The sequence below is a fragment of the Sceloporus occidentalis genome, unplaced genomic scaffold, assembly GCF_023333645.1.
Source record: "Sceloporus occidentalis isolate IW3139 unplaced genomic scaffold, rSceOcc1.0.p SCAF_32, whole genome shotgun sequence".
In the NCBI taxonomy this organism is placed as follows: Eukaryota; Metazoa; Chordata; class Lepidosauria; order Squamata; family Phrynosomatidae; genus Sceloporus; species Sceloporus occidentalis.
Window position 1 is genome coordinate 3849058 of NW_028317012.1, and position 72089 is coordinate 3921146.

At 39.0% G+C, this 72089-nt stretch overlaps 3 protein-coding genes and 1 pseudogene across 3 annotated transcripts; 3 read left to right on the top strand and 1 right to left on the bottom strand.

Moving 5' to 3' along the window:
• The first annotated feature begins 31312 nt into the window (after nucleotides 1-31312).
• On the top strand, nucleotides 31313-38884 carry LOC149298549 (U4/U6.U5 tri-snRNP-associated protein 1-like; annotated as a pseudogene).
• Nucleotides 38885-41204: 2320 nt separating this feature from the next.
• Nucleotides 41205-43833, bottom strand: LOC149298550 (putative RNA-binding protein EIF1AD). Its single transcript, XM_089487313.1, has 5 exons — nucleotides 43747-43833; nucleotides 42533-42641; nucleotides 42164-42272; nucleotides 41647-41700; nucleotides 41205-41385 (listed from the first exon to the last, which is right to left on the bottom strand). Exons 1-5 carry the CDS (start codon nucleotides 43831-43833, stop codon nucleotides 41205-41207), a joined length of 540 nt encoding a protein of 179 aa, XP_089343439.1.
• A 3249-nt stretch (nucleotides 43834-47082) lies between these two features.
• On the top strand, nucleotides 47083-47630 carry LOC149298551 (barrier-to-autointegration factor A). The gene is made up of 2 exons (XM_089487423.1): nucleotides 47083-47208; nucleotides 47484-47630. The coding sequence occupies exons 1-2, from the start codon at nucleotides 47083-47085 to the stop codon at nucleotides 47628-47630; spliced, it is 273 nt and encodes a 90-aa protein (XP_089343549.1).
• Nucleotides 47631-54099: 6469 nt separating this feature from the next.
• Nucleotides 54100-57166, top strand: LOC149298552 (putative palmitoyltransferase ZDHHC24). Its single transcript, XM_089487314.1, has 3 exons — nucleotides 54100-54347; nucleotides 55021-55298; nucleotides 56853-57166. Exons 1-3 carry the CDS (start codon nucleotides 54100-54102, stop codon nucleotides 57164-57166), a joined length of 840 nt encoding a protein of 279 aa, XP_089343440.1.
• Nucleotides 57167-72089: the final 14923 nt, after the last annotated feature.

Below are 72089 nucleotides of genomic sequence, written 5' to 3' on the forward strand. Positions count from 1 at the left end.
AGCGGGATTAAGGGCGGCACCTGGGCCGCGTCCTCCCGCCGCCAGCGCCTAATGAAGTGAAAGGGGCAGCACAGACCTCCATCACAGATCCCATGTGGCCACCTCACAACGCTCAAAAGCCGTGCACCATCAGATTACACTTTGTGTAAGGTAAGCAAGCAGTCCTACCTTCCCTGTGCCTACAACCCCCCATTTCTACCCCCCACACAAATACAAAGTTGTCCTGCTTTGGACACCTGGAATGGTTGGGTTTGGTATGTATGATGTTCAGTGCCAATGCTTACAGTCTAATTCCCACCCAATTAGCAAACATGTTTTGTCATGTATGTGTGATATTGTTCTGTTGCAGATACAACCTTTCATCTCCTGTAAATGTTCTTTAACCCTGTGGTCGCTTCACTGACTTTATTGTCCCATGTTATTTTTTTAACCTTAAAATATGAAAATCTTTGTGGGGTCCTTTTGATGATACTTTAGTGGGAAGAAGTAAAGTGGTTTAGATAATCATATGAAGATAATTGAAAGGAAAAACGATTTTTTTTAAAAAACATCTTAGAGTGGGTATAGTGTCTCTTTTTGTAGCTCTTTGAAACAATTCCTCATGAAACAAAATTCAATTTCCTTTTTCCAGGAATTCCAGAAATGAGTGGGTCATTTTCAAGTAAGTGCAATGCAACATTTAGAATATGCATTAATGTAAAAGTATCAGTTTTTCAGTTATTTTTACTTTTAACTGTCATCCCTATAACATACTCTGTATTGCCTCTCAAAGATACGTATCTCAATAGTTACATTTTGAGTTAGGTTATGATAGAATAATAATAATTAAAAAAGTGGTGGATCAGAGAAGAGGGATATGGTAATATCATATAGGAGAAATAGTTTTTGGGTCTCAAAGGATTTTTTTCACACTGGGATTGATGTTTAGTATGGGCCTTTTATTCCACTTGCATCAAAAGCAGCAACAGCGATGTTGATTAGATTTTTATCCTTGTTTAATGCCATTCTCACAAACACTGCTCACTTTTACTTTTACTACTGTATGTAGTATAATGTATCAGCAGGTGTTACATTTAAGTCTTAGATTTAAACAAAAAAAAGTCATGTTGATGTCACTGACAATAGAACCATTCACACTTCACTGTGATACGGTACATTGTGCTTAATGTCCTTGCCAGTAAATTACTTTCCATATTGCTTTTATATATGCTAAATTGTTGTATTTTATTGCAGTTTCTGTACTTTCTGTTTCGTTTTGGTCAGTACTTAGCATTGCTATGATCATCATGGGTAAGACATTTACACCATTAAATGCCAATGTACATAGCTGTGTGTGCTCGTGTTGGATTGCAAAAAGAGCGGGAGTACGAGCCACAGCAGATTCAACTTGTCCTCTTATCAGGACCTTTCTGTGGTGGGCTTGTTTGGCTCTGCTCATGCACAGCTTATTGAGTCTTGACTTGTGTTTCAAACTGGCCAGCTTCCCCACCTCTACCAATGTACCTTCATATCTAGGCCACAGACTCCAAATGGATATGTTAGCGCCTACTTTACCACAAGGGGAGTCCAGATCTTCTTTACTCCCCTTGAAAGAGGGGAACCACTGAAGCCTTCAAGGGGTAGTGGGAGTCAAAGATCTCCGGCTCCATTGTGACATTTCCAGTGTGTATAGTCTTAAACTCAAACAAGAGGTGGGACACATTCACCACAAAAGTGCATTTTATAAGAAAAAATCCAGTGCATTTCGGTACGCCTACTGCCCAAATAACAGTGAGTGCTCAAGTGCTCCCTCACCCAAATACCACAATCATAAGTTCCCAGGTTGCCTTAACCTGTGGCTCTGAAAAAAATTGACAGCCTTTGCGCTTTGTGATGGGCAGCCAATGAGAAATTTAATAGGCAAAGTTTAATTTATGTTTCATAATCCTTATGAAGGAATTCATTATTAGAACTGAAATATGCTGTATACATACAAACATATAGATTGTAAATGTATAACAAAAAAACAAAAAGCACCTCTTCTATTTCAATAGTTATTTTCATAATACAACCTCATTGTGTTTTGTGCATTGTTCTCTGTTTCTTGTTGTACTTGATAACTACTGTGTAATTTCTTATTGGTTAACAGGTGCTTTGTTTCTTGATAATTGCAAAGTTGAGCCGAAGGTCGCAGTTTACCTGATCGTCTCTGGTGCATTTAACATATTGGCGTTTACGATCCTACCTCTAAAACGTTTTGCTGAAATTCCGATCTATGTTATAGAGGGAGTGATTGGATTCTTTCAATTTTGCTGGTTTATTGCAGGTAACTTTGGAGATTTCAATTTGTTCCCCACCCCAGCATGTATACTTACTTATTTCTATTTTATACCTCGAAAGAAACTTTCAAGATCACTGCCTATGGACACGTTAACACAAATACAAATATTACATCTAGTTTTTATCTACTTATTATCACTTGACCCCATTGAAAAACCCTTAACATCAATGCTTCTTCATGGGCATCTGAAGGGGGGGGGGGGGGGCAATAGGGGCATGCTGCAGACAGGAGGCAGTTTCATTTCAAACACTTATTGGAGCTTGGGTTAGTTAATACTCCTAGCAACTATGTGTGAGCAATGCCAAAATGAGATACTGAACATATATATAAAATAAGAAGAGACTGAGAATTTGTCTTTATTTCTCTCTGTCCTCCACAAAATGGGTTGATGAACAGTATATGACATGGTGTCAGGGGCGGGCTGGGCCGGGGGGAATTGCCCCCCAGGCCCCCCGAAATCTAATCTAAACGGCCGCTGGGTGCTGATGCCGCCGGCCTGCGCTACTTTAATACTTTTTTTTAAAATTTAATATGGCAAGCCGGATCGGCTATTAAATGAAAAAAAAAATAGTATTAAAGCAGCGCCGGCCGGCGGCATCAGCACCCAGTGGCCGTATGCGATGGCCGCCAAGTGATGGGAGCAGCGTGAGGGGTGAAAGCTCCGCCCCCTCGCACTCGCCTTTCACCCCTCGCGCTGCTCCCATCACTATGCGGCCATCAGATTGTTGGAAATCGAATCTAAACGGCCGCTGGGTGCTGATGCTCCGGCCGGCGCTACTTTAATGCTTTATTTATTTATTTTTAATATGGCAAGCCGATCCGGCATATTTAATAAATAAAAAAAAGATTAAAGTAGCGCCGGCCGGTGGCATCAGCACCCAGCGACCGTTTAGATCAGTTTTCCAGCAGTCTGATGGCCTCATAGTGATGGGAGCAGCGTGAGGGGTGAAAGGTGAGTGCGAGGGGGCGGAGCCACTTCACTTGACTTGCCCCCCAGGCCTCAGGCTGCCAGCCCTCCCCTGCATGGCATGCTGATCTGGTCCCCTCAACTTCACCAAGCAACATGTTCCACAGTGTCACATTTGCCCCAAACAGGCTTTGAGTGCCACATTTACCACAAGCAGCTAATCAGTGCCTTTCTAAACCCCAAACATGCTGCCTGGACCATGTTTGCCCCCAGCTTCAATGTGCATCCATTATCCCCAAACATCTTATCTGTGCATTTATTGCTCCTTGCTACATACACTCACAAATGTACTCAAACGAACACACACATACACACACTCCCTCTCACACCTATCATATATATATATACATCTATATGTATATAGATATATATACACACATTTATGCTCACAAACACAACACATACAAATCTTACAATGCTAAAACTAGCACTTAAACACTAATGCTAACACACACTCTCACTCATACTACTGTATGTACTTTTACATACAAATCTATGAACATAAACACATCTATGCTAACACACAAACACTTACACATTCATGGAAAAGAAAAATGTTTGTGCGCTAAGCGTGAAGCCCACTTACACATTTATGCTTGTATACAAATGCTTTCACATACAGATTCATGTTAACACACTCTTATACATAGACATTCATGCTCACATACACTTATACATTGACATTTATGCTCACAAATACATCCATGCTCACATACACATATCCATCCATGCTCACATACACTTATACATAGACACCCATGCTCACAAGCATACAAGCATACATACAAGCCACTGCTGCAAAGCATTACATTGACGTTTTTAATTGAATAATGATTTCTAATTGTAAGTGTCTTCTTTACAGGCAGTGTATGGGTTTTCACCACCTACAGGGAAAATACCGGTGTGTGTAATGATGCCCTTTTAAAATTTGCCTTTTGGATTTTGATCTTCCAATATATCGCTGTTGTCATTGTAGCAGTTGTATGTCTATGTATGTGCTGTTGTGGTTGTATGGTAAGTATAATAAAGATATCATTACTTTTGGTTCAACTTGATTGACCTATGTCTTTTTCAACCCTACTATGTAACTATGTAGCACTATTGAACGCTACAATAATCATATCCATATGCATTACATAATCTAATATGTAATATATCGTATATAATGAATACTAACTATATCATAGCAGGGGTTGACGGAAGCGGAAATCCATAGGTTCGCCATCAGGGGTTAAGGGGCCGTGCAAACCAATTGGTTAATGCCAGAGGAGGACTCTGTAGGTGACCAATAGGCTCCTTTGCACGGCCTTTTTAACTCCTGACGGTGAACCTACAGATTTCTGCTCCCAATAACCCCTGCGATGCTGCGTAGATAACGGGAATGGAAATCCGTAGGTTCGCCGTCAGGGGTTAACTTGGCCAGCAGAGACCACTGGTCTCCCTGCTCCAACAGTTAAAAAGTCCATACGACCAATAAAGTCGCTTGTACGGACCTTTAACTACTGGAACAGGTAGACCAGCAGTCTCTACCGGCCAAGTTGCTGGACCAGGATTTTAAAAGTTTGTATGAGCGACTCCATTGGTCGCCAGCAGGGGGCTCATCTGCCATCAACCAATGAAGTATAGGTGTACTTCATTTGTTAATGGCAGAGGAGGCCCCTGCAGGCGACCAATAGAGTTGCTCATACGGACATTTAAACTCCTGGCCCCAATGCTGCTGCGTAGTCCGTACCGCGTTAACTCCGTATTAACCCCTTCTACAAAAACAAAGAAAAAAACGAACACGAAGAATGCACACGAATATTCGCCCGAACCGAACACAGGAATGGGTGAATATTTGCAGAATACGAAGATTTTTTTCCCCCACGAAGACGAACACCAAGAGTTAGTCTAATAGACTTATGCGCCGGCCGACTCTTCGTGTTCGTCTTTCACAAGCCTCATTGTATCAAAAGCAGTAACATTACATAAACCTGTTTTTTTTCATTTAAGACATAGATGACATGGACACTACGCATCTAAATATTAAATCCTTACATAGAGCAATCTGACAGATTAATACAGATTAACAGTGCTGTTCCACTTTGTTCCAGTACGTTAAGCAAATAACATAATCATAACCAGATTGTTTTATTGTTTCTTTTGAAGCTTTAAGTAAAACTATATCAACATTTAAGATGCTTTTCAGTTTCTATGGCAACAGGCTATCGGTGCATTCTTTTTGTCACATGGCAAGTGTTCCTGGAATTTATTATGAGTGAGGCAAAATTATAGGTAATTAAATAATTATTTCTAGGAAAGTTTGGGGAATTAATCTTTACTAGGATCGATGCTTCTAAAACTACATTTACTGACAGAAGTGTTAAATTCAGTGGAGCAGATGGAACAGCATCTTAAAAGAAACAAAACATGGAAATGCATAAGAAAGCAAATGTACTAAGATCTAATTTTTTGGGCAACTACAGACACAGTTTAGGTGTCAAAGTTAAATAGAAAATCCTTTTTGGGGGTAATCACCCACATCTGTCCCTCGAGAAAGTTATTATTATTAGTAGCTCTGTATATTGGGCTAACAATGCATATATAAAGAGGCTTATTCACCACTTAGTAGTAGAGGAAATTCCATGTCCCATAGCTATGTTTTTAAGCATATTGAAACCTCTAATCCTTTCAGATTGAATTAAAGGGATTTAATGGTGCACCGCAAATAGTGAAGTCTGTGAGATCAGTTTGTGTCTTAATTGGCTGAATTTGCAGTTACCCTGTTTGAAAACTGACATACATGCTCTGGTGAACTTACTATAATAAAAAGTGCCAAATTATCGGCTTTAAGGTTGTCCTCCTGTACGTCATCATTATATTTCATCATGCTTTTAAGAAACTGAGATGAAGTGTATGTCATGGTTATGATCATACCTGGGAACTCTCCGGGTTTGACCCGCCCCACTCCCCGACCCATTTTTTCCATTAAATGGGGGAACTCCCCGTCGTCAGCAGGACCGCCCACCGATGTCAGTGTGACCGTCCGCTGACGGCTGTGTGCAGTCCTGGCCGCGTCCCGCAAGGGAAGGCTCCTTGTAGCCGGAGCCCAGAAGTTCCCAGGTATGGTTATGATGATGAAATGTTTTGTCTCCTTGCAGCTTGTGGTTGAGTGAATAATTCCCATAGATACAAAAGATACTAAAACTGCATCTCTCGTAGACATTAAGGCATTAATGCTAATTTGTGCTTCATTTTAGGCACTGTGCTCATTCAGAGATTCTCCTACAACAGACCAAAATACAGAAGAGCAAGTAACCTCCACTCCAAACACAGCGTAAATTATGAGCACATTTATATTACAACAATGGAAGTGAGGCAACTGTTGTTTCTAATGAATTACATGGGTTTCGATGTTTCCTTTAAAATAAATGTGCATCTTTTAGCCCATCTTCACAGATGATTTTGTTCATTATTTATAAGACTGAGAGACTGATGTAATATCATACTGATCAGATTGAGCCGCAAGGCAATTGTGGTCCCACCGAATACTTTCACTGCCTTACCTATTCATCATATCTAAGGTAGCAGGGCCAGGCTGTCCAGAGAGTTGCCTTAAGTGCTTGAATCATGAGGGCGCTAATGTGCATGCTGAGGCAGGCGCCTGCTGTCACCTAGGTTCAATCCCAATTATTTGCAGAGAAGGACTTAGTGGGGACATGTGGGGACATCAGTTGACCCATCAGTAGTAGTGTAAGCAGCTCACACAGCTCCTTTGAAGGGAATCTCCAGAAGAGGTAGAGGTTTGTGTTTTGTGTATGGTTGGTGATTTTTGGTAAATCCTAAATTAGCTGTCTTGCTTTACACACACATTACACACACACATCACACACATACATATATATATATAAATAGGTTAAGCTGTATTAGTCCAGTAGACACGATGTAGAAAAAAACAGTATTGCAGAGTATGCAGTGAAACCTTTTTTATTGGACTAAAATAATATTTAAAAGACAAGCTTTCGAGAGTTATCCTCTCTTGATCAGGTCTGAAGCAATACACAATATATTGCATATATTTGCATCCTGATTGGTGTTCTGTGTCGTTGCTGATGGAAGGGTTCTCTGGGAGAATCCATGGAGGAACATACTTTGCTCTAAGATCTGGAGAGACTACCCTCTGGTAGCTGGCTTACTCTATGAGAAGGGAGACGGCAATGGCCAGGTATTCCTGGTCTACCTGGTTCCGTTTACAGTTTGTTCAACTATAATTTGCCTCTTGGCTGCGTGCTTTTGGGCCATTGGAACTATTAAAAATACAGGGGCCTGACGCTTCAGTATGTTTTCCTATTTTTTTTACTATGTTGTGTCCATTGTATTGCTGTTTTTTTGTGCAGCACGGACAGAGACATATAAAAAGACCAACACCGTCCATGATGACATAACTGGAAGAAATGTCTAAGTGCGACTTGCACATACAATTAGACATCGATTAGACGGAGACACATACAGAATACAAAAGCAGACTAAGCTCAATAATAAAGATCTCTGTTAAACAAATTCCTGAGAAAAAACACAAAACAAATTGATGAGAGCGCTAGATTGTTTTATTCACTCATATCTGTTTAAAGCAACATCTAGATTACATATACAATGGCAGGATTTGAGATATATAGCATTCAAGTGAACATGTCTAGCACATGCCCTGTCCATGTTTTTTTTTCTTGGGTTACACTTTTCAGGGTATTCTGAAATTGAAAAAAATACATTTTTATTTTGAAAGTTGGAGAGAAAGTAAAAACAAATCAGAAATACAGTGTGTATAATTAAATCAGATAACTAATACTGGATTATTACACTTCATCTATTTAAACTATGGGAAATTAACTAAACCCATAATTATTCTTTTTTTCTTTAAAACAGACAAGGCCTACGTGGCTTTTAAAAACAGGAGTGCCAAATTGTAGTTGCCACATGTAGTGATTACGACATTGGAACAATGGACTCCTGAACAAGGTTGTGATAAAAACTGGACTGGGATTTGGAATACACCCAGACATATATCATATAATCCCATATATTAAGTGACAAGTATTGTCCATATAAAATAATAGGCCAAGACCCAATAGCGATTTTTTCCCGTGCGTCCTATGGTCAGTTGTCATAACCCATCCTCTGAGTCTCTAAACAACACATTTAGCAGCAAGAAGCAAGAGAGAACAGAAAGTAGATAAAGAGGCCGGTGTTTAATACCACTGTGTATGATAAACATAAAACATGTACTTTTATAAATGTTTTCTTTTTCTGAACTACTTCTGAACTATTAGAATATTCAAGCTTATTAGAACTTTGCCTCAAAACTGACATTTATAAATATTACCCTAAGCGTTTGCTATTTTAGATCAATAAATTCACAAAATGGCCAAAACTGATGGTAACAAAAACAAAATTATTTTTGAGATATTTTCTGAAATAAGCTGCATAAACCTGAGTTGGGGGTATAACATGATATGGGGAGAGATGGGCTGGTCCAAGGAGTGGGTACCTGCCAGACAGAAGGCATGACCACTTCCCACCTTAAGCAAATAGCCACCTAGCGATGGTAGTCACATGGAAGCTAGAATGGAGGTCCACGCTGCAACAAGAGTTCAAAGGTTCTCTCAAAAAGGACATTGATCCTCTCTGCCCGCAAGGGTGGGACAACGAGGTAGTTATCTGGCACAGCAGGACAGTGGCTAAAATTTAAGACTGAGAAAACTGAATTTTTGGGGGTATGTATATGGAACACATACTTACACTTACCTAAAAGATTTTTAGTAAAAAAAAAACGCAAAAGGAAAGATATTAACAATGCAGTCAAGATCCCAAAGCTGTCCAGGTGACTCGGTGGCATTTCCATGAAGCCTGTTCAAGAGGCAACATTAAAATGAGTCACATAAAAGAAGTAATGTCAAATTCCCTCAAATGAATTTATATGTTTGTGTAAACAAGTGATATAAACATGTAAAACATTTATATATTTTGGTTTTGACCAGCAAGCAAAGTTAAAGCTAATATATAACCTATAACATATTGAAGTATAAAAAAAGATATATACTGTACATATGTCGGATAAAACGCATACACTGCTTGACATGTATGCGTAGTTTACGTATATGCTTTGTTGGAGGTCTGCACCATCTGCTCCGCACAGGATTGAAGAGTGGGTGCCGCTGGGTTTGACAGTTAAGTTTGACCAGTGTTGAGGGTTGGGGGCTACCTGCAAATGGGTATGGTAAAGGCAGCCAGAACTAGAGGAGCTGGTGGAGCTACATAAACCTCAGAGGCACTCAACAGCACCCCAAAGACCTGACAATCAGCTGTGATACCCAGCCCCTGGGGCAAGTCTGAAGACTTCTTATGTTTTCATATGTATAGATACATTTATGTAAATAAATACAAGATACGGCCAGGAATGTATTAGATGATAAAACCACCATATATTATATATATAAAGTAATAATTGTGAAATAAATCACCAAATGTGTTAGAATTTATGGAAATTCATATAAATAATCTGTCCCCTGTTAGCTTTCCTATGTCTTGTGTTAACCTTTGCTCATTTTACATTTTGCCGTCTTTTTCAAATACCGGTATATCATTTCTCTTAACATCTTCCAATTATTCATTACCCATTACAAGCCCATAGACTGTAATCCCTGGCTTCCATAGCACAATATGCCCTTATTCCCTACACACATTCTGTCCAAAGGACTTGTTCCTAATTCACTAGTGATTCCTTCTTTTTGTTACTTGTTTTTACTTGCCCTACACCATATCCGCTTCTGAATCCCCCCACGCAAAGGTGGCAAGAGCCACCATTGACTGCTCCCATTAGAGGTGTCTGTGAATGTTTATGAATATCTTTAAAAAAAAAGGCTGATGAAATCGGCCCACATTCTAGAAATCAGGGAATCCTCTCATTTTATACATACAGATACAACATAGCACCATAAACGCTATACACATACCTTTCATAAGATGAATTCCTTTGACGTGACTTTATAGTCAAATACAAAAGAAGAATCACCCAACCCCCCCAGAAAGCACACTGAAATATTAACATTCTAAAAGCAAACTTGTACAGATATTCATCACAATGTCCTTGGTATATGTCTGCTATTGAAAAAACCCAGACACATCCTGGAAGAAAGAAAAAAAAATTTCAGAAAAATTATTTCAAAAAGTAGGAGATATTTCGTAGCAATTAATATTTTCAGTCTATACAGTCAACATATTCAGATTTATATACTGACAGTGGTTTGCTTGATATACAAAAACTCAAAATCTGCATGAGCAAAGTTTAAGACAACATAAAAATTCAAGATTTAATGTAAAATCCTTTTTTTTATGAAATACAATAAAGCTTTTTAGAAACAAATGAATGCAAACTAAAATAATGGTAGAGGGATTATTCATAGTTGTACCATTGACATTTTAAATGCGACAAAATAACATAAATGTTATAGATTATAGATTTTGTTGACTGTACGCACCTGCAATTAGCCAGCAAAAATAAAACAATACCAATACACTCTGTAGAATAAAACTTGGGGTTTCGAACCAGCTTCGTTTTAGAGGTTGTAGAATTATAATCACGAAATGTACAACTCCTGCCACAATCAAAAAAATCGGAACATTGGGCTGGATGGGACAAACATTTTTAAAAAGCGCTCCTGAAATATACAGAAAATATACATTTTAGCAAGTCAGAAATATACATTTTAGCATGTCAGAATATATACACATTTATTTTAATATATATTTAAGGCAAATACGGCTGTAGTAGATTTTTTTCATTATTTTTAGTTTTTACAGTGTTTCCTTAGACATAACAAAGAATAATTAAAATTGAAAACATTTAAGCCATGGTATTATTAGGAAAGGCACCCACCCCTTGAAGACATTTACCCCTATGAGTTTATTATCATGGGACTAAAGCTTAAATAGCTGAATCGGTAGCATTAGCATGGCGGCTTTAACGTTCAAGTAAACTTTAATACTTAATATCTTTCCGGGGGGGTTCAACAAGAGAAGACCAATGCCAGACTCTTATAAAGTGCCTGCTGTTCCACTGATTTGTCACATGTGAGTGCAATTAATGCATATTACGAAACAGAGGTTTTTTTAATATAATACACTATATAGCCTTCCCTTTGTGTTTTTTATGAGATTTCATGAACTTTTCAAAAGTCTCTTTTACAAAGTGAAAATATACACAAGACCCTTTGAAGTGCCTGCTAATCTTTTGTAATTATTGTTTATTTGACAAAGCACTACTATATATATATTTTGTTTCTATTTGTTGTTTGTCTTTTCTTTTTCTATTTTTTATTTGGAGGATTTTTTCCAGAGTGTGAAGTTTGATACAAGCCACAAGTCCATCCACACGTATGTATTTATTGTGTCTATTACATACTTTGCGTCACTTCTTTATCACCTTGAGCGCATAAAGCACTTTCTTTTGCTTCTTGATTATATGACTGTATATGAGAGTGGCATAATTTGATTTAGTATCCAGCTTCTATGAAGTGCTTCCATTAAAAGGGAGCTAGAGAATTCTTACAGAAACACCATACAGAATGCTGCAAAAATTGGATATGACTAAAACGTTTCATTTTATGTTTTATTTAATCATTACAATATGAGTTATTTTAAGGCGAATGCCTATTTTACTCCATGTAGTTTATCAACTACTTTGAATATGAGTCTCTACACCAAAATATTTCCGTTCAATAAGTAGTGAAAAAATCTATAGTATTTGTGGACTATTGCTAGGTTCAAAGCAAGTACTATAGTGATTGTACAAATCGATTGTATGGATACTTGTAGAAAATTCTAAATTTCAAATGAAATAACACGTAGAATTCAATACGTAGAACAGTGATGGTAAAAAAAACCCCAAAACATTAAATCATTTATTAATACTCACTCACCAAAAACTGTCATCACAATGCTCAGCAGAACCCAGGCAACGTAATAAAAGACCCTACCAGCTGATATTAACAGGATAGAAGAATATATGTGTTAGTTCTAAGAACAAATCCCCAATAATCAACAAAATAATCAACCACTACTGTTAGCTACAAATCCATCATTGGACTAGATCGTTCAGAACTTGGGTATTTAAATAGGTCAAACTATTCTACTTTAGGTAGCATTACCCAATATTTGTGCTAGCCAGCTTGAATGCTAAACACAAACAAAATGCTCCGGGACTTTAAAACTGTGTTACATTTATAAAACGTATTTGTAACTGTCGCCCCCGATGTCGGCGAGACCACCCACTTATGTCAACAGGCAGTCTTGGCTGCTTCCCGCAAGGGTAGGCCCTAGGTAGCTGGAGCCTACAAGTTCCCAGATATCTCATATATAATCTCATGCCTTTGTGTTGTGTGTTAATTATGTTAATCCGTTTCTGTTTCCTGCCTCTCTTTCTCCTAATAAATAACATAAACTACGCCGAGTCCCAATACAGTGTGCTCTCTTGTGTCCTGACTGGTGTGTCATGTCGTGACTGCTTTAACAGTTCTGGTTTACTCGAGAACAGGGGCAGCCACCCACTTTGTACCCCGCTTTTGCAAAGAGGATGTTCCGTTAGACCCCCTGGTTCCCGCTACAATATTCATATCATATTTATCAATCGTACATCTTTGCAACTCTGGCTAATCATTAACATAGTTTGGTTTAAGGAAGTGTGACATATTTTTTCATTTCTACTTACTGAGAGTTCTAGAGCACTCCATGTTTCAATTCCTGAAAAAAATATGTTATTTTATTATGTATTTCAGGACAAATAACTGCTTATTACAACAAATATTATACAAAGCACTGTTTCTCATGGTTAATTCTCAGGATATATATCAATTTAATTGCGTCCATTGTTCCTTGAGCTTGCACTTTATTATTATTATCTTGTATTTATATAGCGCCAACAGTTTACGCAGCGCTTAATACAATACATATATTCAAGGGGTATAACAAGACAAGAATTGACAGACTAAGACAAACCGATACATTTGGTGGAGAGAGCCTGGCTCGCAAGCTTACAATCTTGAGGGAATAGGGTGACAAACATAAGGCATAGAGAAAGGGTGAGAGGTAGTGTGGTGGTTGTATCAATGGTATGCTTCTCGGAAGAAGTGGGTTTTTAGATGTTTCTTGAATGTCGGGAGGGAGGATGAATGCTGAAGGTTCCTTGGGAGTAGATTCCAGAGATATGGGTCAGCTCCAGTGAAATCTTGTAGCGGGAAAAGGAAGAGGTGATAAGTGAGGAGGAGAGCCTTAGCCTATGGGAAGAACGAAGGGATCGAGTAGGAGAGTATTTGCTAAAAAGGTCCGAAATGTATGGAGGAACAGTATTATGGATGGCCTTATATGTCAGTACCAGGATTTTAAATTTAATTCTAAAGGTAATTGGGAGACAGTGGAGGGTTTCGCAGAGTGGGGAAGCAGAAGAGGAGCAACGTGCAAGGAAGATAAGCCTAGCAGCGGCATTTAAGACAGACTGTAGAGGAGAGAGTCGAGACAGTGGAGTGCCAACCAGAAGAGTGTTGCAGTAGTCAAGACAGGAAATGATAAGTGAATGGTGAGAGATGGGGAGAAATAAGAAAGTAAGAAAGGGAAGCAATAGTAAGAAAATTGAGAAATAAAGATATAGAGGAGAGAACCTTGCACCCATCCTATTTAATTTAAATATATTTATATACATTTAGATGAAACAGGATGGAACCAATGTGCTACTGCTGCCACTGCCATTTTCTTCCTTAAGATACGGAAAAAAAACAGAATTAAACATAAAGCATATTAAACATAAAACATAAATAAAATGCTGCATTTAGCCCCCCAACAGAATCATATATAAATAAACCAATGAACTGTATCTACCAAGCTGTGTGATGTATGTGAGTGTGTGTGTGTGTGTGTATATTTATGTATGTGTGTAAGTAATGTCATGGAGGTCAATACCACGTTAAGAGTTTAAGGTATTATACAAGGATAGTGGGGGTTTGCATTCAAATAGCTGTAATATGTAGGAACAGACAGTAGAATCCAATACGGCACTAAATATAAGTAACAAGCGTTTGTATTTTACTTTTTTTTTTTAGGTTGAATTGGATATTCAGGAAGAGGCTGTGCTGGTAAGACAGAGAGGTAACACTGTAGTAAGCGAGTTTATCAGAAAGTATATTCCTAGGCAAGGTAAACTTCCTTGATACAGGTAACAAAGGTCCCTCCCGTTGCAGGTTCTAATAAACACGAAAACAATCCTTAATGTGAGAACACAGATAGGGTGTTGTTCAAATATTATAAAGGCAAAAAAAGCCAGGCTAAGAGTAGTTCTAATAGTTAACCCTTCGTATGTTACAGTGTTTGTGTGTATGGATGTACGTGAGTGTGATTATATGCTTATATGTGTGTAATGTGTTTTTTTTCTGGTGAAAACAGGTCTGAAACTTAGTTTTGATGCAGAAACTGTGAGAAAATGTTCACTATCATTGGTCTAGTCTATAAGCTTGTCCAAACTTTTTGGGTATAAAATGAATTCCAGTAAAAGTAAACCCTAAACATGCGTCCTGAGGAAGGCACAGTTAAACCCTTAGCTTAACGTTATTTATTTTTTTGAGAAGCATACATGTCTGTGATTTCTTTGTGCATGGGCAACAGGGCACTGAACGCTTGTGATATAGAGGCATTTCACCAATAGCTTAGAACTTGTAATTAGCATGAATAAAAGCACATAGCCTTCACCAGATGTTGAAAAAGCATCCTCTTATTCCTTATCAAATAAGGAACCTACAACTTGGCAGTTTATCGAGGATTAACCAAAACCATGACTATGCTATGCCACCAGGAATTCATTTTTCGAAAAAGACCAAACATGGAAAAGCTAAGCAGCAAAGAATACCACTACCCCTTATGCATTCTAAATCGATTTATCGTCCTTTATAATCTACCTTTGTCTATATCTATCTCCTGGTTACCCACATACCTTTTTCCAAGAGGTCTAGGATCCAATATAAACTACACAGAATGCATTTTTTCAGCAAATTTGAAACATAAAGAGACAACGGCTAAACTTCCTCATGTATCTTCCCCTTTTCTTAGAATCTTTAAAAAATGGGTGATTTGCGTAATACCAAGAATGTAAATTCGTGCTGTCCCAGACTAAAACGCTGATGCGCTCAAATTCAGTGAGTTATAAGATAGATATTGCAAAAACTTCTTATAAGAGAATTCAGCGTAATTGATCACATGCTTTTCAGTTCCAATAAATGGTATTGAGGATAATTGTCGGCCATATTCACTAAGCGGAACGTTGCTATTTATTATTTAAATCTAGATTTAGCTAGTGTTTTACAGGTAAGTGTTCTGGTGCTCTGCTGTAATTGTGGGAAAATGTGGAGTTATTTGTCCATACATAATTATTAGTAATTTATATATATAATATATATATTAATATTAAGAACTAATGGCAAGTACATAAATGATTTCTAATCATATGGGAACAAAACAAATGCTCAATATCAGGTGAGGTCTTTATACTCTTGTATGTAGGTAGCAGGGCCGGACTGGGACTGAAAAGCAGCCCTGGAAACATTTGGAGAGCAGCCCCATATAGTTTATCTCGCGGGCCGAGCCCTTATACCCACACGCACCCATAATACATACAAATAACTATAAAACATTCTTTTTATCACATTATTTGTATTATAATGCCAGAAAGCAAAAGTGTTAAAAGGCCCTAATAAATGAAATACATTAGACATAATGGAATCAAAACATTTGCTACTGCAAACATTTTTAGATGAAAAAGTCACATTTTATTCAGTGGAACAAAACACTGATCACATTATTCTTCACGATATTCTTGTAAAAAACTTTTATTTCTTTATTAATTCATGTAAACTATTTTTTCATATTTAAGAAAAGCTATGATTGAGAAAAATATATTTTTTGTTTTTATTTCCTGTTATTTGCCAACCTACCCCCCCAGTTATGAACATCTGCCCCCAGGGTTGCCAGTCTGCCCCCAGAAATGCCTTATACCCCCCTATATGCCACTCTGCCCCATGATATGCCTTTTAACCCTCTATATGCCACTCTTCCTCCAGAAATGCCTTATACCCCTATATGCCAAGGGCTAAATCATGGGACATAGTGGCATATAGGGGGTTAAAAGGCATATCATGGGACAGAGTGGCATAAAGGGGTTAAAAGCCATATCATGGGACACTCTGCCTCCTTAAAAGCCTTATGCCCCCCATATAACACTCACCCCCCGACTTACCACTGCTTCTGACTCCCTGGTGTCTGGTGGGGGCAGCGGGTGGAGGCCGGCATTCATGAAGTTAAAGGGGCCGTCGTGCACGTACCACGCCGCCCAATGACCATGCCTCAGCTTTTCGTCCCACCCCGTTTTAAGACATGGGACGAAGTGCTGAGGCACGGCCATTGGGCGGCGCGGTGTGTGCACGCCGGCCCCTTTAACTTCATAAGGCGCCGGCTGCCGAAGAAGGCTGCCCGGCTCCCGCTTTCAATCCCGCTGGCAGCCGCTTAGCGGCTGTTTTGAGTGTCGGTCTGCCGGCCGGCTGTCCGGCCCACGGACCAACCAGCCTACGGGAAAATTTCCCGGTATCCCGGTGGGCCAGTCTGGCGATTTTATACACTTCAACACTCGGCAGCGCCACTCTGTGAATGTATGTGATCTATTGATTTGTAGCTGAGCTGTTGGTACTACTAGACACCCCCTAATAATGGTTACAGTGAACCAGACATATCTAGAAGGGCAGAAATTTCACAAACTGATTTGTGGCTGAAACACCTCAACTCGATTATTAGAAGAGGGGTCCACATACTTTTGGTCATATCATGTAAATTGAAAAAGATCCTTTAAAGCCATATCCATCTCATTTAGAGTTTGCTTAACATACATTACAAAAGGAAATGGGCAATTCATGTCTGCAGTGGTAAAAACCATAACCAATATAACCATTGTTTTGGGCAAATGGCCAGGATTAGAATTTGCCTATTCCAATTTGACTGAGAATTTGCCTATTAACTATGCAAATCAAGTAAAGAGTCCAGGGCCATATGCTGCGGATTTCAAATATCTGTGCAAAAAGGGAAACAAGAAGATGTGCCGGTATTCATTTTCTGGATAGACATTACAGAGACATAGAGGATTAATATTTAACTGATACGTATTTAAAGTGAGCCTGGCATCTTGAGAAACGCATCTGTTTCCCCTTTTATCTTTTGTCAGTGTGCAACTTCTGAGCTGGGGTTTGGCCTTTGTCCTGTAAAAACAGAAAATAAGTAATCAGTACCTTTTTAGGGTCTTTTTTATTGTGGTTTAACAGACTGTAGTAGGGTACACAAATAGCTTTCAAGTTGCTGTTTATTATTTTTTATTGCTATACTGTCATAGAACAATAGCTATAATAAAATAACGCTGACCTAGATGCTCTTGTTTACATGGATCGCCTTTAGGCATGGGCAAGCGTGCTCCCACCTCAGACCCTAAGCTTAGGAGGGCTCCTAACGTAACCCTTTAAGGGCCATCAGCACATGTTATGTATGGTCAGGAAAAAAGGTCCAGAGTGCTACAAACGTATCTCATACTTCGGCTTGAAGCGATTGAGCAAAAACTTTTCTGTAGCCTAGTGAAGGATGTTAAACACAGAGGCTTCAAAATTGGGTGCACCAGAGGTAGACAAGCATTTTCTACCTATATTTTGTTTCTTTAGCATGATTTAGAACTGAATCCCTACAATACGTCTACCCTGCGATATGTTGTATACTGTCACCTACATAGGCTGTGTGTGCAATCTATATGTATTCACAACTATATCACATTTGGGTACAGTTACATAGATGAGAGTGAAAGTTTTTAAATAAATTGACCTATTTTCATTATTTGATTTGATATTTATGGAGATATGCGGTACAGTTATCTACAACTTTTGAACTTAATAAACCAAAATACTCAGTTGATCAACCTTTTCCTAAACTTTTCGTTCTAACAATTAGCTGCATAGGCAAATACAATCCTCTCTTCAATTGTGGAAAAGAAATATGTTTAATTTTGTCATTATTATACTTAGACTGACTTTATAACCAATAAGATCATTCACAAGAAATATTACATTTACATCTAGAGAACCCTAGTGCAAAAATACTTAATTGAATTAAATACTTAATAATTTAAATACTAATGTATTGTAAACTCCATCCCATCCGATTCCACCTTATAGCACCAAAATGATTTCCACTTTCCAAGCGGTGCTGTCACAAAGATGAGTGAGCCTGAAAATCACGACCATGTCCCCTTGAAAAATCCCTTCTTTTCTCAATTTACCAGCACACGGCCATATTTTGCTGGGGAGGTTACATTGGGAGCACGTAAATGCGCATTTGTAATACCTGTGCAGGTATATTTGGAGCTAGGAAGCCCCAAAAGGAAACAATGGTGTTTCTCAGAAAACAATGCAATTTAAAAAGCCTGTTATATGTTAGATGTAGAGGCATAGTTGCATTTAAAAAAGATATACAGTATGATTTGACTTACCTTCTGCAACGGTGAAATATGCGACGGCAATGGCCAAACTTGCAAATAAACCAATGACAAAGCACTCAATTATCAAAGTGCCAAAGGCAAAGTAGTAGAGATGGATGTTACAATTTATTGGCATTAAACTGTGTTGACTAAACACCCAGACACCACCTGTCAGTGAAAAATAGGAAATAAATATCATTTTTTAATATTAGTAAAGCTGAATGTTCGTGAGTGATGCTATGATCTAGTGATGTGTGTGAATATGTTTTTTATTTTGTGGACCGGTTTTGTTTGGGACACTTCCAGTGTTCTATAATAAATGAAACTGTTACAAGCAGCTTACGTTTTAAATAAATAGTTTTGCAAAGCATATACACAAGATTTAAGCCACAATTTGCTTTGTATTGCAATCTCAATTTAAATAATACAACACAAGAGTGACTGACTTGCACTAATAAAGTATATTATATATAAATATTATATAGAAATATTACCTGTACCACGTGCCACACCAGAGAGGCAGCGGGAGATTAGGGAGCTAAACAAGTGGCTCAGAAGCTGGTGTAGGAAGGAGGGGTTTGGGTTCATGGAGAACTGGGCCGACTTCTCTGTCGGATACAGGCTCTACGGTAGGGACGGGCTGCACCTCAATGGGGAGGGTGCAGCTGTGCTTGGGGAGAAGATGGTCAGAAGGGTGGAGGAGTGTTTAAACTAGGGAAAGGGGGGGAGGGAAACTACAATATGGAAGGGGAAGATAGTGTAGATAGAGAACTGGGGCTTACAAATGTACCTGGGGGTGGAGCGGAGGGAGGGGTTAGAATAGTTAATAGGGATAGGCTTCATAGGGAAAAAAACCATACACCTCTACATTGTATGCTTACTAATGCCAGAAGTCTGACCAATAAAACTGACGAACTGGAGTTAATAATGTCTGAAGAGAATTATGACATAGTGGGTATAACAGAGACATGGTTGGATGATAGCTATGACTGGGCGGTTAACATACAGGGGTATAGTCTATTCAGGAAGGATCGGAAAAAACGAAAAGGGGGAGGAGTTTGCCTTTATGTAAAGTCCAGCCTAAAGGCCACACTGCGGGAGAATATATGTGAGGGAAATGATAATGTGGAGTCATTATGGGTAGAAATATATGGAAAGAAAAATAATAAAATACTGATCGGGGTTTGCTATAAGCCACCAAATATAATGGAAGCAGCAGAAGATCAATTATTAAAGCAAATAAACAAGGCAGCTAATCACAATGAGGTGGTTATTATGGGGGACTTTAACTATCCCGACATAAACTGGGAAAGCGAGACCTGTGAATCTCATAAAGGAAACCGGTTTCTGACTATAAGTAAGGATAATTATCTGTCCCAAATGGTACAGGACCCGACCAGAGGGGGCGCCCTACTGGACTTAATATTAACCAACAGACCTGACAGAGTAACTAATGTGCAGGTCAGGGGACATCTAGGAAATAGTGATCACAATATGATACATTATAACTTGTCCTTCAATAAGGGAACTCTTAGAGGAGCCACAAGAACTATGAACTTTAGGAGGGCAAAGTTTGATCAACTAAGAGAAGCCCTTAACACTGTAAATTGGGAAAATGTCCTCAAAAACAAGAGTACAGACACTCAATGGGAGATTTTTAAGAATATCTTAAATTCTTACTGTGAAAGGTACATACCGTATGGGAATAAAAGAGTCAGGAACAAGAGAAAACCAATGTGGATAAATAAAAATGTAAAGGGGGCAATAAATGGCAAAAAAAAGGCATTTAAGCTACTAAAACAGGAAGGCAGTGAGGAAGCACTAAAAAGCTATCGGGAAAAAAATAAAATATGTAAAAATCAGATAAAAGCAGCAAAATTGGAGACAGAAAGACTCATTGCCAAAGAGAGTAAAACAAACCCCAAAATGTTCTTTAACTATATAAATAGTAAAAAGGTTAAAAATGAAAGCGTTGGCCCCTTAAAAAGTAATGAGGGAGAAGTTATAGATGGGGATCAGGAAAAAGCTAATCTATTAAATATATTCTTCTCTGCTGTATTCACAGAGGAAAATGAAATGCCAGGTAATATACAGCAGGATGAGATAAATGCCACAGTACATGTCGCCTGTCTAACGCAGGAAGAAGTGCAGTGCCGCCTAAAAAAAATCAAAATAGACAAATCACCAGGTCCAGATGGCATTCACCCCCGCGTTCTAAGGGAGTTAAGTAATGTAATAGACAGACCCCTATTTCTAATATTCAAGGACTCTATAGTGACAGGGTCTGTTCCCCAGGACTGGCGCATAGCAAATGTTGTGCCAATATTCAAAAAGGGGACAAAAAGTGACCCGGGGAATTATAGGCCTGTTAGTTTAACTTCTGTTGTGTGTAAACTGTTTGAGGGTTTCCTAAGAGATGCTATTTTGGAGTATCTCAATGAAAATAAATGTATGACTCCATATCAGCATGGGTTTACAAGGGATCGGTCCTGTCAAACTAACCTCATCAGCTTTTATGAGGAGGTGAGCTCAAGACTGGATCGGGGTGAATCGCTGGATGTCGTATATCTTGATTTTTCCAAAGCATTTGATACGGTGCCACATAAAAGGCTGGTACATAAAATGAGAATGCTTGGGCTGGGGGAGAATGTGTGTATGTGGGTAAGTAACTGGCTCAGTGATAGGAAACAGAGGGTGGTTATTAATGGTACATACTCTGAGTGGGTGACTGTTGCTAGTGGGGTACCACAGGGGTCAGTTTTGGGTCCTATTCTTTTTAATATATTTATTAATGACCTTGTAGAGGGATTGCATAGTAAAGTATCAATCTTTGCAGACGATACTAAGCTCTGTAACGTGGTTAACACAATAGAGGACAGCGCACGATTACAAATGGATCTGCATAGGTTGGAGGCTTGGGCTGGGATGTGGCAGATGAGGTTCAACACAGATAAATGTAAGGTTATGCACATGGGGAAGAAAAATCCAGGCTGGGAATATGTATTAAATGGGAAAACACTGGGGACGACTGACATGGAAAAGGACTTAGGAGTTTTAGTTAACAGTAAATTTACCTGTAGCGACCAGTGTCAGGCAGCTGCTGCTAAGGCAAATAAAATCATGGGGTGCATCAAAAGGGGCATAGATGCCCACGACAAGGAAATAATTCTACCACTGTACAAGTCACTAGTCAGACCACACATGGAATACTGTGTACAGTACTGGGCACCAGTGTACAAGAAAGATATAGTGGAGCTGGAGAGGGTTCAAAGACGGGCAACCAGAGTAATAAGGGGAATGGGAGGACTACAGTACCCAGAAAGATTATCAGAATTGGGGTTATTTAGTTTGGAAAAAAGACGGCTTAGGGGGGACTTAATAACTATGTATAAATATATAAGGGGGCAGTACAGAGATCACTCCCAGGACCTATTTATACTCAGGACTGTATCTATAACAAGGGGACATCCTCTACGGCTGGAGGAAAGAAGGTTTCTACACCAGCACAGACGGGGGTTCTTTACAGTAAGAGCGGTGAGATTATGGAACTCTCTGCCAGAGGAAGTGGTGATGGTAAACTCAATAAAAGAGTTCAAAAGGAGCCTGGACGTGTTTCTTGAAAGCAATAATATTACAAGTTATGGATATTAGATTAATAGGGACAGAACGTTGATCCAGGGATTTATTCTGATTGCCATATTTGGAGTCGGGAAGGAATTTTCCCCCTGGTATGGGGCAATTGGCATCTGCTTCATAAGGGTTTTTTGCCTTCCTCTGGATCAACACAGTAGGGACACAATATGTATATAGGTTGAACTTGATGGACTTTGGTCTTTTTTCAACCTTATGAACTATGTTACTATGTTACTATATTATATTATATATATACTACACACTTGTAGAGAAACCATTATGTAATTATTTATAAACGCAGATTACTGTCACCTACAATACATTTCCAGTGACATCTCCAAAACCTTTCCCTTACCACCCATTCCCATCCCATTTCTGTTGCCATTTCAGCAATATCTCCCATCACGTTCATCCAGATATCATCTGAGCTAGAAGCTGGAGTGCGAGGGACAGCCAACTCCCATCAAGCTCAGCTTTTGGAACTTTCCCTTGGGATGTTACTGCTTCCTTAAACTCACTGACCTGTGATGAGCCAACATAAACCGAAAAGACATAAAATGCCTTCAACAACCATGGCTGCTTTTTTGTAAAAGAGCTTGAGAGGTATCAGGATGCATATGGCTATACGTGTGGCCCCAGCCACAATTAGATAAATTGGTATATAAGGCTCAGCAGGGCACTTATCCTTGTGTATTACACCTGTAAAAAAAAAAAGACAAAAGTTAGGTTGTTTATCAAGTACGATAAACACATAGAAGTAAATCATGATCATTGTCAAAGAGTATATGGAACTTAGCAAGATATAGAGCAATGAAAACAACTGGGAATGCAAGTTGACTCTTCTAACCAGATACTGGCATTCTAGACCAATGACCCTACATCAGCCCTGGGCTTATTCAATGTATGTGACAAAATGCCAGAATAAGTGATTTTGAGTAATATCTGCAAGTGGAGTGGGCAAAAAAATATGAACCTATATATATATATATATATATATATATATATATATATACAGCATATTTATATATTTGCATGATATACTTTCATCTATATAGCACTCTTTGATTCTGTGTTCTGTAATTTGTTATTGTTTCATAAAGTAAGAATTGTATTGTACTGTATAAGTAAAGATGAATGAATTCAGTAAATTCGCTTACTCCTTCATTGAATGTGAAACCCATTCACATAGGTAAAATTATCTAATAAAGTGAAGAATAATAATTTCTTAATACTTCATATGGAAAGAAGGTGAACCCATCATAGCTTCTCCTTCCATTTTTTTTTATAAACTCACGCTGGTATATACATGCCAATTTCAATAATAAATATTGAAAAGCATGTAAGGAGGATTTCCATAAATGTACACTAATAAAAATATGATGTGTCTTACCTAAAACTGTCATAGCGATGCCAAGGCAAAACCATAGCACCACTAAAATGCCACCTTTTACATCATCTGTAGAAAAAACAAACAAAAAAAAGCCTTCAAAAATATATATATATATATATAATTAAAAATAGGTATGGTATCAAATATTTAGGCTACAGAAATAGTATTTTGGTGTGTTTATATACAAGTTAATGTCTTTGTCTTTTTATTTTTTACTATCTTGCTGGTATTCACAGATGTAATGTAGGCTGCCTATATATCCTATCGATGTACAATGTGTACAATGATACTATGGATAACCAGGATGTTTGTATCAGCTTTTGCTTATGATTGAATGTATTCTACGTCATAGTAATTAAATAAAGATGTAAAAAAAATAAATAGCATAAGGCACTACAGATTTTAGATGCCCAAAAAGCTCAACACTCACCAAAATCATCAGGGTCCATAACTCGGTGTAATGTAAATAGCTGAAAAACAAAATAATAAGTTTATATCTTAAAGATAACAACAAAAATATGTTTTTTTTCCAACTAATGCTGACATTTGATTAGAAGCAAAATTATGCCGGAGAAATTGAGCCTATGTGAATTCTTGTTGACCCATGTTGATTTGTAATTCATTTTACCACCTTTCAGGCATTTCTTCAATATTTTAACATTTAAGGCAAATAAGTCATTTTCCCACAGACCGAAAATATCATTGTTTTACTGACCTTTCACTGCATGCACACGTGGATGAATGGGTGATTTTTATTCTGATAATTAGCATATGATTCAATAGTTTTATAACTAGTTTTATAGTTAATAAGTCAAAGAGTAACTTTTATGGTGGCAATAACTCTGTATTGCATATGTTTTTTCTTCATTTGTGCATTTTTTATTTCTTTGTATGATTTTTTTTCGATCACAACGTCAGTTCTAAAAAAAGAAGTTATACATAGGAATAGGGATTTATTCAATAGCAGTGATGTCATAGCCTTGATTGATTGATTGCATTGATACACACTGTTCATTTGCTGCAAACATTAATGAACAAAATGTCTAAATATCTGGAGAACAAGAAGCTGTAAGTATTCAATTAGGTTAATAATGTCTCCATATATTATTCTAGCATTTCTGGGGGTAAATAAACTGTGGCTTCAGGGATGAATAGGGCACTACAGAATTGTGCTTAGTGAAGGAGAAGAAGGTGACAAAACATAAAGGTGAACAGAGGTGTAACTTGAAACCACAGAGCTCCAGTACGATAATTGCCGAGCCCCTCAACTTCACCAAGCAATATGTCCCACAGTGCCACCTTTGCCCCCAAACAGCTTGTGAATGCCACCCCAAGCAGCTTATCAGTGCCGTCATAACCCCCAAACACTCTGCCTGGGCCATCTTAGCCCCCAAACTGGTCTGCACCATCATTTCTCTCAAACAGCTTGCCTGTACCATCAATCCCCCCAAACAGCTTGTCTGTGCCTTCTTTGCCCCTTCCAATATACGCAGTGGCACACATATGTAAACACACACATTTACACATGCTAACACACATACACATGCTTACAGATACACTTACTCATGCTCACTTACACACATAGACACTCATTCTAACACACACTGCCTCTCACACCAATTATATATACACATTCATGCTCACACACAAACACAACACAAAAACATCCATGCTAACACACACAGTCAGGGTTCCACCCTGCTAGTCTGGGCTACGTGATAATTATAACAATGTCATGTCTACCTGCAGCCACTAGTGGCCACCCTTCCCCCTCAGGAGCACCCCTTTCTAATTACTTGGGACAGCTGAGCCACGTTACCTGAGTTTAGACTTGATCTTATATACCTGCTCTGCCCTTCAGTCAGGACCTTTGCATTGTTTGGGTTCCTGTTAGTCTGCTTGCAGCTAAAGTTCTGTGTACTTCGTTCTGATCTCCTGTGTATGACCTTGTAAACGTTCACAATCCAGCTTTGTGTACCAGACCCCGGTGTGTCCCAGACTCACCTACCTGTCCAGCCGTGTGCCCTGCCTGAGCACTTCCAGGCTTTGTGCCCTGCCTGAAGGCTTCCATACACTTTTTTTTTTTTTATACAGATTCATGTTAACACACACTTAAACATAGAAATTCATGTTCATATACACTTATACACAGGGGAGGGCTAGCAGCCTAAGGCCTGGGGGGGGCAAGTCTAGTCAAGCTTTTGTGTTTTCGTGGAAAGTGAGCAATTGTGTGTTAACTCGGCTACTTTCAACTACTGCTTAGTTAAAGTCATCCCCATATTCCTCTCCCTCAATAAGATACAGTATTTTTTATTTTTAAGGATTAAGGTTTGTTAACAAGCGGTGTACCTCTGAGGTCAATCTGTGTGGGGTTTCCCCGGAGAGGTATAATTCCTCAAATTGTGTGGGCCGATCCAAAGCGACCTCTGCCTGCTCTACTGATGAGGCAAAATGGTATAGTTGATTATGTAATAAGGTGTGTGTTATCAAATTTGAGGATTTTCCGGTGATGCCGCATACGGGTTTGACTTTACCTTCCTGTGTAATATGTATTAATCTGGGGTATCTTCTGGGAATAGTTTAAGAATCAAAGCACTCAAAAGAGTCCTGGTTGAAAGTGTATGTTATAGGTTTAGGGTTAGTAAGGGGAAGGGGTGAATAGTAGCCGTCTCATCTTTGTAACACCCTTAAAAATCCCCATTGTGAAAGCCACCATGGGGTGAGAATGATCTGCAAGCATTCGCTAGGAAGCCCTCACCCAAGCCGCAACTGGACCCAAGACCAGCGGCCTTCTGACTCCGTAAGCTTCTAAATGCATAAAAGGCGAAGTGCCAAAAAAAAATTACTAAAGCATAATATACAGTATGTATACTGTGATGTAGGTTAGCATTGACAAAACGGGGTTTATCTAATTTTGTTCCAAAATGCAGACCTAGAGGGATGTCATTGTTGTCAGGGTGCTCTACCGGCTTTTGCTCACTCTACTACCTGAAGCAGCTTTGATGTCACTTTGATGTTGGCAATTATTGCTCTTTTGAAACAATGATACAGTTGGCAGCAGTTATTAGTTATTGTATTTTAAAGGAAAACTTAATTGCAACCTCAGTTAATGTGATATTTTATTTAATTTTTTCATCCTGGAGATGCCAACATACATGGTGACCAACCTTACGGGAAAGTCTTCTGCAACAACGACAGACTTTTTAACATGTGCAGGGAAGTTTTGTATAGTCTCTGTTAAAGCAATGGGTCAAATAAAGTACTTACCATTCAAATAGATGAGTCAGATTTGCCTTTTGACCTAAATACAAACGGCTTTAAGAGGAACCATGGGGCTAGATTTGATGGGCCATGCGTGTTTGTGCTAAAAGAGGGATTGGGCTGTCGCTACGTCTACGTAGAACGCTGTGGTATAGCAACAATGGTTCCCGTTGTTGAATGAGATTATGCAATATGGTTCTCAATACACTAAATACATAAATGTCCAGCACGCAGCGATTGAAATGCAAGAGATTTCCGTCAATTCACTGTCCGTCATCAGGAAAATTACCATATTTGCTCGATTATAAGATGACCCCCCAAAATCTGAATATTAATTTGGGAAAAAACTTGAATATAAGACGACCCTATAGGTAAAAAGTTTTACCAGTAAATGTTAATTCATGTATGTAAACAATTTTTTTAAATAAAAGCTATGATTGAGAAAAATATTTTTTATTTCCTTTTATTTTCCAACCTGCCCCCGTTATGCACACCTGCCCCCAGGTTTGCCACTCTGCCCCAGAAACGCCTTATACCCCCTATATGCCACTGTTCCCCATGATATGCCTTTTAACCCTCTATATGCCATTGTGGCCCATGATATGCCTTTTGACCCCCTATGTGCCACTCTGCATAGGCATATTATGGGGCAGAGTGGCATATAGGGAGGTATAAGGCATTTCTGGAGGCAAAGTGACGTATAGAGAATTAAAGGAAAAATCATAGAGCACTCTGCCTACAGAAATGCCTTATGCCCCCCATTTAACCCCCCCAAACTTACAGGTGCTTCTGACTCCCTGGTGTGTAGTCATTCACGTAGGCAACCTCCACTGCAGCTGGAAGGAGGTGCGGTTAGCAGCGGGGGTTGTCTGCGTCTATCGTGCATACACCCTCCGACTGTCAGAGAGAATTCCCCGCACTGTTGCGGGGAATTCTCCTCTCTGACAGCCGGGGAAGGTCTGCACGATGTACGCATACAAGGTTCTGGTTTTAAAAAGGCACCAGAACAACTAGTAACCCTGACTCGCTACTTGGACATCAGGGAGGTACTAGCTTTTTTTCAATTTGTAGACCCTGCCAACCATAAGAGGTTACTCAGTCTAATCAGTAGCACTAATTCTTCAATAGGATGGTTACGAGGCGGCATGATAGTATGCAATGAAAAATATCAATACCACGCACACAATGGAGTAGATGGCAGGGCTCCAATTGGGCTTGTTAGCTCATGTGCAGGGAAAGAAGTCAAGTGCACACAAATGCGAGTCTCTTCGCCCTAGATGGAAAGCCTACAGTCAGTAGAAATTTTAAAAAAATGATAAAAAAAAAAAAAATTTATACTGTTTAACTGCAAGACGTCACAAAAAAGGGGGAAACAGAATGATTAGCTGCTGGCACATTTACCTACTAGACAGCCCAATATGCCGTGTCAGCTCCATAGAGTCAGGACATTCTTTACAAATATTGACATGACTATTCAGTCGATATGAAATTAAAAATCCTCTCTTCACAAGACAGCACAACAGTATATACATTCCCTAATTTTTCCTTCATGCTTTGAACTCATTACAATTATTAGCGCAAGCAGCAAAGTGTCAAGTAAAAAAAATAGTCATTAAAAAAAAATAATAATAAATATATATATATATACACATACACTCCTTAAATTGTATTTCACTTTTATTACTAGTGCGAACATTACAACCTAGTTAAACAAATAACAATGTGTTGTTTTCTGTTTTAAAACCACTCTATTTCTTATTCTATCATAGTGCCTTGTTATGAACAATATAATAGCAACATATAGCTCTGCAAATTAAATACATCTGCAATGTTAAAGTACAATATTGTATTATAGTTCTAGTTAGTCTTGTATTCTATATGGGACTTCCCCTATACATTTAGTAATGCTAAAATATTGAAAGATTCCAATTCAGCATGGGCAGTGTTTACAGAGATTTACGTTTATTTAACCATATATAGAATTTGGTTTGTAGCAGCTGCCATTTAACCGGGGATTACTTGTTTATAGGACAATTATATAAAAATAACGAGTTACGTTATCAACATAAATTAGAAATCTAGGACCCATCGTTCACGGCTCGGGTACCTACGCACAAAGGCAACAATTGTATAGCACCTATGCGTAGCAAAAACAAGACAATAACATCATTTCCGCTTTTCACCGGAAGTTGAATGAAGGCGGTCACGCGTGATTTACGCAATTAAGAATGCGACAGTAGCGATGTGACGTTGGAAGTGCGACTCCTGTGGCAGACATCTTGAGTAACGAAGCTATCACGGTGATTTAAGTAAGTGATTCTTTTAGACATAAAAATGTACTTTGAGTATATTTATTTAGCGGGTTCGCTTCCTGTAGTTGGGCTTCAACGTTCGGTAATGATATGTTAGCATGATATCAATTTTCTTTCATCCAATGGTCTTCCCGAGACGCTTTGCGTTACATAGTATGGTTCAGGGAATGCAAACGCAGGGTTCCACACTTTAATAAACAGAGCTGCTCTGGGTCGGGGTGACTGTTTAATCCTTAGCATTTGTCTTACAGCTTAGTTTATCATTATAATTCTACATTGCTACGGAATATGATGGCGCTGTGTGAAACAATAAATAAAATGGGGGGGCGGTTCGGCATTGTGGGTTTGTGGGTGCAAGACACATGTGTAATATATATATATATATATATATATATATATATATATACACACACACACACACACTATGACAAAAGACACCTTTCCTCTGACTTGCATGACTTTATAACTAATCTGTAAGCAGGAGGGATCTCCTACTAGCCCCTGAGGTAGGACTTGTTAGCAGTGTTTATCACAGCCGGATCTGGAAAATTGTCATTGTGCCATCAGCTGGCTGCGGAAAGTGGATTTGCCTCATTTCTAAATAAATATATGCCGCAAAAAGTGTCTGTTTAATGTGAGGCGGTTGATAAGGATGTAGGCGTGCTAAGTGCCCGTCCCTGAGGCCAGCATTGTAGGTGCCTCCTTGCCATTATACCCGCTAGCTTAGAGATAATAAAGGGATGCTCCAGTCATCGTAAGCACTTTAATGCGCATGAGGGCTTTGTGGTTCAGTTACATTTTTGTGTTGTCCTTTTTTGTTAATGAATGGGAGAATTCTGCAGTACCCCCCCCCCATATGCCTTTGCCCCCTTTCCTCACTCCCTCTCAACTAAATGGTGCGCAGAGCGTGTGTTCGGATAAACACATCTCCCTCCATTTGATATTCTTGCCTTCAGCTGGCAGCAGCGCGGGTCCAGTGAATGCCGCTGTAGGCCTCCCGTATGCATCGAGTGTAATGGGTGCACTTTACTTCAGGAATGTCAGGTCATGGGGTGTAGGGCCAGTTGGATGTATTTCTATTATTTTTTGGTTTGTATATTAAAGTACTCTTTATATGCATTCTTATATAGTGAGGGTGTTGCGTACTAAATTGTTGCCCAATACATTGTATAAATAATCTCCGTTGCAAAGGCACACCTTGTCGTTTAATGGCTGGTGCGGTATTTTTCAGTTCACATAAAGTGGGTTTATTAAATGTATTTTAGTTTGACATTATTTGAATATTCCCGGTGCCATCTTGCACACAGGGCAGTGCGTGGGAACCATCACAAAAATCTTGTGAGATTGTATGTACAGTGCGCTACCAGAAAGATATGGGAATTCAATACATACGATGTTTCCAAACTCAGGGCACTTCTGTTTATATTCTGAGGTGTTTTGGTCAATTTAAGTGATGACAATTCTCATAGCGTGTGGGAGGGTTCATTTTTTTTTAATAGTCTTCATACTAAAGGTGGGGCTGTACACCTTCATGTGGTACTAAAAGAAAGCCCTATCTGTGGCCACATCAGAGGGTAATGGTCAAAGGGGAAATGTATTGTGAAAATATAGCAATGTTGTCGGATTTTTTATTCTAAAATATCCTTAGTAAAGATGAGGTTAAAAATGCAGGTTGAAGGGACGTTACACTATCCATTTAAGTAACTTGATAGTTTTAATATTCATCCTTTGGGGAGGAGCCAGCCTAGGACACTAGAGTGTCCATTTTCAAACATGCTATCAAGAGCACTCGTGGGATGAAAAATATTGAGAAATTATTTTCTAAAACAAATTATTTTGTATTTTTGTAGCTATGGGCTCTTCTAAGAAACACAAGGAAAAGGATCGTGACCGAGATGTTAAAACATCAAGTGGAGGAGATGACCGTCACCGTGAACACAAGAAGCACAAGCACAAAGAGCGGAGAGAGAGAGGCGAAAGCGTTCTAGAGACCGAGGCAGAGACAGATCACGCGACAGAGAAGGCAAGGCTAGGTCAAGCAAAGATGGAGAATCTCGCAGGATTAAGAAGGAGAAGTTGGATCCTGCTTACGAACAAGGTGAGTGACTGTCGTTGACCTCCAGATCTAGAGATTCTATTAAGAATTGTAGTATGCGATTTTAAAAAATTGTGTCCACAAACCGACTTTGATACTCTCGTATCTAGCAGAATTCTTGATGGGAAGGCCATTGACACTGTTGATTTTTTGCATAGGTGCTGCTCCCAAATCAGCTTCTGGGGATTCTTCTTTGACTATTGAAGAGACCAAGTAAGTATGGGGCCTTAATTGGCTGTTCCTTGGCCTGGGATCCATGAAATTCCTCTCATAGCATGGGCTAAGATGATCTGGAGCATTTATAGTAAACATGGTACAATGCTCTTGGTACCCTTTCTGATAATAGGTAAATGTTTTTTTTTTTTATCTCTCTCTCCAGTAAACTTCGTGCAAAACTTGGCTTGAAACCACTGGAGATGAATGAAACTAAAACTGGTTAGTCCTATTTTTTGTATTTCAAAATTTGGTTACATTTTAAATGTTAGTCATCCATATGCTCTGCACTGTCCTCGCAGAGCTGCTTGGCTCATTCTGCTTCCGCGAACATACATGCTATATTATTCAGCAGTTATTGTGGCATTTTCTGATAGCAGCAGGATTTATTCCTGTACTCAAACTTAGGTGAGAAGACAAAGGGGGGGGTGGTGAAATATAGTTATAGACTAGAATATACGCTTTGATAACATTAGATCACTGTAAGGCATACTGATACAGAAGAGGGCACCTCTTGTGATTACTATCTAATAGGCGGTACATGCACAGCAGACAAGTGGAAGTTTGATAAATCAAAAGGCACAATGATTCTTTCGGGAAGCTGCCCAGTCTTCCCTGAAAATAGTATTTTATGTAGCACTTAAACTGTATTCAAGCAAGACATGAAGTAAGAATATTGGTATACACAGTGAAGGGGGGGGGGGGGAGAGAAGGCTAAGTCCTGATCTATATGTGAGTCGCTGGAGTGCCCTATGGCATTTTCATGGCTTAATGTTTCTGGTATTTTATTATTCACCCACGCTCCAGTATTTCTCTTGTGGTAACAATTTGTGATGAACTACTATAATTATTTTTATCATTTTTGTTCATTGTGCAGAATGTGGCAGTAAAGAAGATCCTGTAGCTGCTGCAGTCATTAATCCACTCGCTCTCCGACATCAGCAGGAACTTAGAGAGAAATTAGCTGCCGCAAAAGAGAAGAGGCTTCTAAACCAGAAATTGGGGTAAGACCACTTTTCTCGTCTCAGTTGCTGGAACTTTTGGATATTATTTGGTTTAATTCATCAAAAGCATTATTTTCACCTTTACATCATTTTTCTGTGTCATTATTTCCAACCAACAGCAAAATCAAGTCTCTGGGAGATGACGAGCTATGGTTAGATGATACAGCCGCATGGATTGAGAAAAGTCGAAAAATTCAAATAGAAAAGGAAAAGGCTGAGAAAAGGGTGAGTGGTGCGGAGTGCAATTCTCAATGTTCTAATCTATCTTGTTGGGGAAAAAAAAATATATATATCTCTCTCTAGTTTTGTACCTTTCAACACGCCTAAAAATGTATTAGTAGCCAAGATTTTATTTATATTGTGAGAAGTCAACTTCTAAACATTTATTCTATTTAACATGTTGCATGATTATTTCTCCCCTTTCCTAGATTTTGTTTCCCCAAATTAAAATAGTCTGGTTAATCCTTTGCTGAATACCTCCAAAGGCTGAGGTTTTGTTGGACTGGTGCTTGTTTCGACTTTGCCGTTATTAATGGGGTGCTAATGTCAAATATAAACGTTTTCAAAAGTATTGTGCTGTTTTTACACAGTTGCATATTAGCCATTTTATGTCCTAGCTGTGTTATCTTTTTCCGCTATACCAGACAGTCTTAATCACTCAATCTGCCGCTTGTAGCATTGTCATAAAAATCAGCCTAGTATAATGTTGGAATGTCCTTGAAAATACCCCAGCTGACAGAAAGAAAGTCTGTTGGATCAAAGTGTAATAAAGCTGAGTTTCTTACAACACCGGGTGTTATGCTCAAAAAGAAAACATATTTTTCTATTCGACTTAACTGTTTACTGTGTGGTCTGTTGTTGGGTTTATGGTAAACAACTGTTCAATTTCTACAGGCAAAACTTCTGGCGGAAATGGATGAAGAGTTTGGAGTGTCTAATCTTGTGGAGGAAGAATTTGGGCAAAATAAGGTTTGTTGGGGTTTATTAAAAAGATGCATGAATTGATCTTTCTTCCTTATTTTGACACGTCCTGTTTGTTTTTGTTGCGCCGATAATCTGTTATGCTGTCCAGTTAATGTCTCTGTCTTCTTCCCTACAGCATTACACCTCCCAGGATCTGCAGGGGCTTACTGTAGAGCATAAGATTGAGTCGTTTAAAGAGGGGCAGACTGTTATCCTTACACTAAAAGACAAAGGTAGGATTACTGTCACTTGGAACCTGAGAAAATATTAATTGGCTTAGGGTTGGAAAACCAGCGTGGAAAATATCCCGGGTGAGCATTTTATATATAAAGCTTGAGCCTTTTTTCTATTCCAGCTATTCTGGATGAAGATGAATCTGATGTCTTAGTAAATGTCAACATGATAGACAAAGAGAAAGCAGATAAAAACGTTGAACTCAAGAAGAAGAAACCCGATTATAAACCATATGAAGAAGAGGAAAGTGTGGAAGATATGGCTATAGTAAGTGTACCATCCTATGAGTCTGACCAGTCGCTCGCCTCGGCTAGAGGATTTGCTTTGATTTTTGCTCTAACCTTGAAATCTGTCTGTTTAGTTAAAGAGCAAATCTGTACTGTCCAAATATGACGAGGAGATAGATGGGGAAAAAAAGAATCCTTTCGCTTGGAATCAGGGGGAGTTGCCGATGGATCCTGGGAAAAGGAACTGCAGAATATTCGAGAGACTCTACATAACCAGGCGCAAACCCTAGACCTGCCAAGACTAAAAATTGCATCTGAATACTACACACCCGAGGAGATGGTATGATTGTGTGCTATATATATATATCTATATATCTATATCAATTGGAAATTGGATTGTGAGCAGAATACACACTTGTGTTTGAGGGAATAGAAATATGGGTTGCACAATGGAAAAGTGAGGTTGATGCTATATGTAACTGAGCTCTGTTCATGTGAAATACTCCATGTGTCTAATTTGTGGTTGGCACTTCTACATTGTTAAATGGATGATGACCTTCCTTTTCTTACCAGGTCTCCTTTAAGAAAACAAAATGCCGGGGTAAAAAAGATTCGAAAAAAAGAAAAGGTGGTTCGGGCTGATGAAATTCTTGCATAGCTCCTAGTACCAAGGAAAGTGACTTTGGGTCCAGGTAAAAATTCAGAGCTAGTTCATGTACTCGCTAAAACATTGAATAAAAGCTTTGTTTAATTCTGCTCACTGGTGCAATGTTCGTTGTATTTCAAGATGTTTCATATTGGGGAAGTTTACTTGAGCAATTTGAATTGCTAATACTTGTGGAGGCCGTTGAAACCCTTTGAATGTATGTGCTGCAGTCTTTTTTCGGTTATGGTTTGAGTTCTTGATCTCTTTTCCAAAAGGTAGCCATGCTTAAGGGGAAATGCCATGATGCCAAAGTATCAGGAAAATTCTCAATTTTAAGCACAATTTTGCAATAACTGCCTTAGGAAGCATATTTATTTTTTATGACAGAGTTGGCTGCTTTCAGACGATGGATATCGTTCATAAATGACCAGTTCTTTTCTTGGTTAGGACCCGTGGTCGTGGACGTAGGCGCGTAGAACATTCCGATGAAGAACCAGAAGTGGAGCTACCTGCACCAGTACAACAGTCTGATGACGTTCGTGTTGACAATATGGATATCAGCGATCAAGGTGAGAACGATTTAAGACCCACACAGATGGTATTGTGCTAACATCGTGCTGTGTATAGAATAAAGGCAAGTTACAAGCAGAATGTTAAAAATGTTTCCTGTCCAGATCACACCCCTAGACCTTTTTCCTCCGTAATACTTGTGTACTCTGGCTCTTGCTTCCCCAACACTCACTGGTGGCTCTGTTTTTTTTCAAATTGCAGAAGAAATAGGAGACTCTCCTGTTTTGGAGGAAGATGAATTGGAGACAGAGTTACAGAAACAGCTAGAAAAAAGCAGGCGATTAAAACAAATCCAGCAACAGAAGGCCAGTAGTGAAAAGGTTAGCTATATTATAGCAACGCACCAAAATTTGTTTTTGTTTAGTTTATTTTCTTTATTTAATAGGGCACTTTAGTAGTCTGTTGGTCCCTCTAAGGAAGATCTGTATAGCCATATTGGACCACAAATGTGCATTCAGTTCAAGCCAGTACCTTTTCATTGTGCCGCTATAGAAAAGGATGTTGAGTCACATAAGATCCATTCTGAAGAAGAAATGTCTAAGGTGCCCAATGTTTTTGCGTTGGTCCAATAAAATGTATTGCCTTCAACTAAAGACTCTTAACATTCCACTGAAATTGTAAATATTCTATATCTTCTTAGACAGACTCAATATATTGCCTTTCTTGCTGCTTTTGATTTACAGGTTGTGTCCTTGGTGAAAAGGCTAGAGTCTCAGAGTCAAGATGAAGATGAGGATGATGACGATAAGAGAGGTTCCATTGTGTTCAATGCAACTTCAGAATTCTGCAGGACTCTTGGAGAAATACCAACATATGGCCTTGCAGGCAATAGAGAGGACCAAGAAGATTTGATGGTTTGTATTTATTGATTGAGAGGCTATTGTCTCATACCTCAAAATACCAGTGCCGCCATGAATATGTGGTTTGGTTATTTAAAATGTTTTGGTTTTTTTTTCATTTTTTTTTTATTTTTTTTTCCATTCTTTCCAGGATTTTGAGAAGGAAGAGGAGGAGTCTGGTAATGAGGGTGGAGAGTCTGATGGGGATGAGAACATTGGTTGGAGCACGGTGAATCTTGATGACGAAAAGAACCAGCAAGATGTAAGCTAGATGTTTGTTTCTGTGATGTTATTTACTTTGCCATTGTGTTCCCTTTTTATACTTTGTGTGTATATTTACAAATATACACAAATGATATATTAATGTGTCACAGGTGCTTTATGGAATTGTTTTGTAGCTTTAATAGGCAAGCAAATACTATGTTGGCTCCAAATTAAGCTGTGGGCTCCATCCCGCTCATCCATAATACGTGGCTGAGTGTGATTCAGATTAGTAGTTTGTCACAGAGAACAACAGGTTAAATACTGTATCAAGAGGTGATTGTTTCACAGTATCGACAATACTTTTACCTTGGTATTGGGGGTAACAACATTGTGTTATTTTTTTGTGAGAACTACTACTGCTTTTAATCTTTATCTTCTTAAATGTTTCCTTTTTGTGTGTACAATACAATTTTTTATTTGCTATCATTCCCTCGTTGTAGTATGTTTGCTTTGCTTGTTTTTCCCTCTTTAACTGAAATCTCAACTCCCCTGTCTTTCTTGCAGTTTTCTACCTCTTCCACTACCATTTTAGATGAAGAACCTATTGTAAACCGAGGTTTAGCTGCTGCTCTACACTTGTGCCAGAATAAAGGTGAGTTCTCCCTCTTCAAAATAAAAACAATTGGTAAAATTAAACAGTAGGCTTCAGTGTAAAAACATTTAAAAAATAAATAAATAAAATGCCCAAAAACCCTTGCTTGCCCCCAAACCAAAGTTTAAAAATCAGAAAATACTGTAACATATAATGTAGCATTCAACTCCCTTTATAGAATTAAAAACCCATGAATGTGGGGTATTCTTCTCAGGGGATGTTAAACATAAACAAGGGGTTCTTTTTATTTATTTTTGTTAGTTGGACCTAATTTGTGGAAGCAAATGTATTGTTAAAAAAAAAACTAAAAATAAAAATCCTATGAATAATGCAGTATGATGGTTTCTCCATTAAACAGGTCTATTAGAAACAACCATGCAAAAAGTAGCCCGTGTTAAGGGTCCCGTTAAGTCTCTTCCATCTGCTGTATACTGCATAGAGGACAAAATGTAAGTAATGGATCAACTTTTAACAAGTCCTCAAATCCTCTTTAAATGTGATTTTGCTGTAAAAGCAGCCATACTTAAGTTGATTATTTCTGCAGGGCCATTGATGATAAGTATAGCAGGCGAGAAGAGTACAGAGGGTTCACTCAAGAATTCAAGGAGAAGGATGGATATCGTCCTGATGTGAAGATAGAATATGTGGATGAAACAGGGCGGAAACTCTGTCCTAAGGAGGTGAATGTTTATCCGCTTATCCCTGTATTCATATTTCTTGATATTTTAGTTTAACGTTTCTATTGTTTCCCTGTTCTTGCAGGCCTTTAGGCAGTTGTCTCATCGGTTCCACGGTAAGGGATCTGGTAAAATGAAAACGGAGCGGCGGATGAAGAAGCTAGATGAGGAAGCGGTAAGTCCAGTAGTCTTTGAAGTGATGGCCTAGGCTATATATATATATATATATATATATATATATATATATATATATATATATATATATATATATATATATATATATATATAATTGGAACACAACGTGTACGGCCTGTTCATTAAACAACTCAGTGGTTTTTTTTTTGAGACTTCCCTTGGCAATGTCTGTGGCCTTCTGGGGATGGTTTTGTAGGCCTTAATATGAAGCTGGTCTTTTGTTCTGGTTGATATGAAATATTTTATTTTTCTGATCACCTCAACAGCTCCTAAAGAAAATGAGCTCTGGAGACACACCATTGGGTACTGTGGCTTTACTTCAGGAGAAGCAGAAGGCACAGAAAACTCCATATATCGTGCTCAGCGGTAGTGGGAAGAGTATGACTGCGTAAGTAGTGTTTTAATTATTGTGGGATTGATAGACCTATGTCACATTCTGGAATACTTTGCTACCGAAGTTTGTGTGTGGAGGGGGAAGTATTAACCACCCCCCGCGTTTCAGAAAAAACAGTACCAGGTATCCAAGTTTAGCCCATTATTTATTGTGGCATTGCTTTAATTTTCCTGCACATGTATCCAGAGCCGGGTTTCAGGAAATCGGTATAATAGACTATAACTGAAACCCCTTTTCACAGATCTCTGCTAAAATAACCAGGTTGTCGATTATTGCCGTAGCCAAATCATCTTCGCATCCTAAAGTTAAGCTTTTCACACGACGTGCAACATCAGGGCCAGTGTCAAGATTTAAGTGAATTATACAGCATTATTTGAAACACTTAGTGATGCCGTTGGAAACGTTTCTGCACCCTTGCCACACAGAGTAATGCTGTACAAGGCTACCTTATTGTAAAAACAATTCTTGATGTAATGTCTTTATTTCCCCCAGGAACACGCTCATTAAGTAAAGATACTGCAAGAAGTGTATACATTCTACTGAAGAAAAAAGATCAGAGTAAACATTTTTTTAAGCTTCTGTCTTGAGTACGGAGCGAGCCCTGTCTGCTGATTTATGTACATTATTCATGTGCTGTCCCCAACACCACTCTGGATACAAGACTTATGTTAACTTGGTTGTATTGTCCCCATAAACTTTGGGGCTACATCATGGACCGCAGAAATATGGGATGAAATGCATTGGGTGGTTTTTTATAATAAAGGGAGACTTCTAATTTCTGTACATTTGGGGTATGCTGGGATCCAGAAATACTCCCATTTTTTTTCTTTAATTACTTTCACAACACCTTTTTTAAATGCATAATAAAATTGTATTGTGAAATAATCTCTGGGTGTAATAATTTGTTTAGAATCCTGTGTTGAAGGTTTTTTTTTTTTTTTTTTTTTTTTGCGCTTTGGCAGCAAATAAAAATCTTCCTACCGTTCTTTACCTGCATTTAGATGTAAAGGTAAACTGTTGCAGCTTAAGTAAATTAATTTATTGAAAATTCATCTGATGACATTTTGCATTTTTCTTATATACACCTCTGCTCTCCCCCACCCCTGCCAAACACCAACCTTTTCAGGGCTTACCATACACGCTTAATATTCCACAACTTGCATTGTTACATGGAAGTGGCCCAATAACTTCTTATTAGAATAAACCTTACCCAAGCAGTCCCATTACCTTCCCAGTAACCTCCAACAATCTACTATTGTAGATTTCTATATGATAAACTTTTTAAATATATACACGATAGTAGGCCAGTCGTAAAGCTGATGAACCTCTATATCTTTTGGGTGCCTCTCTCCCCTTTTCTCTGTTCGTTCCCTCTCACCCTGTTTCTACCCCCCCCCCCCCCCCCCCAATAAAGATATACAGACAACTATGTACAGCTCCTTGCGTCTATTATTTAAGTTCAATTTAGTTTGTCAGCTGTAATGAGTCTTGGTTTGCTTACGTGGTATTTGGTTTGGGGAATCAAGGCATTAAAGCTCCGTTATTCTGGATGGGTAGCTGCTCAATAGTTCTGTGTACACAAGTTGGGTTTTTTTTATTTTTTTTTTGCAATAGTGGGGATTTTTTATTCATACATGAGGGTAGCTATTTTCACTTTCCCCACATCAATAGTGGCAGCCTCTATCTGTGAATATAGGAAAGTGTCTGCTCTGTTCTATGGGGCATGCTTATATTAAATTTATCAGATTTCTTTACATTCAAAAAAAAGCTCCTGAAATTAAATACTTGCTTTTGTAGATACTGGCAATTTTTCTCGAACGTGCACTATTAAACTTTTAAAAGGATCTTTGCAGTCAACGTTATCAGTCTCGAGCATCCAAAAGTGAAAACTTTTATTTGTAATAACCCATTACTGGCAACAGAGAAACTAAAACTGCAAAAGAAATGACCGATTACTGCTTGTGTGATGGACTACACAATGTTGAACCAACCTCATTGTTTTGCTTGCTTGGTGGATAAGCATTGTTTGACTATTTTACATAAAAAGGCTAATTTCAGACTCAAATTACTAGGGATCATTGACAGCATGAGTGTTTTAACCAGCAGATTTGAAACGAGAAGGAAAAGTTACTGCTAGCACATGTTCCTTGCTCAAAAATGGAGAAACCACAGTCCTCAATGGTGATATAGATATATATTTTAATATATCCTATCTGCTCTCTGGACTCAAGATTAAAAAAAATCTTTAAATTACTTGTTTTGAAGCAGCGATAGACAATTCCTGGCCTGTCTGCAACACTGGTGCAATCTTATCAGATCTCTCCAAACGGAAACATGAGAAGATGTCCACTTGTAGAAGAATATTGACTCAAACCAAATATGTAATTTATACTTTAATCAAAAGGTGAGATGCAAAATATGATAATCTTAAGTATTCCATTGAACATATTGCTGCAGGAGAAAAAAAAAAGCTATTCACCTGCTATGCTAATAGCTGAATACAAAAGTCAAAAAGCACCAGCAATAATTTATTATACTGTTCTATGAAGACAAATGTTATTTTAGATATGGTCTCCCTTTCATACAACATGGCTCTGTCTAATATCAACTGACGAGATTCTCTGAGTAGAAATAAAACATCCAAAAGGAGATTCTTCAGACTTAAGTGAGGTTTCCAACATAGGAGATATAGAGTCCAGATAAAACCTATATGATCCTGAACTTTGTATGTTGGACTGTCCTCCAGCGATGGTCCATCTATTGGAATGTTCTTTTGAGGCTTAAGACAAGTTCAGTCTTTCCGACTTTGTCTTGATGCTCATGGCTTTTATTCAGTTTTTCCCTCCCTCTTCATCGCTTTCTGAATCCTCGTCACTCTCGTCATCTTCGCTTTCTTCATATTGCACTCGATTTGTGTTAACGAAGAGGTCACTGTCATCCTCCGAATCTGTTTCGCTCTCGTTGGTGTGGGGCTTTTCCTCAGCAGGTACCCGTGCCTCTGCCCCCCGGTTACTGTGGTGGAAATTGGGTTAAAACAGCGGTTCACATTTATAGCTACATATTATAATTAATGTCTTCTACACAAACAAACAACCTTTTGATTTTGTATTTATAACCATGTATTTTAAATGTTGAGATGTGGGTACTTCTTTTATGGCCACTAAAGTCAGTTTGATTTGGTAATGTAGTTCATTTCATACTTGTGTGGAGGTTTTGAACTTGCCCGTTTTCTTATTTTCCACATAATCTAAACAAATTAAACTTTGTTCATACCTCTCTTTAGTCTTGTTTACAAGTTCTTTGTTCGCTTCGCTGAAACCAGATGGCCTGGGACAGACATGTGAGATAGTTATATGGACCATACACAAACCGCACACGACCGTAATAAACAAGGAATTTAACAGCACATAAGAACCATCTAATCCGCCCATTTTTTTATGTAAAGACTCAAATTATAATCAGCCCTTGGTCTTGTCTTAGACTGAAGATATGCATATCCTAGGCAAATTTAAATTACCTAACTGTATTAGCCTCTGACTTCTGCTGGCTGGCGGTTCCACATATTTACACACATATCAAGGATTGAAAGTCTGTTTCCAATCCCTGTAACTGTAGAGACATGAGAGAGGTTTCAGTGTACTATTCCCAGCACTGTGATTTAAAGAACACCTCAACCTATTCCTTTCAGTCAAAACAGCCACAGAGAAAACCCATCGTCTCTAGTTCACTCCACAAATTCAGACGTCGCAAAATTACCGTCAAAACATGACAAGCAGCTCAACCATCTCACCAGAGTCCCTCCTTCTGTAGAAGGCGTTGATGATCCTTATAGAGGATAAAAGCTATTTCTGCTTTCACTTTCTCTCCTTCGGCTATAGGGTCAACAATTAGGAAATCACCTGAAGACAGAAACATTTGCGATTTGATGTTATTGCCACTTGCAGGTGCCTGACAATCTCTGAGAAAACGGAGCACTAGTCATATGTAGAATAAGCCATAAGCCAAGCTAGACGAGACATAACTATCGATCTTTAATATACAGAAATGGATTTCTAACTACTATTGAGTGCCCAAACAATGGCAGCTATTCCAGGCATCTCCTAGGGATTTAACATAAGAGGAGTAACCTTTTTTCTTTTTTTAGAATGAAAGCTGTCACCTCGTTTGATCCAAATGTTCTTCCTGAATTTTGTTGGCATACTTGCAAGAAATTTTTCACCTTCAGCTGTCTCGACCTCATGGAGATTATTACCAGGGCTTCCCAAAACCTATAAATACAAAAAAAAACGGTTTCAACGGAAGCGGAGATCTCATTTTACACAACTGCTAATCATACAAAACCGTGAAACGCAACCCCCTACGGAAGAAAGGCATGCAAGACTTGACGTTACAATATTAAGTGTACCGTTTGCTGTTCCCTTTAAGCTTTATTTAGAATTCAGATTTAGTATCAGCTCACAATCAACATGAGATTGTGAGATGTGGTGAAGCACCACGTTAGTACAGCCCCGGTGGGTCACTTAGCACTAAAATTCTTATGTTTCTTACTCGCTTCTCATGTTAATCAATTTTACAATCACAGTTAAAGCTACGTATACGACAGATGCCTCAAATCCACAGCCATCATGTCCTAACTCTACATACAACATCAACATTCTACATTTTTGTAGAGGGACAGGTCCATGATGTTACCTTCACTATCGTCATTATCGACCGCGCAGAAGGTTAACCGGTAAGCCTTTTTCGAGGATCACAAGGGCATCTACATGTAGTAGCAGCATAAATAGCATATAGTTTTGCTTATGACAAATCTTTATCCATGTTTGCTGTGTAATAATTGTTTTTGCATCACTTAGTCATGGCTATTATTAGTTATATACAATAGGTAAGTAGATTGATTTACAGAAACAAAAAGTGACGAGTGCCCTATTGAAATGTGAGGACCAAAACCAATTTGCTTACACCCCACGCACAATGGCAGGAAGCATGGCCATGTGGGATTATTAAACAATACGGTCTTGTCTCATGTGGATACAGATGTTCATACCTGGGATCTAAATGAGCTGACCCCGAGACTCTTGAAATATTAACCCTTTAATAGCCCATCGTGAAGATTCTATGCAGTGACGCACAAAATGTGTCAACTCTAATACTGATCCTCATGGAAATCTTCACTTATTATTATTCAAAGATACCCTTAATTGCGTAACCTGCATTCAAGCAGGGTTATCAACCATACCATACTGGTAGCAAAAGCGTCAACTGGCAGTGTAGAATAGGAAGGAGTCAGCGTCAGATCGTGTTACCCTGAGATTGGGGCAAAGATAAGGTGATGTTCCAGGCTGTAGACAATGTACGAAATTACAATCTTACCCTCACTATTTGCTGATTCTCAGTAGGCTGCACATAATCACCCAGAACCTCTTTCACCACGTGCTTTCTCTTGGTGGCTTTTGACATGTTTACCGTTAATTACACTGTTACACACATGAACACGATCGGTGTAACCATAGAAACCGTAGAAAGAGCTTCATAGAATGGCTCTGGAATCACAAACCAATTGGGTCGCTGCGGGTTCAGGTCTGGTCAGCAAGTACAAAGGTCTTTCTAATCTATGATCAAGACAAAACAAAAATGATTTGCAACATCTCCAGACAAATTAATCCAAACCTTTTGATTAAACACAGCCTTTACTCAGCATTTTAAACAGCATGGAATTCAATTACTGACCTTAGAATAAAGAACTTTAAGTCTCTGTGTATGTGTATAAATATGTATGTATATATATATAGTGAACTTAATTGTGATATTTCAGATGACGACTATAAAGTGATTACATGAGGCAGAGGAGAGCGGGTGTGTTGCCTTGCAGCGTATTTCACATGCCTACAGCATGGACTACTCACACTTCCGGCTTCCTTCCTGGTGCGATTCTCCTCAGCGCCGGCTCACAAGCAGAACACAAATATAGGAACACGGTGGTTTACCGCGAGTTCAAACATTAAATTAAACAAAAGCTCAATGTCCCAGAAATAAAAACGTCATAATAACTTCGACATAGTTTAGTAGGTAGGGGAGTACAAACATGGCCGCCTTATCCGGCATTGGAGTAGTGTCATGGACGACTTGCACTTCCGGTATCCTGGAGCGTCGGAGAAAGAATCACTTCCTGTGTTTAGGGTTCCGGTGTGATTTTCGAAAGTAGGTAATACTTTCTGCTTGTGAGGCTTGTTGGCGGGAAGGAGGCGAACCTTAAAGGGGTGAGAAGTTATTAATTAATTATTATCACTAATAATAATAATTTATCTGCATTCAAAGTGTATCTGTCTGCTTGAAGGTTTCTCTTGGGCGTCGAAACGTTTAGAAAGCAAGTAAACAAACAATGAAGTACAGAACCCTGCGAGGCTTTGCGATGCATCAGCGCCTTTATTATACGCCCCAGCATTCATGTATGCATTGTTGGCGCTGATCTCTTTTAGTGCATTGGTAATAAGTGTCATTTTAAGTCCCTTTTTAATTTTAAGATCATTAAGGTTCCTAAATTACACCGATTACTAAGCAACCCCCATCACGATGGGAGATAAGCAGAGGAATACATTCTCATATGTCCCAAGTGTCCCTTTTTAGGAGGCACAGTCCTTTTTTTTTTTTTTTAGGAGCCCAAAAATGCTAGCTGGGTACAATCTATCCTGCACATAGAAAGCAAAACATCTTTCTACCACACCCTCTTCTAAGAAGTTGTTTGCTGATATCTCAAAACATTACCGAACGCAATTAGTGTGACAAAAAAATAAGCTGTAAAGTAGGACTATTACATAATAAATAAAATAATGTCTATTTTCATTTAGCGTTGAAGTATTGGGTTTGCTAAAATATGTCTAAAGCCATGGACTGTATAAAGCACGGCAAGAAAAAAAAAATATAATACTGACATAAGCAAAAAAAACTTAATACCTAATAGTGTCCTAATAATAGGACTAGAACTATGCTAATGCCTGAATGGCAGTAAATAAGTTAAAAACGCAGATCTTGCTTCACACCTATGTTTCCTAAAGTGGTTAATCTTCTCTGGAAAGCTGTTATTCTAGTAGTAGTTACATTGACTCAACCCTAGGTGTCATTCATAAGATCTGGCCTGAAAAAAGACATAGTAAAGGGGTCTTCCCTTTAAGCGGAGGGGAGGCTGAAAATAGGTAGATTAGACTTCCATTCAAATCCACTACAAAACAAAAAGCCCCACGTGCGTTTCGCTAACCGACCGATGGAGTGTTTTCATTCATGGACTTACTATTCCGTTCATGCATTAATCAAGTCAAAGATTCATTCATAAATCGATGCAAAGTATCATTTATGAGCTCTGATAGATCTGTTACTAAAGATGTTACAGGATCATTTGTTATGTTCCCACCTGAATGAATTGGCTTTGTCAATCCCTATAGTGTTTTTTTTCCCCGTGTTTTATTTAAAATTTTTATTATTATAGCCTTGGTCCCCGTGAATTTCAAACAGTCTGGATGATTATTGAGAAAAGTCTTACATGTCTGGTTTGTTAGCTATGGAAGTTCTACGTTCTCATATTCTCCTATGTAAAGGTCTTATGGATTTGCCCATATATTATTTTTGGCTCTGCCATGTTAATTAATGGACTGTGCCCAAGATGAAACAATCCGTTAAGGTTCTGATCTGATATTCAACGTGCGTAATGTTGCTTTTACAAGCTTTAAAGGGTTGTAGGTGTTAACGTTGGTAGGAGCCCTTGGTGGGAGATGCCTAGTCTGTGGCGTTAAATATAAATGCACCAAAGTGATTTCAGTCTTATTTGGCAGCACTTTACGAAGTGATGTTTCCGTTCCCAGTATCTCCCAGTGTTTACAGGCATTTGTCTGACTATAGACCCTGCGTTACCAAACGTATTTCCCTGTCTTTGCATCTTAGATGTAAGTAAAGCTCAGTACGTTCTGTGTGTAAGCCTCTTTGGTGGGCAAGCTTTAACCAACAGTTAGGAAAAACAGCGTTTGCTTATCTTTAGTAATAGATCTATCAGAGCCCTACGAATGATACTTTGCATTGATTTATGAATGGATCCGTTACTTGTTTAATGTATGAGCATTATAGTAAGGTCATTCATTACAAGACCCCACCTGGAAGGGGGGTGGGGTTTCACTGTAGGTGTGTCAACTGACAAGCAGGCTGTCCAATCCCTGTTGGGAGGAAGTGATGTATGTATATGTGGCTCCACTGAAGAAGCTTTTTGTGTTTTTGGTTTTGGGAGCTTAATCTACCTCTTAATCCTTAATCTCCCCTCCGCTTAAAGGGATGACCCCTTTACTAGGCCAGATTTTAGGGTTGCATCAATGTAACTACTACTAGTGGCTAAAGTAGTAGCTATGGGGGGGGGGATCTATCTAATAGAGTCAATAAGATACTGATACTACACAGAGTCACATCTACTACAGTGAACTCTGAACACACAGGATACTGCGGGGGGGGGGGGGGGGGGGCTGCTATTCCTTCTGATATGCCCTGGCCTTTTTTACCATCATTGATGGTGTAAGCACCTCTAGAAGGTTTTTTAATATTTATTTTTTAACCTGTTTTCCCTTGTACGCTATTTACAATGTCATTGAATAATATCAAAGTTAAAAGAACACGCACAAAACCTAGTTTATTGAAACTTTGTCATTTGTAGGAAATTGAAACACCGCAAAGATGTCGTCCACGTCACAGAAACACAGAGATTTTGTTGCTGAGCCCATGGGAGAAAAGTCTGTGCGGTGTCTAGCCGGTATTGGTGAAGCACTTGGACAAAGGCTCGAGGATAGTGGATTTGACAAGGTATTATTTTCTTGATATGTACACAGAATGCGCCACTAATTCTGGGATTGAGGCCATAATTAAATTAAGTTCTTCTTTTTAAACTAAAAAAAACTTTTTATTGTTGCTGATTATATAGAGAAAAAAAAATACCTATTGGTGCACTCATTTTGTGGATTTCTATATAATCGGCAGTAGTAGAACCTGGGCATTTATAGAATTTATTTGGCACCTGTCGGATTTTGCAGGTCTTTTAGGCCACCTTAAGCTGAGATTTACCTCTTTTTATTTTTCAGGCATATGTGGTCCTGGGTCAATTTCTGGTGTTAAAGAAGGATGAAGAGCTCTTCAAGGAATGGCTGAAGGACACCTGCTCTGCAAATGCGAAGCAGTCCCGCGATTGTTATGGTTGTTTAAAAGAATGGTGCGATGCCTTCTTGTAAAGCGGGAGTTTTTCCAGTTCTAATGCCTCCCAAACCCTGCCTTTAGAAAAAAAAACTGTTCCATTATACAGTTTCTGACCATGTGATCGGCTTAACCTTGTGTGCTCTCAATTGTTAGGCATTGGGACAAAGTCTAAAAGTGTTTTTTTTTTTTTTTTCTTTTCCTTGATTGAAAAAGTTTCGGTTGATCAAAAAAAATAGTTATAACTAGACAAATGAATCTAAACCCCACTAAAAATATTATGAATTTTGAGAATATTTTTTGTAGTATTGTTCAGTCAGTTGACTGTCTAAATGTATACCTTATTCCTGTTCAACCAATGTTTATATTCCTAAACACTGAATTTATCTTCTAAGTCTCCCCACCTTGGTCAGCGATGCCAATTTGATTTGTTCACCCCATGCGATTACAGAAATTTGTATTTAACTAGTTTTCAGTTTTAACGTATTATTCTGTCATCGTTGCCATTAACCCCCATCAGGATTAATGTAAAAACACCAGCAGCAATGATTTTAATTCATTTTAACTTTTAACATTTCTGTGGCTTGCAAGTTTAGTTCTAGAGTATGTAGAGTGTATGTACTACTTTCAGCCACATATAAGTTTTAAGCAAACTGATTGGATCTCCCATCCATTGTAATAAATAACTTTAACCAAGTCTCCTTTCCGATCTTGTCGTGCTTAAGAACAAGTCTGACGTTTTACACTAACTGTGTAAAAGAAAAGGTGGGACAGAAATAGTCCGAGCCTTTGTGTTTTTAGTAGCTCTAACACTATAAGCCTTTCAAATGAAGTAACATTTGCATGTGTTCTGAGTGTGAGTTCTCTCCCCTTTTTGGTTTTAAAATAAAAAATGATATGTATACCTCTTGTGTTCACTTGTCTATACTGCTAAGCGCAACGATTAAACATATCGTTAGCCATATGCATTATATGTAGCATATAATCTCAAGATGTCTACCTTCCTTTGCGACAATGACTACAGTTTTGTGTAATGAACACAATCAAATTATTATCAGTTATGCATTACGGAGGACCAGCTCAGCACTTCTTGCTAGAAAAACAAACCACCGTTGGCTCTTCATCATAATTAGTGGAGGTCGAGACTAACTTTAGTGAATAGAATAAAAATATATACACGTATTTGCAACTGTATATTCAACAGGTTTACACAGAAATCAGCACTGCAAGCCCAATAGAATAATAATGTTTGTATTTTATGTGATGTATTATCCCCTCATACGTGGTCTTTGCAGTCCAGACAAACATAAAACATGATTGAAATGCTTCTCACTATGATGAACTCAAAGCCAAGTATACTTTTAGAAACATCGATTAGAAGGTATGCAAAATCAAAAAGACAGAATCTGAAAATGAAGTGCAATACGTGAAATTAAGCATGCAGTATGAAAAGAATGTCATGTAATACGTAGTACTGAACAGAATATGAATCAATTCCTGGCTGGAACACACTTCTGGTACAGTACAGCTGGCTTTATCTCTTCCATTAGCTCTACGATGTAAAACAGACATTTCACCACCTAGATTAAAATGAGAAGGAAAATGTCAGAACCCAGTAGAAAAAAGAATCCAAAAATATATATCGGGCATAAAAAATGTATGCATCAGGCGTTACCAGCCGCGTGTGAGTAATGGAATAGATATCTCTACGCTGTATATATATAGTATACCGGACTTAATTCAAAATGTAGATTAGGGACACACGTATATGCACGAGGACTGCTTTTAATAAAGTATTTATTAAAACCTTTACAGTGCCTTTAAAAGGAATTGTACCTTCTGTTTGTTTCCATCGGGGATTGTACAGTCCTCATTTTCAATGTGTTCTTCTTTCAGACATCCGGTTGGTTCGAGAATCATGCTCAATTTATAATTGAACCCATTAACAACCTTTAAAGAAAGCAGACAATATGTACGTTTAAATAGCATATCCAACAATCAACTAAACGGCTCCTGCTAACTACAGAGCGTAACCGCTTGGGACCAATACGGCAGTACATGGAATCCATTAATTAAAAGATCTTCAATTTGAAGGTTATTTTTCTATTGGTTATTGTTAGTCTTGCAAATGTACTGAAGATTAAAGGGGAACGTCAACCCTACTTTTGTCCGATAGGATTATGTATGTAATATTTGACACAAAAAGTCATATTATATTATATAATACTATATTGTATTTCTATGCTGTACTTAGCAGTGATCCTCTGCGGTTTGAGAAGCTAGTTTCGGCAATGTGGAAGCCTCTTGGAGATCAGCACATGGCATCACATGTAACGCAGGGTGCAATGTAATCATGTTAATATTTATGCCGTTAATGGTGCCAAATATCCTTACAAAAGCTGCGTATTATGTGTCTGTGGGCGACAATATTCTGGCTTCACGTATGCCGCTTCTAACGTCAGCTCAGGTTAGTCTCCAAAGTGTCAGCTCTGAGAGTCTGAGGTTCGGCTAGGAAAGGCGACACACAACTGTAGCGATGTACTGTCTGTAAATCACGCTGGGAAAAAGAGGAACTAAGAGACACCCATGCAAAGAGAAAGCTAAAAGTAAATACGGGGCTACTAAATTAGAAGAAGAGCTTAAAAATATTAATGTCAAAAGAAACAAAAGAAAAAAGTATAAGGATACGGGTCAGAAACAGAATAGAACACATAGGCAGAGATAAGTTTGCAACCTTGGTGGGGCTTTGGTTAAAACCTCCTAAGACTTTTACTATATGGGTCAATAATGCAATATTTTTATAAAGATTCTCTTTCACTTTGTTTAAGCAGATAGTTTAAGGTGAAATCCAATAACGTTATGAACTTTTCCAAGTGACTGCAGGAACGAAATGAGTTCTTAAAGCTTCACAGCCCTTTCGTTTCCATAAATCCAACACAGTGCAGGTTTTCAATTCTGTTGCAATGCTACTACTTTGGGGTGGATGAAGGGCATTCATTACTCTGCAGTCATCTCAGCGCAATAAACCCTGACACCATCCCCAGCTGCGAAAGGAGCAATTTTTCCTATTTGTGTTGTAACTAGGTTGGAGCCGACAGGTCATACTAACATAGCGGTGTAACCCCGCTAGACTCCACTGTTTGTTACCTGCCTTAATGCAACACCGACCGGCCGTCTAGCGGGTTCATTGGAACATAGAATTTGATAGCAGATGAAAACCTGCCCAATTTACTACAGGTCAAAACTGCTGACCCTCTTTGGACATTGGACCAGTTAGAGACTGATGCCTCTAAGTATACAACTCGCCACCCTTTTTGTATTCACTGTTGCTTTATCACATTGCCTACCTACTTTTATGATGTATGAAAGGAAATACATAAACACATGAATGAGTACTCAAAGAACAAAACATAAACGAGGCATGACACAATAATAGAGAGAATTCATGTAACCAGTAGCCCATCATACCTGCCACATGCCATTTACCAGTTCCTTAGTTCTGTAGAGATATGGACTGGGACTCTTCTCGTTATACCAAAGCCTTGAAAAGTCAGCCAGCATAACTGCCTTCTTTGAGTCCAGCGGCAGTGGATTCCATCCTCCAAGTACCGGCGCTACATCGGCTTTCACTGCTTCTTCTACCACCTGGGGTGTGCAAGGACTGAAGGCCAGAAACAGACATATGAGTGCAGAGCAAATCATTGTGCTACCCGGTTTCTGCGCAGGAATATGAACACTGGGTCCTTGAATTCCTGAAATATAAGTAGCTGCACCTCATGTATAAGCAAACACATCTAATCCCTTTCTAGCGCATGTATTAGTCTGTGGGAGATGCAAGAATATGATATTGTTCAGAGCAAATATTGTACAAGAGAGGCAAACATTTAAAGTGTGCTTTTTGCTTCTCTTCTAGAATGTAAGCTCTTAATGCTAGAACAATGTCTTATTATATGGACAAATATATTTGAAGACCAAAATGCCGTTCACAGGACCCCTCTTCCCATATACCTGTTTATATTTACTCAGGTTTTGATCCTTGCTTTTGATCCTTGAGAAGTTACACCTCTGCCTTCCCAATACAGTGTCTCTTCAGTACAGGATACCTTAAGTTCATTTGTACATACTATAATACATTTATTATAACACAAGCAGTGGTAGACCACCAGCCTCCATGGCCAGTGTCCCCTTGCCAGATGTGGCCCATCAAGCAGTAGACCACATTGTGATGCACCAACACAATGGTGCATTGTCACCTGTATTTAAGCATGGATTTCAGCATTATACAAGTAAACTTTACACACGAAATTAAAGTTAAATGTGAAGGAGTTAACTTTAGACCGAGAGATTTGTGGTCAGATCCTGAGAGTCCCCAGATAAAACAATAATCACACATGGTCAGTGTAACCATTTGGACACCCTAGGCAAACATACATTTTCATTAACCCTACCAAGGCCCATCCTTGGCATGAAATATAACTTGCAATTAATCTTTTACACAGTATTGTATCAAACGATTAAGTTGACTTTCTTCAAGCACCTAAATCTATACTGTATGGCCAAAAGTATGAAGACTCCTGAACATCATTCCTATATCAGCTTGTTGGACATCCCATTTCAAACCATTAGGGCTGGACTGGCCCACCGGGAAAGCCGGAGATGTCCCAGTGGGCCGGCCTGTTCGGAGGCTGGTGAAGTATAGGAGACGCGCTTGTGCGTGCCATACCGCCTAATGCTTCAATGAGCCTCACACAGTCACCAAAGTTCTTGTGTGGCAGTCAGTCCCGTGGAGGAGTTGTCGGAGGAAAGCACAGAAGAGGCAGGAAAGTCAGGAAAAAAAGTAATGATTATGGTACTAAAAAATAGTACACAAGGCAATTGGGACAACAATACACGATGGAGGGAAGGCTGGGGCATTACATAGATCAATACTAAAGGGGGTGCTGGCTAGGGCATACATACACAATGGAGGGAGGCTAGGACCAATTAATAAGGGTGCAGGGGCATTAATACACAAGGGGGGTTGGCTGGGGCATCACATAAATCACTACTAAAAGGGGGGCTGGCTGGTGGTATAAACACACAATAGGGGTCTGACTGGACGGCAAAAGTACACATGAGGGCTGGCTGTGGGCAATATACAAGGGGGTGGGGGTATCAATACACAAGAGGGGGCATCGAAAAAATCAGTACTAAAAGGGGCTGGCATGGGCATAGATACACAATGGGACGCTGTCTGTGGGCAATACACAAGGGTGTCGGCCCATCAAAGAAATCACTTAAGAGAGGGGCTATCTGGGGGGGATTCACAAGAGGGCAAAAACACAAAGGGGGTTAACAACAAAGCAGTGTGAAAAATATATCTTTGTATTGTTGTAGCTTTGCCCATCCATATGTGGGTGTTAGTGTTGCAGAGCCTGTCCTGATGTGTGTGTTTGGGTGTCGGTAGGGCAGAGCCTATCCTAGTGTGTCCTGTGGCATCACTGTGGCAGAGCCCGTCCTAGTGTGTGCTTGGGTCTGCCACCTCCTGGACATGACACCCTAGGCCTGGGCCTAGTCAGGACACTTCATATACATTTTTTAGGGGTCTCCCTGGGACACTGAAGTATAAGCAAACTAAATTAAGAAAATTGAGCAGGGACTTGTGAGGTCATCAAGCATATTAACTCTACATCTAACGCTATATCGATCCGCTATAAAGCTTGCAAATTATTAAAAATGAAATGCATTACCATTTTTGAGTTTTATATATTTCTATAAACTGGTAGATGTCATGTTTTTGTTATGTTTCTGCTATAAACAATGTTTAAACCAATAATATTTCACAACAAACGGTTGGTAACCTAGTAACTGAAGGAGACTTCTGGTGAAACCATATAAGAAGCACGAAAAGAGTAGCGTGGCATAACAGTTACTATGGCAACACCCATCAACTAAAACGGCAGGAAGCGTAGTAGTTTCAGCCTGTGTAGTTATTTGCATAGCTGAGAAGATGGGCGGAGCATCACAATTCGGAGTGAGCCTGTACTTCCTCCTCCTCCTATGGCCTCGGAGTGGGCGTGGCCCCGGCGATTCTTCCTTATTGTAGGGGGTACCCGAGTGGTGTCTGTATTTCCTGTTTATTGGTAAACTCAGATATATATATAAACTGGTCATATTGATGCAAATAGGATTTAAGCCAATTAAGTTAGCGATGAAAATCACCATACAGGAACCATTTAAGGTTCGGTGGCTCCATAGTGCAGGGCTATGTTCACTGGTGGTTTCACTTTCACTTAGTAAATCTAGTTTGATGTTTTATTTTACCTCAGGGGAATTAAAAGAGCGCGCCATACAATATCAGGGGGAACACAGTAGCAGTGTATTTGTCCCAGTGCTTTGGGTTTGTACTGACCCGGCTCTGACAGGTGCGTGCGGTTTTAATGGCTTTGCTATGCGGGTAACTGGGGTGAGTGCCCAGTGCCAATGTGCGTAAAGATGTCTGCTTATTTGTTTGGCAGGTGTAATAACATGAATAAGAAGATGCGAGACCCAGCTGTTGTGCTTCCCTTGTGTGTAACATGCATGATTGTGTGCTCTATTACATTGGAAGTTCTTTATCTCATTGTACGGGGCCCGGGAAATGGGCACTGGGCCCTTTTAATGCTGACGTCATTCCTGTTATTTAATGTTGTGGGAAACATGTTGAAGTTTGTTCGGAGTAACCCGACCATTCGAGGAGTCTTCCTGGAGCGTGACGGTGTGGGGCAAGGCTGGTTGTGAGTATGGCTGTCTTACTATTTAACTCTTTCCATTCTTTACATGCACTTCTTCAACCTGTCTCTGCTGGCACCTTTCAGCACACGCTATGCCAATTGCCCCATTCATGCGCTATACATAGTAGTCTCCAGTACAAGCCTCCAATGGGGTTAGCTTCGTAATTCTTTCTGGCGCCCCCATTTGCAAATGCAAACCAAGGAAAATGTTAGCCCTATAGGTTTAAAGGAGAAAAGTTACACTGCTGGCACCTTGTTGGAAACAATCATATAATGGCAAGAATACACTGATTGTAAACTCTTTTTTTTATGGCCCAACACTTTGCCTGTCATGGATAATCATAACTTTCTGGATGTGGCTACTCGGAGCCCCTTCTTGCGAGGAGGTGGTCCCGCTGACGCACGCTTTTGTTGAGGAGTCCATTTTTTTTTTACTGGTGGTGACACGGAGAAGCGAACCCCAGAGACTTTCCCAGATATGTGGTTAATACAGAAAGTGTAAGGCATTCCTTTCAAGCACAATCTACAAAGCTAAGCTCATCAAACGGATTTTTGTGTACAAGTAGTATGTTGGTATAAATTATGAAATGTACCAATATGCCTTACATAAAAATGATCTATGTTTGGACAGCACGTTGTTTTCGTTCACAGAATATGTGGTTCTTCTTTTTCCCAGGTACTGCTACAGCTGCCAAACACATGTTCCTCCAAGGTGTCACCACTGCTACAACTGCAATGTGTGTGTTCTTCGACGTGACCACCATTGCACCTTGTTAGGACAGTGTGTAGGACATTCTAACTACCGCTATTTCATTTGTTCTTTGTTCCATGGCTGGTTAGCGCTGCTTCTTGCAACAATTCTCAATGCTGAGATCTTCATTGAACTGTTACACGAAGGTGTTAGCTTCCATAGTCTATTCCTGCTTCTCATGCCGTGGATGATGCTGGTAACAGGTAATTGTCATTCGTTCACCACCTTTCTTTGAGTGTAACCTCTTTGCTGATTTTAGCCATTTCTAGAATTTTGCAGTGTCTGGAAATATGTTATTGAGACCTCATCCCCTATAACCTTTTGAGTTTTGTTTCCGAAATGTGTTATTTGACATGTAAAGTATTCAACTTAAAACTCTCAAACCTTAGTCCACCCTACCCTATTATAAATATACCGTGCAGACCCCCTGTAATGTCATTAATAAATATGTCTAACTGAGCAGACCCCAAGACTGACCTCTGAGGAACCCCATGGTAACCTTTCTTTTATTTTAATCAGTTCACTGTGACATTCTGTAGCCTATAATTTAGTCAACATTGAATCTCCCCAAATTACATTTAAAGCCAATTGTTTCTGTTTTCTCAAAGTCATGGAATAGCCTTTCTTTTCGGTCTAAATAATACTCCTAGGAATAGAAACATAGTGGTCCCACTGATGGTCATGGAAAGGTCTGACAAGTAGAGGGAATGGCATGTTATTTTATCTTACTGAGCTCTAATTGAACACATTTGCTATTCATTAAGTATTTGGGGCAGTCAGTCATTCAATAAATCCATTATGCCCAATTTACCTGTAATTTTAATCTAAAAACAGTTGGTGTATGTAATCTTTTATGTGATCATTTTAGCCACTAGATTTCCCAGATAACTGTAAATTAGATGCCCCAAAACATTTCTCTCGCTAGAGGTGTCCTCTTTTCCTTAATTTAGATCTCTGTGTTAGTTTATTCGTCCTGAGACATAATTAGAAATTAAAATCTCTCAGTAAGACCGTCTGGTACAGCCTTTGCTAGTTTAATGACAACATTTGGTAAGTTGTTGTGGTTCTGGAGTCCAAATGCAGGAAAAGATATTCTTTCAAAACTTCTAGTCATTGGGAGGACCTGAGTGGAACTAACTACACAGGGCAGAGTGTGGATTTAACCAGAAAGGCATGATGAGAGCCATGCTGAAGGTGTCTAGGTCATAAAACAACCAGGCAATGAGTGCCTGCTCAATCAGGAGTCTGCCCACAGGACAGAAAGACTGTATCTAGCCAGAATCTGAATCTGAATGTGGGTCTATATTCATGGATTCAATATCATTCAAGTTTCATACTATATCCAAGTTTTATACTAGGATGGTGCTTTTACGCATCTTCCCCCATCCCCACAATTTTTTATGGATCATCTATTCTATCTCCTCGTCCTATGACCTAGGCCACCTCCAAATTAAACGTCAGCCTTTTAACTTTTCCGTTGTGCCATTTATTCTTCAACCTCCCGCAAAGAGGCTTCATGGATCTATGGACTGTTATTCCTCAACCCCTTTCAAAGACCAATTTGTGTGAAGAAAATGATAAAAAAAAGAAATTTTACAAAACATGTTTACATCAGTTTCAGTTTCCCATTTGTTATGTAGTTTTCTGTAACAATTAAAAATGTTATTACACGTGAGGCATTTAGTGAACATTTGTGCTGTATACAAAAGATCATGTCCTAACTATGTACCTGTTATTTAATTGTTTTAACAACTTAGGTCAAGTGGCACCATCAACCTTTATATTTGCTTTTGTGGCTGACACTTGTGTAGTGGGGCTTCTCTTCTGCTTTGCCTTCCTCGCCCTGCACTGTTCTCTTCTTTATCATGGAGCTACCACTAAGGAGTGGTTTGGTGGCCATGCTTGCGCTTATGACCTTGGCTGGAAAAGGAATCTCAAGAGCTTCTTGGGGGAGAGATGGTACCTGGTCTGGATCTCTCCTTGGATAGAATCAAGATTAATTGGCGATGGACTTAACTTTGAAACTAGGGAAATCACAGACACTATCTCATCCAAGGTGTCTGATTATTAATATCTCCTCATGGGATATTGCAGTATCCCACTTAATAAGGTACGTAGCTCAATTACTGTGTCAGGTGTTTCATATAAAGGAGTAAATGTATGATTGTGTCATGAGTAGAGCTTCCTATTGTCCCAATTTCTACACTGATATTGATGCTAGAGAATGTTCAGGGGAGGGCTGCTAAAATAATGAATGATTTGCAGGATGCACATTATCAAGGAAGAGGAAATGCGATTGAAATAAACATCCCTCCTGTACTTTATCATTTCATGTGTTTGTTCCTAAGGAGGAGAAGTGATGGAACAAGAAGTCATAATCTAAAACTAGAGGGTCGGAGACTTGTATGGAAGTTTTAGTTAACTGGTAGATAAGGTAAAAGTTTTCCAGCAGACATAGCATAGGCTAATACAATGAGGAAATCTAACAGGAATATGGCTATCTTGGCTAAGATGAGACCAAGGACTGATTAGAAAACAACAGACAGACCAGATGAGCTGAATGTTTGTTTGTTTTTTTGTGTTTATTTTGCCTTCAAATGTTATGTCCTTCTATAAAAGACACTCCTGCCGTTTAACGGATATGACAGCTGAGCAGTTCCTTTAAGTTGTAGTGGTGCCCTCCTTGCAAATGTATAGAAGGGATTCTGCAAAATCTTCATTTTCCGGCTATTTGCCGTGTAGATGCGTTCAGCCAAACACATCTAACGCATCAGCTGCATTCTCTGAACGTGAACAAAAACATACAAGCGATCCCGTTGATTTCCAGCAGCCAATCAGTGGTGGGAAATGTCACTGTTTCTTCCCATTCCTAGCATAGTTATTTAGTCAGTAGAGTACTTGGTCATGTATGCTTTGTAGATATTGGATGACACTTGCAGCAAATCTATTTTCACCGTATCAAAAGCTATCCTGCGTTCAATGTAATTGCTGCAAGTGCTCCAATCTTCAGAAGGCTTCCAGAAAGCAAGGGCAAGCTTGGGTAGCATGCCAGTGGATTACAGGTAGGTGATAACTTGTGTAAAATTCACAAATATGATGTTTTAAGCTAATGGATTACTTAATTACTAAAAATATTTGTCAGGATAGTCACTCTTTAAGCACCATGCCAGTGTATAACAGTATCATATTAAAAGGTAGCGAGATCCAAGGCATCTTCTTCTGACTCCTCCACTATCTTACACAACAAACTTTCTTTTTCAGGTACTGCTTCCAATTCCATGGGAAATTACTATGGGAGATCACTATGGCTGTGTCAATCTAACTATGGGTTTGTGCATGTGTAAAGGAAGCTGTGTGATATATATGTATATATATATATGTATATGTGTGTGTGTGATTGTATACATACACTCCTTAGATACAAATTATAATGAATAAATATGATTTTTTTTTTTAAAGAAAAACATTGCAAAGTGAATGTTAACATATGAAGAAAGAACCGGCAATTTAAATTTTTCTGTCTGGGCCATTAAGGCACGGTAAAACCTAAACATCAAAATATAGCCCATAAATGATATATTCCCCAAAGGGGAATGTGTTGAAACATGGGGGACTTCAAAGCAGATAGCTGATGCTACATCTAGAGTGTGTTTTTAGAAGCCTCTACTAGAGGTACCAAATTATGCTAGATTCCAAAGAGGAATCAAATCAAAAGCAATCAATGAAGCTCAGAGTGTCACTGGGCCTTTCAGCTGGCCATCACTTCAGACTTAGATGCCCACTAAAACCCTAATATGTTTCGGTTGTGGATATCAAATGCAGGTTTTTAATTTATGCTTTTGCATGTTGAGCACAGCTGCTTGCGTAGCTTTTCGTTGGCTGTTTTTTGTGGGGTTTTTTGGGTGCTTAGAAAGAAGAATTCTTAAGAGCAAAACATGGGCCTGCATTGTACTTGGTGGCCATCAGGGGGTAGTAATACATTTAAGATGTGTTATGCATTTCCTTGCCATTTTAAAATAAGCTTCAAACACCTGTACTATAACTTTTACAGTTAGGGTTCTTGTGTTATTAAAGTTCACCTCTCGTTCTCTTAGTAATGTTTGTGAAACGGAATAGGAAGAAACAGAAAGCATCAAGGTTGGGGTTGAAAAGGACATGATGAGAGAATAGAAATATTAGGCCTGAAATGAGCAGAGGGAAAGTGGGCCATGGGATCACTTTCCAGATATCAACAGTGATTCCCAGAGTATCCGGGAGCCAAGGCATCCAGACCTTGCGGGTTTTTCTTCACGTACAGAGAAAAAAGATTGACTTCTGCATCACCCCATTTCTGCCACTGCACGGTAAAGACTTCACACTGCAGACTCCATCATCCTGGCTCCACTGGATGCTGACCCAAGTAATTTAAGGCAATGTTTAGAGTACTTTGAATGTTGAATGTAGTCTGCATAGAAATAACAAAAAATATCTAAAGATGGGAGTCACCACGGTGCAGAATTCTTGTACTGCCTTACTAAAAAAAACAAGTTATTTGCAATGGTGTCTTCTGGCCACCATCCTTGAAGGGAGTTGATTCCAAAATGTGCTTCACAGCCCAACAAACTGACATTGTTTATTGAGAGATTCTATGTGTTGGGGAGTTTCTGATGCTACAGAACTTGTCATATGATGCTCTTCTTGTCCTTGAAACCAACAAAAATACAACGTCCTGGGGTAAATGGTCTTAGAAATAGACTTCCTATTCGGAAGCCAGGGACTATCCTTTGTAGTTCTTTCCAGAAAGGATTCCACTTAAGGACCAACAAGCTCTTTCTGCATGAAAGGCATGGTTCAAAGCTTTCCTTTTTAAGTGCAGTCTGCCACCAAGACCCTCAGCTAAAGGGGCCTGCAGGCTGCCACAGACAAGGCTGAAGCCTCGTTCACAGAGAGTTCAACTAGAGAGCTTAAAGCTAACATGCTACAGATGGCTGCTGTAAGTGATTAAGGAGCCACAAACCTCATGGAGAATATAGAGGTACATATGAACTCCTTCTCCAGAGGAAAAATCCCTCCTGTCCCCCATACAACTGACCACCTTGGCCTTTCAGGGTCCTTAGTGGCCCCCCAAACCCCCCTTTCTGCCCATTCATAAACAACCCTGGGACAGGTCCCCCATCAAGAACAATAAATATGTACTGTGCCCCATGGGTTGTATAAACCTATGGTACCAAAAGAAATGTAAACATTTTTATAAATATTTGATGCTAATAAAAATGGCACAAACATTCATTATATTCTTGATAATTTTATTTGGGAAGTTATTTATGAAATGGTTGACCAATTAACAGCCAAGAAACCATTTTCACTAATTGACAAGCCAGTTCCCCAATCAGGTGAACCAGCAAGAGAAGCATGGGACTGGTTGCCCAATCCCTAGTTGGGTTGCTTGAGATCTTGGTATTTAAAGAATAGTGACCCACATATCTGTTGTACATTGTAATGGAATCCACCTCTGTTATTTTTACACTGAACCAATCCTACTTTTCTAGCGTAACAGGTCTGGCTACTTCCAGGTATAGATACAACAGATAGTTAGGGACTTTTTTTTGTACGATATACCAACTTCAAGGTTTCCCATACAGATTTGCAAACGAAAAGGGCTGTTGTCCAAGATAGCAATTAGATTAGACATAATTCCCCACAGTTTTATGTTACACTGTCCTTGTTGTAGCCCGAATAATAACTTATAACACTTGGATTTGTGAAAATTCTCTTAACATAAGCATGGTATAGATGAACTATACACAGTTTATAATTTCCTTTCCTATTTTGTGTCAATCTGCCATTTCTCAATTGTCCATTTTGTAGAGCAACAGACACTCACTCCCTGGGAACCAAATCCGTCTGTAATTTTCCTCCCTGATTTCCCTATTTTCTAGTGTGCTTGATGGGTAATAGTGTATCACAGTGTTAGAAAACCTGAAATGTCACAATAAGGCCCACGTAAAAAGGAGAAAATGGGTTTATGAATTAAACTGTGTAAATTAAGCACATTATTCTTATTCTAAACACTTTTAAAGTCATTCTACAAACAACACAATACTCCCCTGACCCAAATGTGTCCTTCATTTGAAATGCTTAAAGGTAAATGTATGCCATTAGATCACTGTTCACCAATTGTGCAGAAGATTTGCATAGATCACATGGATAATGTATGACTACCTCGGCTCATACAAAAATACAGATCACTGGTCAGAGATAACTAGATTCAAAGACTGTAAAGAGGGCCGATACAGACAGCACTGGTTAGAGGTCCAGAATCGCTACATAGCCGATCACAGAAAACAGAAACACATTGGTCGGCACCGACACAGAGTCATCAACTACAGCCAACTGTAACATCTTGGCGTGAAACCCATTTTGCTGTTTTAGTGTATACAATGTTATATTGTACGAATATATTACAGATGAAACAGCTATCCGTGAGTTATGGAGTTTTGTTATTAAATGCTCCCATCTGACACTGAAATAGTTAAAGCATTTATTTCCCAGTTATAGACCTGTTTACCATGGTCTCTTAATATTGTGGTTACCTTATTTTGAATACAGAAGGGTGGCCTATTTCACCGTTATCAGCATGTACGTGTGTTCTGCATGGATCGACAGGTTATTTAGTAATGTAGGAAACATATTACCAGCGCCAAGTCACGGAAGCTGCCTTTAATGCGGTGTTTTTGTTTGTAGCATAAGCTTTGCCAAGAAACATAACCGCTTGCTGAACTCAAGTTCTTAAAGGCTGCATGCACACAGGCTTTCCAGGATAACGATTCTCAGCGCTGAGTGTAAAAATAGTGGAGTAAAGAAGAGTGAAGTGAAAAAAAAATGTGCCTTGCTATAACTATCTTTCAAGAAAATACGATCTGATCCCTGAAAAAAAATCTTGCTGCCATCCCTGCAACACAAGGTAATTTTCACAAACAGACACCTTTTAATACTCGTCTGCCTGTCATATAAGGGTCCTGTCCTCCTTATAATAGCCGCGCTACCTACATCATTAGGGTGAATTTAACCAACAATGTTGTGAAGCCAGAAGAACAGAAGCAAGAAGACAAAAATTCAGGGAACTTCAGGAATTCCATGTATGTAACAAAGTCCTCAGATGCTTAGGCAGTACCAGGGATGCAAATTTCCTCAAGCTAGATTATTATTATTTATTTTTCTGTATAGCAGCATCATATTCTGTAGCGCTCTACGATGGGTGAACAGGACATAACAAGTAGTATATAACAAAACAATTTGACTTACATAAAGAACAGGTCAGGAGGGCCCTGCTCAAACAAGATTTGTGTTCCACCCTTTTGTATCTTAGCCTTCAAACTAATTAAGATTCCCTCATAGATTCCTATATTCCATAAGTCTATAAGCCTATAAAGGGGCTGTAGGATGCAGTGACATTCTCTTCCTTGACCAGCTGTCCAAAATATGTCCCCCCAACTTCAGGGCTCAAGGGTAACTACCAACATTTCCAATACTTCTCTAGTTAAGAGGTGATTAACCATGGCGCAGGACATTGAATAATGGAAGGTTGTTTTGTGTATGAAAATGTAAAACAGGTTTGTGTTGCTACCATGAATTAAATCACTGATATTTAATATATATGTAGAGTTGCCTGATCTGTTTTGTTGGGGTGTTTAATGACTAACAGTTACAGCATCTACAAAAAAAATGGGACTTTTCAGAAGATACAGACAGATCTTCTTTATATGATCTTGTTTTACTATTTAAACAAAATCCTTCATTTTCAAAAGTAAAACTAGTAAATAGTATACTGTCAACAGAAAGCAGTATAGCTATTAGCAAATCCATTATTCGTCATTATGCATGGGTCATTACAAGTAACGTTTACATAAGTATGCAAAATATTATAAATTACATAAATTAAGGGAAACAGGCAAAACCCCTTTTAAAAACAAACATTAGATAGCACTTCATTAAAAAGACGATCTTGCTAAATTTTTCAGGTCTTAAAGAGGTAAAGCAATGTTTGCCTCACTGACCTGATTTTCAGGTGTTTTGCTCCAATCTCGGGGTCTGCAGATGACTCCTTAATACTCTACAATGTTTGGTGATAGCTAAGACACCTGGTCCTTCTTTTTACTACCAGTGTGTCATGGTTGACATCCCTGCATGTATCTTTAAATAATGACAAGTAAAAGTCTCCAAAAGGACAGATATTAGAGCCTTTTCGTTAACAGATTTGAGGACCAGCTACCTAGAAAGTACACGACAGGCTATTAAAAGGATAATATTTTAAAAGTCCCCAAGTATGATGATATTGTGCATACATGGAAAGGGGGGGGGGGAATCCCAAAGGGTGGCATTTCTTGAAAAAAAAAAATAGGATTTTTGCCAACAATTCTTCAAATGAAGTGGTCATTGGACATGTTGAAATGATTAAAATGTGTTAAAATATTCACTATTCATAGTATGTTATATACTATGTATATATGTTATTTGAGCACCATGAATCAATTGAAATAACCATACATTACATTCAGGTAAGTTTCTTGAGGTACAAGAATATTAAAATGTGTCGTGCTTACAAAAAGATTTTTTTTTTGGCCATTGACAAGAAACAGGGTTGGTGTTCAAGTCATCCATAAACAATTTACATTGTTCATGTGTGTCTTTTTTAAAATCCCTTCCTGTTTTTGGGGGCAGTGGCTTCCTTTTCTGTGTGGGAGGTTCTATTTATAGAACAAAGAGAGACTCTTGTTACCAAACTATGTCAAATAATGAAAGAATAGGTTATTCTCTTATATACGCCCTTAAGTTGACACTGGCAACAAAACTGATGCCAGGCAATATTTCATGTGGCTTTCTCTGCTCGGACACCACACTGGCAATGCTAACAAAGTCAAGTTTGTCCAATAATAATATTTTCCTTTGTAGAATTTCATTAGTCAGATGGCCTAGACTGTGCCATTCTATTATCTATCGCAAAATGTATGATAAGGGTGTTTGTCTGAATGACCAATTTGCAGCTTCCTTAACAACAATATGTTGTGCAAAACAAGAATTGTATTAAAATAGCAGGACCATATCTTCCATGGGGCAAGAGAAGCAGCTGCCCCAAAAGCCCAGTGGCTTTGTGAAGGGACAGGGCTAGTCATTCATAAGGGTGTGGTTAGCTACTCAGGGCTAGCCATGGATGGAGGCATTGCTAGCCCCAGATAGCATTAGATGGAATGGGGCAAAAGGGGGATAGTGCAGGGAGTTTGTGTGGAGAAACACCACTCCCCTGTCTGGAGAAAGAGGAGAGTGACCTGAAGACCTGGAGAGGCCCCACTTCACCAGGAGACTCTGGGGGAATCCCCAAGGTTCTGAGGTATGCAAATGGAAAGCCCAGAGGCCTAGTAAATAGCAGCGATACCTGACCAGAACATTTGCTAATGTCTTCCACAAGTCTTGTCACAAACATGTCCAGGTACGGCTGCTTGGCTATCTGTGGAAGGCTTGCACCGTCATAACTTCCTTGTTAACTCATGACCATTACCATTATTAACACAGTTAAAATAACCCACCACTGACACCAACGTAATTCATGTTTCTAATTAGACTAAAAGGTCTATAATTAGATAAACATATTTTCAACAGTTAAATACATGTTAAATACGCAAACAAGTCAGAACAGAGGGGACAATGGCACAGGTAACTAGGAACATGTTTAGGAGCCTGGCAGGCCCAGTGATGCCAACGTGTAATTTGTACATCAGGGAATACGAAAGAAGTGTAGTGACATAGTTAAAGTGGGTGGTATAAATATACACACATGTATAAAATTAGATCATGGATGAAAGCTGTAAATACAGGCAGAGAAATGCTGACAAGTCAAGCAAAATGTCCCACTATTAAAGCAAAAATACCACTCTGGGGGACCTGGTGCTGCATTGAAGGAGAAAACCTAGATATGACATCATATCCTGATGCACAGCTTCAGTACATCATGAGGAAGCTATGTGGCATGTGTGATTGAGTTCTGTGCTGCAAAACACAGACCTTAATCGATTTCACAACTTGCAAGTCTGTCAAGGGAGATCCTCTTATCTCCTTAACTGGCCCACAATCCCACTTCCTGAAAAACAGAACATTGGAAAAAAAAAGGACTGTTCTGCTTAACTCAGGGAGGTTGGTAGGTATGAAACATTTCAAATGGTCAGAGAGGAACACTCATTTTAGGTGGTCTGGTTATTAAGCTTTATCAAGACTTTTTAGGTCACTGTGACCTATTAATAGCAGCTTATAAGGCGTTTCTAATAAGAATAATGTATTTTACTTAAACTATCCAATAGTCTGTAGTTAACATACATATATGAGTTTTATGGCTGTAGAATACTGAGAAGCGCAATTACCAAACCTTTTAAGATTCAAGAAAAGAGCGACATATCGTCAATAGAAAGCTACAAAGGGATTTGAGTCCAAAAACGTAAGCTTAGGAGGTGTGATTCTTGAATAATACTAAATAAAATGGGCATACGTACGAATTAACTATGGCCGGTCCCTCTTCCTAATGCTTGTGTGATGTAGGTGGGCTGCTGGACCAAACCATGCATGGAAATCCATCAAAAAGGAAAGGAGTAGGCAAGACAAACACCTCCCCTGGTTATCAAAGGCTACCCCAGAGACTCAGTAATCAGCTTTGATTCCTGGAGCCTCCGGAGTAAAACCCTGAATGTTCCCAAGTATGAACATGTACTGCCTAAAAATCTCATATAGTAAACCGAAGACGGTATGCATTAATTTGTGTACCTGGTTATATATTCTACCACATGGCCTCATGCCATCGTACCAGCACTGCTCTGAATGTAAGAATTATAATTCCCAGCTAGGTGGAAAGAGATGCGGCTTGCCAAGGAAAGAATAAAATCCAGGTAAATTTTGTAAAGTTTTATTTATATGATTCCAACAAGGTTACAGGGAAAGGCGCACCCAATATACAATGTAATGGAAAATAAATGTATAAATAATAAAATAATTGTTTTATAAAACAAAAATTTTATGACATTTAATATCACTGATATTTGTTTTTAAGGGTATAAAGTATTGAATAAAATAAACTGGCTGGTAAGGGATAGTTTTAATGTTACTGATTGTGGTAAATATATTTAATGAGATGCAACCTAAAACAACAATTTGCTCATGAAACTTCATTTAACTTTGGAGTCAAGTGTGGAGAATCGTGACTACAAAAGCCTCAAACAAGGGAACAGGGAAACTGTAACCTTGAAACAGGGAAATCTGGTTACCCTATTCTACAGGGGATCTGAAATTCCACTGGTGTCATTTTTACTAAAGGGAAGCTATTATGTTATTTTTGGAATACAAATTGTAGTTACACATTCAAAAACAATTATATATCAGCTTCGCTAAGGAACATGCCGGGTTGCAGGAGCGGGGTCTCTTGACATGCCCTGCTCCCTGCCCCCTTTCCTCTTTAAATGGGGGTGTTTCCCCGCAATGTCAATGGGAACACCCAGCGGGACCGCCCACCAATGTCACGGGACCACCCACCGACATCAGTAGGCAGTCCTGGCCGCGTCCCACAAGGGAAGGCTCCGGTAAGCCAGAGCTCAGAATTTCCCAGGTATGCTGATATTATGCAGCACAGACCTCCATTGCAGCTCCCACTTGGCCATGTTGCAACACTCTTGAGCTGAGTGCCTCAAGGTGGCTCTTGGGTGGCCACACCTCTGGCCCTGCTCACTTCTGCCTCTTAGCTCCGACCCCAACACCGGTGTCCCATTTTGGACACCTGAAATGTTGGGTGGTCTTTTAAACTATATAACACTATGATACATCCACACGCAAATACTGAACACTCCTAAACACCAAGATACGCAATCTGATACTTACAAACCTACAGTGCACCGACTGTCAACCCACAATGGGAGACGGGACAAGCAGTCAGGTGTATTCACTGATTTTACTATGCATCTCAGTGAGATTAAACATTAACTGTAAGGGCTACATGACTAGGCCCAGATCAAGGGGCATCTGTAGCAGAAAATGTAAGGAGTATATTATGGGATGGCCAGTCATACGTGACAGGCTAGTAGCTGGTTTGTCAGTTGCTTTGGTGGTGGCAGCTTTAGGGAATGTTACTTAAAGAGGGTCCGCACGTGGAATGCCATCATTCTAATTTATCTTAACTTGGTTGTTTCCCCTCCCTCTCTCTTATTTGTCTAGGTGATATCTCGTTCCAGGTTGGCGTATGGCCCATTGGGAATTTTTGGTGTTAGAGAAGGATGTAGGCCTCACAGGAAGGGCTACGCTAAGAGCACTAGCTGAGGGGCTATAGTGCACAGTTTTTTCTCATGGGGTGTTGCCCCTGAGGAGTTATGTGTGTTAACACACCACTGTGCTAGGAGTATTGTGGCCGGTAGTTTACGTAACATCGGTAAACACTGTTACTGTACGCTTAGGTCAATTCTCCTGGGATCCTGCTGTGAGTAGGTGTTTCTTTTGTGTACATGATCACTTATGAAGTTTTTGTTAATATTACAGTGTGTTTTAAAAATAAAAGCTGTGGCCTCTTCCAACTCCAAAAACGGTGTGGTGTCTTTACTGGGGTTATGGGGTTCAGGTCGACCAAGGTAGAGGGTGCCTGAGTCATGGACTGAGCTGGCCGTGAACAAGCCATAGTTAAATCAGTGAGATGACACAAGATACCTCCCTGTATTAGGTATGTATTCTATGTGGCAGAATGTCCTCCTTGTAGGAGAAGCTCAATGTCCATTGAAATGCATAGCATTGAATAAAATGTTCAACTCTAATAGAACCTTTCTGGAGAGTGATTACACCCCATGGGGCTGGAGGCAGCAGAGAACCACCTGTCCGTTTGGATCAGTTACCGCCAATGCATTCCGTTCCAGCAGTGAATCATAGATGTGTTTTCACGCTCCACATTACTTTTCAGATGTTACAGATAGAGACAGAATACTGCAAGATCATCGCCATACTGTATACACTTTTTATTTCCAAGAGGAAAGGAAGCAACATTTAGTTTTCAGAAAAGTTTAACTGGATTCAGAACATTCCTCTGCCTGAATCCACTGAGCCACCTGAAACAAATATTTAAAGGAAAGCTGCCCAGAAATGTATTTACCAGTGGCCCTAAGCCTGATGTCATATCCAGCCCCATTTGTTTTAAAGGCACACAATAGCTTTGAAAGCAGTTTATGGAGACGTATGAAAGCTCAGGACAGCCCTCCATAGAGTAAATGGCCTGACTGGAGAGATCAGAGTCTTCTCATGTAAGAGGCCCATTGGGCAGCATACACTGTGGAGCCTGTTTGCCCAGTTTTGTGTCAGGAGGATTCCTGCCACCAGGATCTGACATTCTAGACCCAGGTCTAGTCGACCTAGGGCAGAATACATCACTGCATAATAGAATTGTTCACATTTTTGTCCATGTATGTATAGATAATCTTCTCCATGGCAGAAACAGTGACCTTCACCCTTCCTTAAATGGTTGTCTGGGAAAAGTGCTCTTGTTACATGCAATGCCACTAAAGTAGTAGAAAGACATGGCACCTGCAGAGGTAGTCTAATGGCAGAAATGCTTGCTATGCATTAACTTTACATCTTATTTATAGAGTTGCAGTAGATTGTGTGGTGTTGTTGCAAAAGGGGAGAATACAAAATTACCAATAACTACCAATATACAAAAAAGACAATAACATAAATAAGAAGGAGAGAAAATCCCTGCTCCTGTGAGGTTACCGTCTTTATTTGATGGATATTGTTTCTAGGGAATGGTTATTTTATAGTTATTGTGATCCTGCACCCACACAGGGTACCAAACAGCACGGTCCTCTAGGGTATTAACGCCACATCTCAGTTAGGTAATCAACCACGATTTATTTGTAGTCCACGTATGCAGATATATACAGAATTACATAGTACACAACTTCCCTACAAACAAAAGCCTAGCTTGTCTGAGCGCTTACTAACATATAACTCCCTCACTACTCAGGGTCTAAAACTAAACAAAACGTAATCCCAACTTTTTGATGGTCTCTTTTGTGCATAGCAAGCCCTGCTGCTTCCAAACAAACTCTCTCTCTCTCCCTCTGTCCAACAGGTCAGGTTATATTGCAGTCAGTGCAGCTAATTACTTGCAGCTGACCAGTGCATTGGAGTCATCTTAAACTCCTGGCCTGGATCCTGTGTTAGTCCAGGTGCATGTAAACTGCGGGGTGGAGCACCAGCCTGCCCTATATGTCGTATAAAACCCTGCAAAATCGAGGGGGAATGTATACCCCTTCCACAACAACACCCCGCACCTTGTTACATTATGTATAGAAATATATTATGGCATAAAACTGAAAATGATGCATAATCTAGATTAGACAGAGTATGGGTAGTATTTGGTACATTCTTCCTTTTTCTTTCTAAAAGTTCTCCTTAAAAGTGTCTTTCTAGGGATATCCATAGACTTCGCTATGTAATATATCACTATAAGGTCAACACCGGACAACGGGGTGCACAGTGCATATGGCTTATAGGCAGGTAAGCCAATGTTTATTTTTCATTTGAATATCATCCTCCATCACATGACCTGTGTGTTGGTGCATATCTGCCTCCGCTATTATTATGTTGGCATGAGAGAGAGAACTCAATTAGATTATGGCAAGGGGCAGGTCAAAACATGAGAGGGGATTTGTTTTGTCTAAATCATATGGAAGTATATATTTTTTTTAACACTCCTCTCAATGGTATTTAACGTCACGGTAAAATATTTGCAAATTGTATTCTGCCATTACTTAGTTCCTTGTGTTCTTAACACCGTGTATCAAGATAGTAAAACCTTACTTAGAAACCTTTAGTTTTACGCAGAGTCTCCAAGTGAAATTCTAATTCCATGAGACGCCAAGTCACTTTGGGTGCAACCAAAAGCATGAATACGTGATTATGATGACGGAACGAAGACAAGAGACTGTACGAGATACTGCATGCCTGAAACATCCTTAAGGAATGGTTTAAGTTGGAGATTGGTTTGTTTATGTTTTGGTGTTGGTAGTTTGGAGCTGGTTGGTGTCTCAGAACCTGGTATGGGACAGGGGCATCTCAGTGTGGTCCTGTCTTGGTGGTTACGTTATAGTTGATATTGGGTTGCTATGTATGGGAAAGGGTGTCAATGTCTGTGGGTAACATGTTTAAATTATTTATCATATTAAACTGTAGCCAAGTTTTACCCATCAGCCTGGTGTCAGTGTGTTTTATTTCGGTTGAGGGGGCGATGGGTAGATCATTAGACCTGGGTCCATGAATTGCTGATACCCCAATCATGTGCCTGCTTGTTTTAGGAAACACTGGATCCTGTGCTCTTTTTTTTTTTTTTAACAAAAACACAAGTGAATAGAAGAACAGATGGCATTAGTTTGTAGAAGATAAAACAGAAAACATACACTTGGTATATTCTGATTAAATGTATTTTAATATTGTTAAAAAGTAATTATTAACAGAGCATGACAAACAGTATTAATGATTAATAACATGCATGCTAAACAGCACAGTAAGGGTTTGAACAACCATTAGGTTTTACAATTACAATCCCCTATAACTCACCGAGCATGTCCCTATTGAATAATATTCTGATTGTTGAGCTATCACATTAGAAAAGAAAAATACTTCTAAGCTAAAATTAAAGATCACATTTCTATTTTTTAAAATCCCAACCACGTGGTGGTCTCAATGGTCTTCATTCAATAACCTGCCTAAAACAGAACTCCACTCTTCGAGGACCCGAAAACAGGCCACAATTTGTGGATATGCCAGCTTGAGCACAGGCATCTCAATTAAATATTCAGCAAACTACTTGTTTTCAATCAACCACTGAATCAAGGACTGACGAATGGGCATTCTGTGTTAATTGGTTTTTCAAAGTGTTTGAAAATGCATGGTTTGAGGTTCAACACTCTAATACACAAGAGCAATAGGCAGGTCCGAAATGGCCATCTGGTATTTGCCCGGTTTGCCAGATGGCCATTGTGGCCTAACTTACTGCTCTTAGACTGGTGAACCACAAACCATTCATTTTCAAACCCTTTTAAAACCAATTAAGGCCATTACTTTGTACTTTTCCTGACTCCTTGTTACAAATAGTTGGAACTGACGTCCTACAGACTACTTTCCCATGTAATCATCGTGAGACATTTAAAAGACAACAACAATTATTTTAAAAGAGGACACTTATTTTTTTACAAAAGGAGGTTTACCCAAAAAAATTAATATATGTTGAACATAAACATGAAATAAATATCGAATATAGAATTACTATGATACCTGATGTTTAACCATTATCACAATCACTTAAACTATGCATTTATAGCATTTAACAAATATTTTCATACTTAGTAAGACTAAGCTACTTTGAATAGTGCAAGTAAATTAAAATGGTAAGTAAATGTTCAGAGTAAATGAATTATAAAGAATAATGTCTGTAGTTCTGTGCCTAAAACTCTCTCTTGTTTATTTGGAGAAGTCGAAGGAAATGCGTAGGAAGGAAAAGAGAGAAAGGTTACAGGAAAATCCAATTATCACTCATCTAGAAATCCCCCTGTCTGAGGAAAAATACCTCTTGTTTGGATAAAAAGTGTTTTATTATTTTGCTAATAATGTGTATAACTGGTGTTTTAGTTTATATCACTGATATTTTTTGTGGTTTTGAAATTGCAATTCAAGGGTTGATAGTGTCCTAGGTTAGCACTTTGACACTGAAGATCCCCGTCGTTGGTCCACAGGATGGTTACAATAGACAGTAGAGGAAATTGCTTAAAGGTTATCACCACACACCTTTGCCTGTGGGGTTGTTTAGGATCTTTCTGAAGCTATACAGTCAAGTCTTAGGTTTTAAAGTACTTTCACTTATTGACTTAACAGATTTTTCTGCCTAATCAAGTATTTTGAGGTATGCATGCCCACTCTGAAGTTTGTAATCTAGAAAATAAAAT

Excerpts from the sequence above, each read along its gene's own strand:
- LOC149298550 (XM_089487313.1), bottom strand. The coding sequence starts at position 43,833 with ATGTCAAAAGCCACCAAGAGAAAGCACGTGGTGAAAGAGGTTCTGGGT. Across the intron at positions 41,701-42,163 it reads CTACAGAAGGAGGGACTCTG|GCCATCTGGTTTCAGCGAAG; the intron begins GTGAGATGGTTG and ends TGTCTGTCCCAG. Across the intron at positions 41,386-41,646 it reads GTAAACAAGACTAAAGAGAG|TAACCGGGGGGCAGAGGCAC; the intron begins GTATGAACAAAG and ends TTTCCACCACAG.
- LOC149298551 (XM_089487423.1), top strand. The coding sequence starts at position 47,083 with ATGTCGTCCACGTCACAGAAACACAGAGATTTTGTTGCTGAGCCCATG. Across the intron at positions 47,209-47,483 it reads AGGATAGTGGATTTGACAAG|GCATATGTGGTCCTGGGTCA; the intron begins GTATTATTTTCT and ends TTTATTTTTCAG.
- LOC149298552 (XM_089487314.1), top strand. The coding sequence starts at position 54,100 with ATGAATAAGAAGATGCGAGACCCAGCTGTTGTGCTTCCCTTGTGTGTA. Across the intron at positions 54,348-55,020 it reads GGTGTGGGGCAAGGCTGGTT|GTACTGCTACAGCTGCCAAA; the intron begins GTGAGTATGGCT and ends TCTTTTTCCCAG. Across the intron at positions 55,299-56,852 it reads GTGGATGATGCTGGTAACAG|GTCAAGTGGCACCATCAACC; the intron begins GTAATTGTCATT and ends TTAACAACTTAG.